Genomic DNA, 72,089 nt, shown 5'->3' on the forward strand with positions numbered 1-72,089 from the left:
ATTAAAAAAAAAAATAGAATCCTAACTTCTAACTTCCTAAATCTCGTAACTCTAAACTAACTTGTAGTAAAATCAACATAACTGGAGCTGTAAGAATCCGATTTAGACCATATTTATACTTTTAGAAAGCTAATTAAATTATCTACAACTTTCTAGAAATAATATTTTTCGAAATTCATAATATAATTGGGTCAAAAATAGGTCAGAAGTAACAGTACCCTAAAGTTACAGGAAAATCTATTTAATTATCTAAATAACAACCTAATCCACAAATTTCTTAACTAACCATAAAATAACAAACTCTAATTCCCTAATAATCATGCTTATGACAAGTGTCATATTCTTATTGGCTCTATCTAAACCTTAGGTTATAATAAATAATACACATAGGACCAACAATATTAATCAAACCTTATGTTATAATTAATATTTTTAAACTATAGGTTAAACTTATAAAATTCATAACTATTGCTATGAGTTTCCATACAACTACTACCACTACTGCTACTGCTACTGCTACTGCTACTGCTACTACTACTACTGTTGCTACTACTACTACTGCTATTACTGCTACTGCTACTGCTACTACTACTGCTACTGCTACTGCTACTGCTACTGCTACTGCTACTACTACTACTGCTGCTGCTGCTGCTACTGCTACTGCTACTGCTACTATGTTATAATTAATATTCTTAAACTATAGGTTAAACTTATAAAATTCATAACTATTGCTATGAGTTTTCAAACAACTACTACTACTACTGCTACTGCTACTACTGCTGCTACTGCTACTGCTGCTACTGCGACTCCTACTACTGCTGCTGCTGCTGCTACTGCTACTACTACTTATGTTATAATTAATATTTTTAAACTATAGGTTAAACTTACAAAATTCATAACTATTGCTATGAGTTTCCATACAACTATTACTACTACTACTGCTACTGCTACTACTACTACTACTACTGCTACTACTGCTACTGCTACTGCTACTGCTACTGCTACTACTACTACTACTACTGCTACTACTGCTACTGCTACTGCTACTACTACTGCTACTGCTACTGCTACTACTGCTACTGCTACTGCTACTACTGCTACTGCTACTGCTACTGCTACTGCTACTGCTACTACTACTACTGCTACTACTACTGCTGCTACTGCTACTGCTACTGCTACTACTATGTTATAATTAATATTCTTAAACTATAGGTTAAACTTATCAAATTCATAACTATTGCTATGAGTTTCCATACAACTACTACTACTACTGCTACTGCTACTTGTAGAGTCCAAGAACTTTACTTAGCTAATTATTTAGTAGTATTATAGTATGTATAGTATTATCTTTGTAACTGTGGATTTTTGGTTCAGACCGGGAATTATTTGGACACTCATAGTAGTACTTATAGATTTTCTAAGTTTAACCTATAGTTTAAGAATATTAAGTTTAACCTAAGGTTTGATTATATGACTGATATTAAGGATAATATTTATTATACTATAAGGTTTAGATGAGGACCAATAGGATTTTTAAGCACATGTTATGAATGGGTGATTAAGAATTAAGTGTTTTGAGGATTAAATTTAATAAGGAGTAAAGTTTGAATGCTATAAGGTCAGTCAGCAGCTTTGAATACGTTGAAGGCTCAGTCAAGGCTGTTTACTCCATTCAAACTTAGCTAAAAATGTGTAATTTCGTGTTTAATTATTCAGCGTATGCCGATATATCACAGCTATAGGGGGCGATATATCGCAGCACGTAGATACGGAAAACACGAAACGATGCACGGTCGCCTTGGGCATACTGGCCCAGGCGATATATCGCCTACAGGGGGCGATATATCGCCTCCTTCAGCATAATTCAAATGTTTTTGAATTCTTTTTCCTTTCAGCCATTCAACTTCTTCATAAGTCCAGCATCTTTTGAACGAGTCTTCAGCCTCTGCTGAACGATTATTCAAATTATTTTCACCTAAAAAGCTATTATTTTTATTCAAGTAAAATTAAGATTCCTTCATTCCCAAACTCTATAAATAGGACCTAGTACCCAACCATTATTCACCTTTTACTGTAAGTTCAAAAGCTGTAAGTGCTAGGAGAGTGTGAGAGTTAAACACTTGGGTGGGGAAATCATAAGCTTAATCATCTTAAACTTATCAAACACTTTGGGAAGTAAGATTTCATAGTATTTCGGTTCGAGGGTTAGATTGATCTACAAGTCCTCAAGGTATTCAACACACTCTAGTTCATTGGTTTTATGTTATGTTTCCCTTCTCTTAGTCTTCTACTCAGTCTCCTAACCTCATTCTTATTTTGGTTAGGGAATCTAAGTTCTTGAGCACATAAGTTTTGGTAAGTGTGACTTTCAATGGTTTAGTCTTTCCATTCCTTTCATTTCATCTCTTTTTCTTCATTAGACTCACCCTGTTATATATGGTTTTAGGAGTGTTCCAAAAAGTCCCAACGCTGTCCTCTTATCCCGGTAACTTTGGTAAGGAAAATAGGATAGAATCTATATGTTTTATGCTTGTGTTATCCTAAGTGATATGTTATGAAATATGTTATAAATATGTTATGAAATGTGTATGTTTGTAGGCTTGGGCATATGACCCATATGACTAACAAGACCCCAAATGGGTTATGGGCATATGACCTACTTAGCTAGTAGGACCCCACTAATCCCATGGGCATATGATTTGTTTAGTTTATGGGACCCCAAGTAATAATGGCCATTATAATAAGTGTTATGATATATCTTTATGTTTATTATGAAATTTATGTTTATGACTATGTGTTAGATTTTCCTTGCTGGGCATTAGGCTCATTTCTTTTTGTTTTATGTGCAGGAAAATAACTTTAGAGGTGGTAAGATTCGTGGACGCGTAGAGAATGTGTATCGATGGTGAATGGAGTCAAGGAGCCGAGCGTTATTCGATTCGAGGATGTAGCTTTGTTTTATGTCTTGTTACATGTATTTTCCGCAATATTTATGTAACGTCTTTTTATTTTAAATTATGTTTTGTTTTTAAGACAATGGGATCCCATATTCTTCTTGGTATTTATTTTGAAAGTAACTCTCATTTTCTATAAGTTTTCTAATAAAATTATGGTATTTTCGCAAATGTAAGTTTTAGTAAGAATTTGTATGTATAGTTTCGTTAATGGTCCAAGAGTCTAGAGTAGTGGGTCATTACACTACTGCTACTACTGCTACTGCTACTGCTGCTGTTGCTGCTGCTACTGCTACTGCTACTACTGCTACTGCTACTGCTACTGCTACTACTACTACTTATGTTATAATTAATATTCTTAAACTATAGATTAAACTTATAAAATTCATAACTATTGCTATGAGTTTCCATACAACTGCTACTATTACTGCTACTGCTACTGCTACTACTGCTACTGCTGCTACTGCTACTGCTACTACTGCTGCTGCTGCTACTGCTACTGCTACTGCTACTGCTACTACTACTTATGTTATAATTAATATTCTTAAACTATAGGTTAAACTTACAAAATTCATAACTATTGCTATGAGTTTCCATACAACAACTACTACTACTGCTACTGCTAATACTACTACTACTACTGCTACTGCTACTGCTGCTACTACTGCTACTACTGCTACTGCTACTGCTACTACTACTACTGCTACTACTACTGCTACTGCTACTGCTAGTGCTACTGCTACTGCTACTGCTACTGCTACTACTACTACTATGTTATAATTAATATTCTTAAACTATATGTTAAACTTATAAAATTCATAACTATTGCTATGAGTTTCCATACAACTACTACTACTACTGCTACTGCTACTGCTACTGCTACTACTGCTACTGCTACTGCTGCTACTGCTACTGCTACTACTGCTTCTACTGCTACTGCTACTGCTACTGCTACTGCTACTGCTACTGCTACTACTACTACTACTTATGTTATAATTAATATTCTTAAACTATAGGTTAAACTTATAAAATTCATAACTATTGCTATGAGTTTCCATAAAACTACTACTACTACTGCTACTGCTACTGCTGCTACTGCTACTTCTACTGCTACTGCTACTACTGCTACTGCTACTGCTACTGCTACTACTATTACTGCTACTATTACTGCTACTGATGCTACTGCTACCGCTACTACTACTACTACTACTGCTACTACTGCTACTACTGCTACTACTCCTGCTACTCCTGCTACTCCTGCTACTACTGGTACTACTACTGCTACTGCTACTGCTATTGCTACTACTACTGCTACTGCTGCTACTGCTACTGCTAATGCTACCGCTACTACTACTACTGTTACTACTACTACTACTACTGCTACTGCTACTACTACTGCTACTGCTACTGCTACTGCAACTGCTACTGCTACTGCTGCTGCTGCTGCTACTGCTACTGCTGCTGCTACTGCTACTGCTACTGCTACTGCTACTGCTACTACTACTACTACTACTGCTACTCCTGCTACTCCTGCTACTATTACTGCTACTCCTGCTACTACTGCTACTGCTACTGCTGCTACTATTGCTACTGCTATTGCTACTACTACTGCTACTACTGCTACTACTACTACTGCTGTTGCGACTACTGTTGCTACTACTACTACTACTGCTACTACTGCTTCTACTGCTACTGCTACTACTGCTACTGCTACTACTGCTACTACTACTGCTACTACTACTGCTACTCCTGCTGCTGCTGCTGCTTCCGCTACGACTACCACTACAGCTACGACTATCGCTACGACTACCACTATTACTATTGCTACCACTACTACTACCACTAATACTACCACTACTGCTACCACTACCACTACCACTACCACTACCACTACCACTACCACTACTACTACTACCACTACCACTACCACTACCACTACCACTACCACTACCACTACTACTACTACTACTACTACTACGACCACCTAGCTAGTTATGTAAATATTTTGGGACTCTACAAGAATGACAGAAATACAGAGTTATTTGGGGTTTGAAGGCTTTGCATGTATTCTTCCTTATGGAATAGAAGAGGATTCTATCTGTTTTGGAAAAAACAATTAAGGATACAAGTGATGAAGGTTAAGGAATCCATTTTTGAAACTATGGTTTTTTATGATCAAAACGCTGTGACATGGGGATTGTTCACAGTTTATGGCAGTCCTTATGGAGTGGAAAAGGTAGAGTTTTTGTCCAATCTTAAGTCTAGAGTGTCCCAGTGGGAGAATCTGTGGGTTATCATTGGTGATCTAAATGCAATTTTAGATCAAGAAGAGAAGGTGGGAGGGAGGAAAGTAGCTCAAGCCAACAAAAGTATATTGAGGAACTTTCTTTAGGTCATGTCCGCTTTTCGTTCACTCAGCTCCTGGCGCTGGCGTTCAATTTCTCTCTGCTGTAGCGCCATTGTCCCCGCAACATTCTCCTGGTTGGCCCTCAGATTAGCCAATTCGTCCCGCAACACCCCCAGCGTTGCCCTCAGTGTTTCCGAATCTAACTCCTCCTCTTCAAACTCCAAATGTGGTTCATTCTCAGCCACATTTGGGGGAGGAGGTTGGGATGAAGCAGCGCTAGCAGTCTATCCAGCTCTCTTGGATGTCTTCGCCATTAGATTTTCTTACAGCTTTTTGATCAATATTTCAATGAAAGCAATAGAATGTTGACCCTCGATTTGGCCAATGACACGGAGTCATATATACGTCAGAAATGAGACGACAATTAAGAGATTAATCTAATGGTAAAGAAGAAAACACCAATGATTTATAGTGGTTCGACCCCAATGAATGGTAATGACTTAAATTTTGCCAATCCAACAAGAATAGTTAAGCCGATTGATGACTTAAATTTATTAGTATGGCTATTTTGTTTATACATACCTTTAGTTTTATGTGAATGTATATATAAATGTTTAGGCTATTACTTAATTACAATTATGTGAATATATATATGAATGATTAGGTTATTCTACTTAACAATTATGTGAATGAATAAATATTTAATTTTATAAGAATTTTAATTCTAAGTGTATAAATTTTGTGATTTTTATTTCTGTTATAAATTAAATGAAAATAAACCAATTCCAATTATAAAAATATATATAACTATGAATTCATATAATTAGACTATTTAAAAAAGTATGACAAAAAAAAAATATAAATAGAATTGAGTCATTTAAAAATAATTAGAAATAATTATTAAAAAAAAGAGGGGGCTTTCTACTTCGGTTATTATGTAAAAACTGAAGTAGAAAGTGAGGATTCTACTTCGGTTTTTACATAATAACCGAAGTAGAAAGTGCCCAGCAAGGAAGCGTACCCCACTTTCTACTTCGGTTTTTACATAATAATCGAAGTAGAATCCTCACTTTCTACTTCGGTTTTTATATAATAACTGAAGTAGAAAGCCTATTTTTCACTTCAGTTTTTAACTACTTTTTACTTTGCTCCGAACTACTGTGGTTGCAAATTTTAGTGAAAACTGAAGTAAATCCAGCTAAAAACCGAAGTAAAAGCCATTTTTTCTTGTTGTGCAAGTTTTCATGATTGTATCGTAACAACATTGAAACATCATCGATTTGGTCAAAAAACAAGTTTTCATGATTGCATCGCAAGAGCATCGAAACATCATCAATTTTGCACCGAGCTCTAAAAAATGTTTTATGTAGTATTGCATGTATTATGACTTGTATACTTAAAGATTCAATTCAATGAGTAATTGGTCTTTTGTCAAAAAAAAAGTTATTGTTAAAAATAAAAAAAAAAACTACTAACTAAACTAACATCACATGTGCATGTGTCACGTTCTTGGATTAATATGTTTAAAAAATACAAATTATGATTGTCTAATTATTCATATCCATACGGTTTCAACACCAACAATTGATACGTAAGGCCCAGTTTGACCAGACTCCCTAAATACTTGTCAACCCAAGAGAAAAACAATCTATTATTGTCAGTATAAAAACCGAACAAAAGTGGAAATAGTTCGAAGAAGGGAAGACTTCTCAACGTCTCAGTTTATTTTTAGTACAATTTGTGAAATATAAAAGTCCACTCTTCTAATCACTAACCTCAAAATATATTTTTCTTCTTTAAAGAAAAAAAAAATATAGTAAGATCAAGAAACCGTGGGGAAAAATTTCAAGCCATATCATAATTATTATTATTATGGGTACTAACTTTGAAGCGGCATTTTTGACGGTTCTCAGTTGCTTAGCAACGACGACAGTCGTTTTGGGTGGCGACACGTCCCCGATACCGGAAAGCCCGTCTGGTGTGAGCAGTTGGTTCAGCAATAACGTGAAGCAGTTAAGTCAGAGAAAGTCAACCCTTGACGCTGCCCTTTTCCAGGCGGAGTGCGGCCCAGTTGAGGTGATCACCGTCCAGAAAGATGGGAAGGGCAACTTTAATAATATAAAGGACGCTATTAACAGCGTCCCAAACGGCAACACCAAGCGAGTCGTTATCTCCATTGGACCGGGTGAGTATAAGGAGAAGATCACCATCGACCGGAGCAAGACGTTCATCACCTTGTACGGTAATCCCAAAACCATGCCTACTTTGGTCTACGGCGGTACGGCGGCACAGTACGGAACCGTCGACAGCGCCACCTTGATTGCCTTGGCCGACTATTTCACCGCCGCTAATATTATTTTTAAGGCACGTACGTCGATCGTATTGATCAGGCTATCTATGTTTTCTCAAATAAGTTAATTTTAATAAATTAAATAAGTCATCTTAGAGAATTCAACACATATGACTAATAAGAAGTTTTTGTTATTTCTATCAAAAGAATTCTGCACCAGAACCGGATGGGAGACGTAGTGGAGCTCAGGCAGTTGCTTTGAGGGTCTCCGGGAATAAGTCATCCTTCTACAACTGCAGATTCATTGGTTTTCAGGACACCCTTTGCGATGACAAAGGCTTTCACTTTTTCAAGGACTGTTATATTGAAGGCACTGTCGATTTCATATTCGGAAGTGGAACCTCTCTTTATCTGGTATATTATATATATAAAAACCGTTAAAATTTGAACTTGATCCTATGCGATTGTGATCCTGTTAAGATTTGGATAAAATAATTAATAGTTTTGCCCCAAACGTAGACAACTATTAAATTATGTCTATTTTAATTGTAAAAAATTTAATACTCATGTTTTTATTAGTTCTTTAAAAATTAAATAAAAAATTCAATAAAAGACTAAAATTATTTAAAATCCATTTTAAGTACATTTAAGTTTAAATATATTTTTAAAAAATCAATAGTTACAAATAAAAAAATATCTTCCCTTCTTCTTCTTAATTCTATTTTAATAAAATTTTCTAATTACTTTCTATTATTTCATTTTTTCTTAATATTTTTTAATTAATTAAGTATTATATATTTCTTTTAAAATTAGTATATTTTAAATTTATAGTATTTAATGTATATTTAATTTTTAAAATGATTTTGGAGGACAAAAATGAAAGAATAGAAAGTAGTTAATAAAAAGGAATAAATAAAAAGAAGGGAATATGTTTTTTTTATTGTAACAATTTACTTTTTCTTTTAAAAAAATATTTTTAAACTTAAATGTATTTAAAAGAAATTTTCAATAATTTTAGCCTTTGATTGAATGTTTTTATAATTTTTATTTAATTTTTTTAAGAATAAATAGAAAAATAGATTTTTAAATTTTTATAATTAAAGGGGATATAATTTGGTAGTTGTCAAAGTTCGGGGGACAAAAATGTTAATTATTTGACGCAAATCGTAATAGGGGGCATGATATGATAATATCCATAGTTCAAGGAGAAATTTTAACACAAAGTATATTTTAAGAGGTACAATCTCATAGTGTCAAAAGTTCAAAGGATAAAAATATTATTTATTCAATTTATAATATTTAGGGACACATGCATACGTATTTAATATATGCATGCAACATTGTGTTACTTCTTACATACAATTATAGTATTGTTTAATTCAAATATTAACGCACAGAACACCAAATTACACGTGATTGGAACGGGAGTGGTCACAGCACAAGCAAGAGAATCAGAGAGAGAGAGCACAGGATACTCATTCGTGCATTGCAAAGTAACCGGTAGTGGTAAGCATGCATTTCTAGGGAGAGCTTGGATGAGCAGACCCAGAGTCGTTTTTGCCTTCAGCAGCCTAAGCGACGTCGTTAACCCTTTGGGATGGAGTGACAATTTTCACCCTGAATGTGACAAGTAATTGTTATTGTATTATATAATTAAAATATTGAGGAGTTCTACCGTAAACCACCTATTTCAACCTTCATTTTAAAAAATATGTCAGAATATTTTTTTTCTAATTTCTTTATGACAGTATTTGTTATAATTACTATATCTTTATGTAAATTTTGAAAAAAATCTGAATAATTTACTGTGTTGAAAATATTTTTTAGTATTTTTATTTACTACGTGTGTTCGAAAAATACAAATATGTTTCCAACACAGTAAACTATTCAAATTTGTTTGAAAATTTGCATAAAAGAAGTTGTAAGTACAACGAACACCATCGTAAAAAATATTAGAAAAAAAATACTCTGATTGAAATAGAAAGTTATTGTTAGCACTCCTCATTTAGTATTAGCTCATTAATTATTAATAATAATTATGTTAGATTTATTAACTATTAGATTAATTATACTTGCTGCAGCACTGTGTTCTTCGGAGAGTACAAGAACACCGGACCAGGTGCGAGCAACAGTAGACGAGCTAAATTCACCAAGTTACTAACGTATGACCAAGTGAAGCCTTATATTAGTCTTGGTTTTATTAAGGGTTCAACCTGGTTGCTTCCTCCCCCCACGGCCTAATATTATAGTGGTATTAATTAACCCGTATTAGATGATCAAATTCTGTACGTGCACACTCCGCACGCACTATATAAATATATATATGCTGTAATCTTTGTCGAAAAAAACATATAAAAAATAGTTTATGAAAGAGTGTTGCTATGTACCAATTTAAATTGCTCAACACGATATGACAAGTGGTGATTAGTTCAATTAAGACATGATATGAAATTGCACTATTATTGTACATATATAATACATGTAACTTTATGAAAATATCAATATGATATACAACAAATAGTGATTGGTGTAATTAAGACCCCACATTAAATTGCACAACCATTACATATAACACTTATATGTAACTTCATGATCGAAGAAATCATTCAATACCCTTAGGCGAAGCTATATATAGCATGTTTTTTTTCTTTTAATTTTAGAATATCATTATCATACGTTCAAGCCAAAGTGTATATAAAACGAAAGTTGCGATTTGCATTAATTACAAATCAACGCAACAGGTCCAAGAATTGATCCATCAAATATATATTACTTAATTAATTTAGAATCCGGGTCTCTTTATTATTTACATTATCAATTTAATATATGGAAGATATATATATATATACCATATATATAGTCTGTAAAAGTCATAATTTTAGGTTGTGTAAACATGCAATTAAAGATAAAAGATTAGGATTTTGGGAAAAGAAAGTAGAACCGTGTGTCAAAATGAAATGTTAATTACTATAATGTTAATGCTATTAAGTTTATTAATAAGAACTCTCCCTCCATAACTTCGGCAGCAGCAAGGGACTTGGTCAAAGTAAATGAGGTTTGTTTGCATGTGATAAGTAGTTTGCTATATTGCATATCGTCATGGAGAAAAGTTGCATGCATGTTTCTGTTACATCAAATTTCGTTTAATTTCATTTCATTTCAATCTTTCAAAGTTTGATTTCATTGTCCAAACACAATAGTTTCGTGACCATTCTACTTTTCCAGCTTAATTAATTAATTTTATCACACATTGCCTATTATTACGAAAGAGACCATTGTTTATGTTTAAATAATGACTTTTTTTTTCATATGAAATTATATGATTTGATCAATGGATCGTGAAAGTAGGGTTTATTTGAAAAGAAGATATTATTATAAATTTTTATATTATGTTTAAATATTCATTTACATTTTTGTTTTAAATTTTAATATATAATATCAAGATACATTCGTGACAATATATATATATTTATATAAATATTATTAGAGCTCAATTTTGCATCATTGTTTGGTAGGAAGGAGTGAGAGTAAGATGGATGGAGAGTTTATAGGAAGGATAGGGAGTAGGATGGATGTAGTTAGTAATTGCTCTCACTTTCCTTTTGTTTGGTAACAAGGAGGAAAGATGGGTGGAAGAAAAGGGTGTATGATCTCATTTATATAAGTTTATATATATGCATGCTTCTTATTGCATAAAATAATATATAATAAAAAATATAAATACATGCATAGAAGTGATTTTCATATAGAGATACGCAAATACAATAATAGAACCATTAGGGTCTTACAAAATGCGTAGCAGAACAATGACTGCACTATTTGGATCACCTAACATTTTGTCCTTGTTAAATGCTAGGTATTGCAAGAATTCCAAATTGCTTTGAAACAAGATCGCAATTTTCCAAGTTTTTCTCTAAAACAACCTAGTGTTTGTGTGGGCAAGTCTCAACGCATGGGAAGCGAATTCCTAGAGAGAAAACTAAGAGAGAGTCGGCGGCTAAGTATAGAACATTAGGAGTGAATTTTTACCTATCAAATTCAGGTTTTTTTAATGCATTCTATCAATAATACTAGTATATATATGTAATTAACTAGGACATAAATTAGGTTTTAATTTCCCTTTTTATTTTAATTATTTAATAATTATAATTAATTAAATATTTGTTAAATTTAACTAATTATAATTTTGACATTTATTTAATTCATTTTATTAGTATACCAATTTATCAATATTATAAAATTGTCTCAATTGGTTATAATACTCTCTTTTTGAGACGTTGCAATCAAAACCTCAAAGTTTCTTCTATTTCTTTTCTCACAAAAATATCAATAAATAATTTAACATTATTTATTTCTATTGAACTAGTCAATATGATATTTTTATAATTAATTATTTAAGACTACTATGTTCATTTTGATAAGAGATGACATGAGGACTCAAGCTCCAATAAGTTACCGTGAGTTTATTTATAATAAATAATCTCACTACCTTATTAATTTCTCGTGACTCAACTATAGACTCAGAATTGCACTATTGAATTCATAGAGCGCTTTACACCAAATGTAAATACGTTATCCATTGTTATAACCATAACTGTCATTCAATCCTCTATAGATGATCTACTAATGAGGCGGGTGCAAATTACCGTTTTACCCCTCATTGATATTTTATCCTTAACTCCCACTAAGTTCCTTGTAAATGATATTTCCGTAAACTTAATTACATAAATGAGTACTCTATCATTTAATACTTGAACAAAGCTATAAGGAAATCATCGTTTCACTTCTTAAACAGAAGCTATAGAATTCATGTTTATGATAAATACTCCACTCAATTATACTACCAAATCTCAAATATGTAAGTGTGAGCTTGTCCGTAGGGTAAGCTGGTAACGAACAAATCAAAAGACTTGAATAATACATTTAACAAAATATTAATCACTCATAATTAAGATTGAATTGACCTATGGTCTACGTTGTGATATAATTAGATTAGTTAATAATGATACTTACTTATCTTATCAATAATAAATATCAGTCCAGTCCAATGTAACAAAATACATCCGATCTTATCTACTAAGTCAATGCCTTGGATACGACATCACACCCCGAATGTGTAAGTAGATCATTTGGTAGATTACCAGAACAGTGAAAATCCAATGCACTGACTTAATATTAGGACTCGTTCTTTTGAACATATAATTAGAATTATAATCCACTATGATCTAGTCACTATAATTGCAATTATTTATATGTTTGAGATTTTATAAATGTTTGTATTATTTCCAATACACTGACTTAATCTTAGGACTTGTTCTTTTAAACATATAATTACAACTATAATCCACTGTGACCTAGTCACTATAATTCTATTTATTTATATGTTTGAGATTTTATAAATATCTGTATTATTTCAATAATCATGTAATAAAACAAACAAGAAATACGGTTATCAAACTAAATGACTTCTACTTCTTTTATTGACAATACAAAATCGCATTACATGTTCGACATGGTTTTATAAGGGCATAAAACCCAACAAAATCTCACTTGCCATTTTAAAACAAATGGGACATGTTTCTCAAAACCATTAATTCTACATGGTTCACAATTATGCTATTTGCTTATATCTTTGTAAAGGAATATTTAAGATTGTCTTACAATGCTATCTTCATCACCTTCACATCACGCCTTCACCACACATCTCCAATAATGTGGTACTTTCTCTCTATATGCTTTGTTCTTTTGTGGCTTTGAGGTTCTTTCGAATTTTCTATTGCCTCATTATTTTCACTAGAAAAAATGAGTGGTTTATCCATTTTTGGAATAACATCGAGATCTGTATAGAACTTCCTTAGCCGCCAAAGACACAACTATGTACTCAGCCTCCAAGGTGGAATCTGAAATGGTAGATAGCCTAACACTTCTCCAAATCATAAGCTCCACCCCCAAGAGTAAATACTTTTTTCAGAAGTAGACTTCTTGCCATCAACATCATTCTAAAATCCAAATCCGTCTAGCCTGACAAGTTCAAAGTTCCACCCGAATAGACTAACATATAGTCTCTAGCCATCTACGATATTGATCGCTATCTATTGTTCTTTTCCAAGGTTTCACTAGCACTTGCTCACCACTCCCACTGCATAGCAAATCTCCAATCACAACATACAACATAGCATGCAGTAGACTTCTAATTGTAAATGCATAAGGAATTCGTTTCATCTTTTCTTTCTCTTGAGGAATCTGTGAAGACTATTGCTTAGAAATTCATGTCAGACGTTAAACATCCTTTCTCGAAATTTGTTATAGTGTAACACCCAAGTACCTCATCCAAGTAGGTAGCTTAAGTTAGAGACAAAATTCAGTTCTTTCTATCCTTGATGATCTGGATACCAAGAACACGACTTGTTACAGCAAAATATGGAATTTTGTTTCCAGACAGTTCTTTATGTCTGATAATTTATTGACATTGTTTCCAATGAGTAAGATATCATCTACATAAATGATTAAGATCGCCACAATTTATTTTTCCTTAAGTTGGTTAAACATAAGACTCAACTACATTTTGTTCAAAACCACATGTCATAATGTTTCCATTAAACCTTAAGTTCCTGGAGCGCAAAACTTATTTAAGTCCATAGATTGACCTACTCAACTTGCCGAATTTCTTGTCCAGCTACTTAAAATCCTTATGATTGATCCATGTTAATGGTCTCATCAAGATAGCCATTAAAAATGTTTCTTTGATGTCCATTTGTCTTATCTCTTTATCAAGAGTTGTGGCTATGGATAAGAGTATACTAAATGAAATAAAACATGGCCACTGAAGAAATTTTTTTCTCTAAGTCAACTACTCTCTCTGCCATAAGTCAAGCCTTAAATTTCTATACCTTTCCTTTCCATCAACGCTTCTCTTATTCTTATAGATCCACTTTCACCCCATGGGCCTAAAGTCCAATGGTGCATCTATAAGATCTCAGACAAATTTAGAATACTTAGACTCAATTTCCTAGTACTTAGCTTTGAGCCAAAGATCCCTTTCAGACCTACCCATTGCCTGTTTAAAGTCCAACGAATCATTATTACTTGTGTCCCCAACCAGCTTGTGGCTTTCACTATCCGTCTCATAGGTATCAGATTTCTAGAAACTCTCCCACTACGATGAGACACAGTAACTTTTTGACTTGGATGATTTGTTTCAAAATCTACCTTGTTTTCATCGACTTGTGTCTGTGAGGATAGAACAATAGTTTATCTTTTTTCATCTAATACTATTTTACTACGAGGCTTGAAATTCATTATGTAATAATTATCCATAAAAGTAGCGTTTGTAGAGCCAAAAACTTTCTTGTCTACTGGACAATAAAACAGACCACCCTAAGTACCTTTAGGATAGCCAACAAACAAGCAAACCTTAGTTCGTTGTTCTAGCTTTCCTACCTTTTTCCTTAGGACATGAGCATGTGATATCGCCCAATAACTCCTAAACGGTCGCAGTAGTGATCAAGCTATGTCGTATCCACAGAGAGGTAAAATACAAAATTAAAAGAAAGATTAGTAAATTAAAAATAATAAACTTTGGAAAAATGTAAATTTTGGAAAAATGTAAATTTGAAAAAGAATATAAACATTAAATGAATAAAATCGAGGGATTAGAATCAGAAAGAAAGTATGGAAGGCATAAGTTTCATTCATGCAAACATATATATAAATATAAATATATATATATTAATAAAATTGATTCATTATACTCAACTATAACTCTACACCATTAATTATAGTTGGAAAATATATATAATAAAGCTCACCTTAAAATATGTTCTTTAATTAAATTATACTAACTTCTAATTTTAAAAACCTATCATATTATATACTTTAGAGCAACAAAATACCAATAGCAGAATGCAGTAAAAAGCATATAATATAACAAACATTCTAAATTAAATTAAAAACCTAAATTACATAAGAAGAGCATGACTAGACTTATGTAAAAGATAATAATAAATTTAGAATAAAAATTAGAAGAAAATAAATTTAATTGTAACAAATATATAGAAATGAAGAACAAAATAAATAATCAATATATTAAAAATATAATATTAAACATGAACTCCACTCTAGCCTTTCCACAAGAAAATTTAGCCTAAAATAGGCATTGTTTTCACTCACAAAAATGTAAAAGAAAAATATGAAAAATAAGTGTTTTTCTCTCCAATACTCTCTAAACTCTCCTTACACAATCTGATGAGATTTTACCCCATTTGGTACTCTATTTATAGTGTAAATAGGACTCAAAAATGTGTAAAACCGTGTATAAAATAATGGGAAAGTGGCTTAAAAAGCTGATGAAAATGGGAAGTGGCTGCTGGTAAAGTGGGAGACACGGACTGGTCGTGGTCGGGTGCTGGGGAGCATGGGCTGACGAGTGGGACGCGTGGAGGGCTATGGTTCGCTGCTGGGCTGGAGGCATCAGTCAAGGTCGGGCCGTGGGAGACAAAGCAGGCGCGTCAGGCGCGAGTGTCAGGTGGCAGTCCGTGCAGGTGCGGTGTCAGGTGGCGGCTGGGCGGCTTCGTCAGCAGCTGGAAGCTTGGCTGATCAGTTTGGAGGCTCGGCTTGGCAAATGGCAAGCTGCCATGTGGCAGCGTGGGGGAGCAGAATTTTGCTTGGGCTTTGGCTGTTTTGGGCTTAATTTTGGGCCATTCCATCTTCAAAAATGTCATTTTCTTCATGATTTCTTCAATTTTAATTCTTTATTTCCTCTTTCTTTTTCTTTGTGTCGAAAATCATTTTATTTCTTGAAAATTAAACATAAATTAAATTAAAATTAATATTTTCAAATATAAAATATATGACAATAAATCCATGAAAAATATTAATTAAAACTTAATTAATTTTACACTTTTAAGACTAATAAAATGATATTTTTGAGCACTAATCACAACCCCCAACCAGCTTATTGCTAGTCTCTAGCAATTCAAGCGAAATGATAAATGTCAACATGATATATTTCCGGTCAAAAAATTATAAAAAGAACTTAAGTATTAACACAAAATGTTAGTAACAAGTCAATAAGAGTTATCAAAATTACTTCGAATAAATCTAGAGTTGTGAGTGTGTGCACCAAACCTGAACCTTCTTACCACAAACCATAGCACATTAAGCCTTTGAAATTATGCCAAGTAAAAGTCTCAACTCTATTAACCTCTCATGTAATTGAAAATATTTAAAGTTTAAGGGTTTCACTCATGGAGTTGGAAAAGAAGTAAGCACTCATCAAATGGGTATATATTTAGGACAAACTCTTAAATAATTATTGAAACGAAGATAGGAAATAAACCATTTGGACAACCACCATAAAGAGTACCACAAAACCAGTTTTTCGGGATTTTAAGTTAAATAGACAATTTTTACATTTATTCTAAGAGCCATAAAATAAAACATTAAATTAATAAACACACTTTTTTTTTTGGACACAAGAGACAACATAATTGAAAATGATAGAAATATTGCTCTTGTGTCTTTCTCCTTTTTTTTTTTATATATATATATTTTCTTTTTTTCTTTTCTCTTTTCTTCTTCTTTTTTTTTTTTTTCATTTTCTTTTTCATGAACAACATAATAAAAGGCTCTCTAATAAGATTTGTCTATAGAAAATATTATCCCTAAAACATCATCCATTCATACCACAATACCTTGTCCAAATAATTATAACCATTTCTAAGAATCAATAAAAATTTAAAAGTTGTTTTCTCAAGTCTCACTTCTCACACAAAAGAATGAATTACTTAAACATGGCAAATTTCTAAGCTAATATGTGCTAACAACCATCTTACCACAATAATTGGCATGTGCATTAGGTAACTCTAGAGAAACTCTTAGTAATATAGATAACAAAAATTGACTCAAAAGTAACATTTTGCAAAAATAAATAAGTAATTGTTTAAAAAATTTGACCGTGAAAATATTAATATGACAAAAATCAACATGAACGTGCATGAATATGCTCACCACCCCCAACCAAAATCTGACAGTGTCCTCAATGTCTCAAAAGATAATAAATGTAAAAGAGGAGGGAAAGAGAACATCTGGATAGCGAGCGTCGAGTGGTAGAGCGAATATTGATTCTCTAAAACATGAAAAACTGAAAACACAAAATGATAACAAATAAAATAAAATGACAAAAGGGAAATAAACAGAAAAAAAGCCTATGTACAAACAATTTGGAACACTACTCAGACTTGGTAAACCGGTTCCACGAGAGTGACTTCTTCAGGCTGGGTCACCCTCTCTATGTAGTGTTTCAGTCGCCGGCCATTTACTTTGAATTCTCTCCCATCAGTTGGGTCTATGACCTCAACAGCACCGTTGGGAAAGACAGATTTCACAACATATGGGCCAGTCCACCTTGATCTCAGCTTGCCAGGGTGGATATGCAAACGAGAGTCATAAAGATGCACTTGTTGGTTTGGCTCAAATTCTTTTCTTAGGATCTGCTTGTCATGAACCGCTTTCATTTTAGCCTTGTAGATCCTAGAGTTGTCATAAGCATCGTTCCTTAACTCTTCAATTTCTGACAACTGAAGCTTACGATTGAGTCCTACCGCCTTGAGATCAAAATTTAGGCTTTTAACTGCCCAATAAGCTTTGTGTTCCAGCTCAACAGGAAGGTGGCAGGCTTTACCATAGACTAGCCTATAAGGAGACATACCAAGTTGAGTTTTGTAAGCAGTGCGGTATGCCCAGAGAGCATCGAGAAGTCGTGAGGACCAATCTTTGCGGTCAGGATTAACCATCTTTTCTAAAATTTGCTTAATTTCTCGATTGGCTAACTCAGCTTGGCCATTTGTCTGTGGGTGATAAGGCAATGAAACCTTATGAATTACACCATATTTTTGCATTAAGGTCTCGAAAGAATAGTTGCAAAAATGGGTGCCTTGATCACTTATGATAGCGCGTAGTGTGCCAAACCTAGATAACACATTTCCCTTTAAGAATTTCACAACAGTTGTGTTATCATTATTTCGACAAGGCATAGCTTCCACCCATTTTGAGACATAGTCTATGGCGAGGATAATGTAAAGGTAGCCAGAAGAAGGTGGAAATGGTCCCATAAAGTCTATCCCCCAACAATCGAATATTTCTATCACAAGAATTGGGTTCAATGGCATCATATGTCGTCGGGACAGGGCACCTAATTTATGACACCTTTCACATGACCGACAAAAATTGTTAGTGTCTTTGAACAAAGTGGGCCAATAAAGACCACACTGTAAGATTTTTGCAGCAGTCTTTTTCATAGAAAAATGACCACCACAAGCTTCATTATGGCAAAAGTTCAGAATACTAAAAATTTCATCATCTGGAATGCAACGTCTCATAATTTGGTCAGGGCAATACTTGAAAAGATATGGGTCGTCCCAATAGAAGTTACGAACCTCGACCAAAAATTTACGTTTATCTTGTGAACTCCATGCAGTTGGAAGTTCGCCAGTCACTAAGTAATTGACGATATGAGCGTACCATGACAACTTAGTGACTGCAAAGAGATGTTCATCAGGGAAGTCATCTCGAATGGCTGGGCCATCAGCGGAATCAGAAAATTCAAGATGAGATAAGTGGTCCGCTACCACGTTTTCAACTCCTTTCTTGTCTTTTATGGTCAGATCAAATTCCTGTAACAGAAGGATCCACCTAATTAAACGCGCCTTAGCATCCTTTTTGGAAAGGAGGTATTTTAAGGCGGAATGGTCAATAAAGACTGTGATAGGTGAACCAACCAGGTAGGAACGAAACTTGTCAAGTGCGAATACTACAGCAAGTAACTCTTTTTCAGTGGTAGAATAGTTCATTTGAGCACTGTTAAGAGTTCTACTTGCGTAGTAGACAACGAAGGGCTTCCCTTCCCTTCTTTGACCTAAGACAGCCCCAATAGCATAATTGCTAGCATCACACATGATTTCGAATGGTAAGTTCCAATCTGGTGGCTGAATGATAGGGGCGGAAGTGAGTTTTGCAACGAGCGCTCGGAAAGATTCCTCACACTCAGGTGTCCAACTGAACACAACATCTTTTGCTAGGAGGTTTGACAAAGGGCGAGCAATTGTCGAAAAGTTTTGTATGAACCTCCTATAGAATCCTGCATGCCCAAGAAAAAATCGAATGTCTTTAACAGTCTTGGGGGTGGGCAGCTTTGATATGAGTTCAATCTTTGATTGATCAACCTCAATTCCTCGTTCCGACACGACATGCCTCAAGACTATGCCTGATGGCACCATGAAATGACACTTTTCCCAGTTGAGTACCAAGCCTTTCTCTTTGCAACGTTTAAGCACGAACTCTAAATTGAGAAGGCTTGATTCAAATGAATCTCCAAGGACTGTCAAATCATCCATGAATACTTCCATACATTTCTCGATCATATCACTAAATATGCTCATCATGCATCACTGGAAAGTGGCTGGAGCATTGCACATGCCAAATGGCATACGCCGGAAGGCAAAAGTACCAAAAGGACAAGTGAATGTGGTCTTATCCTGATCTTCTAAGGCAATCTCGATTTGGTAATACCTTGAATAACCATCGAGAAAACTATAGAAAGGATGACCTGCCACACGTTCCAATATTTGATCGATGAATGGAAGTGGAAAATGGTCTTTGCGGGTGGCTGCATTTAACTTTCTATAATCAATGCACATGCGCCACCCAGTTGTGACCTTGGTAGGAACAAGTTCCCCTTCTTCATTTTGTACCATTGTTACCCCAGATTTCTTGGGAACAATCTGAGATTGGGCTGACCCATTTACTGTCAGCAACAGGATAGATTATGCCAGAATCTAGAAGTTTCAAGACTTCTGTCTTAACTACTTCCTTCATCGTTGGGTTCAATCTTCTTTGAGGGTCACGGCGTGGTATAGCCCCGTCTTCCAATTGAATGTGATGGGAGCAAATTAATGGACTAATACCTTTGATGTCAGCTATCGTCCATCCTAATGCATCTCTTTGTTCTTGCAACACATTGATGAGTTGGCGCTCTTGTGTGGCATTGATCTTGGAGGATATTATGACAGGACAAGTGTTGTCAGCTCCCAGGAAAACATGCTTAAGACCGTCAGAAAGTTGGGCCAACTTTGGTTGAGGAGCTTGTTCAATGGACAATTTTGGTGTTTCTCGATCTTGAGGGAGTTCCTCAAAGAGTGGATTCCAAAACATGGTTCTTTTAGCCTGTGAGTGTTTGACGATTTCAGGGTTGATTGCAGACTCATCGGGCTCAGAACTTTCTGAAATTTGGAAAAGGTGATTAAAATGATTAGACGTGTATTTCGATTCGACCTCTTCCGAAATAAGTGTATCGATCAGATAGGATTGGAAACACTCATCGTTGTCAGGTGGTTGTTTTCCGATGCGGAAAACATTCACTTCTAGAGTCATGTTCCCGAAAGAGATTTTCATGAGACCATTCCTACAGTTAATGAGTGCATTAACTGTTGCGAGGAAAGGTCTACCAAGAATGATGGGAATTTTGGACTCTATACTCACTTCAGATTGAGTGTCCAAGATGAGAAAATCAACAGGGTAATAGAATTTTTCAATTTGAATCAGAACGTCTTTCTACTATTCCCCGAGGTTTCTTAACTGATCGATCGGCCAATTGTAGCACCACAGATGTGGGTTTGAGTTCTCCTAGACCTAATTGCAAGTATATTGAATATGGCATGAGATTTACACTTGCTCCTAAGTCTAGAAGGGCTTGACCAAATTCCTGTTCCCCAATTTGACATGAGATGGTGGGACAACCAGGATCTTTGTACTTAGGCGGTGTCTTGCAGTCAATTACCGCGCTAGCTTGTTCTGCCAAGAATGCAGTTTTCTTGACATGGTGCTTTCTTTTAACGGTGCACAAATCCTTGATAACCTTGGCATAAGCCGGCACTTTTTTGATCACATGCAACAATGGCAAGTTGATCTTCACTTGTGTTAAGAGGTCTAGGATTTCACCTTGATTTTCCAGTGGATTTCAAAGCTTGAGGAAAGGGTGCCTTTACTGGAATGCTTATTGGAACATCATCATCTGGAGCGGGCATTGACGTACTCGTTGTCTTAGTTAACGGTGAAACCGTACTTTGACCACTTCGAGTAGTGATGGCATTAACCTCTTTGAAATTTGTATCTGCAGAGGAGGAGGTTTGTGCCATGTGTTGCCCTTTTTGATGGATTAAAGGTTGAGCGGGAAGTCTCCCATGCTCTTGAATCGCCAAAGTAATGTTTAGCTTTGTCATTTGGATTTTCATGTCCTTCATTTCCTCTACCATTTGTGTGAAACAAGATTTGAGCTCTTGAGTTGAGGCTATCTGAGTTTGCGCAAGCATTTGCAAAGTACTCAATCCTTCCAGCTGAAATTTGGATGGTTGCACCAACCGGGATTGTAAGTGTTTGAGAAAGGGTTATAAGGTTTCTTGTAATCCCCTAAAGCATTGCATTGTTCCTCATTTCCTCCTCTTAACTCACTAAGAGTTGGGCACTCTTGCGGTTGATGTTCCGTTCCTCCACAGATGAAGCATGGATCTCGTGTCTCTACCTTTGCAGCCATGTGGATTCCTCTACCTTCTTGAGATTTGAAGGCCTCGAATTGTTGTCTCAATGATTCAATTTGGCTTTTGACGTTGTCCTCTTCCTTCAATTGGTAGATTCTAGTTGATCGTGGCTTGTCCATAGGACTCGGTCCATTCCATGTGTAGGATTTTTCAGCAAGATCGTCGAGGTACTCGAAAGCTTCATCGGGATCTTTTTGAAGGAATTCACCATTGCACATCATTTGTACGAATTGTCTTTGTCCGGTTGTGAGACCGTCATAGAAATAGCTGATCAGATGCCAACTTTCGTATCCATGATGTGGGCATTGATTTATCAAATCTCTAAACCTCTCCTATACCTGATGGAAAGTTTCATGGTCTTTCTGGATGAAGGTAGAGATTTGCCTCTTAAGGCTGCTAGTCTTATGGGGCGGGAAATATTTGGCAAAGAATGCTTTTGTCATTTCGTCCCATGTTCCGATAGATCTAGGCCTTAAGGAATACAACCAACTTTTTGCTTCGTCTTTGAGTGAGAAAGGAAAGAATTTCAATCTCACAATGTTGGTGACATCCGTACGGTTGTTGAATGTAGCCACCACCTCTTCGAATTCCCGTATATGCACGTACAGACTCTCATTTTCCAACCCATGGAAGGTTGGTAAGAGGTTAATCATGTCGGGTTTGAAATTGAAATTTGGAATATTGTTGGGATACATTATGCACGAAGGTGTGGCTGTACGCGTAGGATGTAAATAATCTTGTAGCGTTCTTGGTTGGACTTCGTCTTGATGAGCCATCGTGGGTGGTTCTGGAAGTCTCGGTGAATCGGGAGTGTTTGAACGAATGGAAGAAAATGACGAACTAGGAGAGTTTTCTAAAGTTTCTACTTGTTGTCTCACAAATCTCCCTAGTGTGTCTCTATTTCATGGCATAATTTTTTTTTTATTTTGTAAGTATTATAAGCGCAAATGTATAATAATGTAATAAGTATACACCAAAATGTTCCCAGGCCAATTGGAAAGGCTGCCAAGGTACCACTTTAGGCTCAAGAGCTTTTCTAGAACTCCCCGAGGTTCTTAGAAAAGATTGGAGGGTAACACTAACACAGACCTTATTTAAGAACCAATTTTTCTAAGACAGAACAAGTTTGGTTTTTACTAATTTCCAAAATTACACAAATATTCTCAATACTTTGTTTGATTTTTTTTTTAATTTTATGATTTAAAATTTTATGCTTTTTTCGGAAAAAAACTAAATCTAGAAAATAAAATTATAAACCTAAAAATAAGATTAAAAAAATGAATAAATAAAAATAAAAATTAATAAGGAAATAAAATAAAAGAGAAATTAAAAATTATACTACTTTTTTTTTTAAAATAGAAAGAAAAAAAAATAATTTACTATGCAAACCTTTAATTGTAGAATTACATCCCCAGCAACGGCGCCAAAAATTGATATCGCCCAATAACTCCTAAGTGGTCACAGTAGTAGTCAGGCTATGTCGTATCCACAGAGAGGTAACATACAAAATTAAAAGAAAGATTAGTAAATTAAAAATAATAAACTTTGGAAAATGTAAATTTGAAAAAGAATATAAACATTAAATGAATAAAATCGAGGGATTAGAATCAGAAAGAAAGTATGGAAGGCATAAGTTTCATTCATGCAAACATATATATATATATTAATAAAATTGATTCATTATACTCAACTATAACTCTACACCATTAATTATAGTTGGAAAATATATATAATAAAGCTCACCTTAAAATATGTTCTTTAATTAAATTATACTAACTTCTAATTTTAAAAACCTATCATATTATATACTTTAGAGCGACAAAATACCAATGGCAGAATGCAGTAAAAAGCATATAATATAACAAATATTCTAAATTAAATTAAAAACCTAAATTACATAAGAAGAGCATGACTAGACTTATGTAAAAGATAATAATAAATTTAGAATAAAAATTAGAAGAAAATAAATTTAATTGTAACAAATATATAGAAATGAAGAACAAAATAAATAATCAATATATTAAACATATAATATTAAACATGAACTTCACTCTAGCCTTTCCACAAGAAAATTTAGCCTAAAATAGGCATTGTTTTCACTCACAAAAATGTAAAAGAAAAATATGAAAAATAAGTGTTTTTCTCTCCAATACTCTCTAAACTCTCCTTACACAATCTAATGAGATTTTACCCCATATGATACTCTATTTATAGTGTAAATAGGACTCAAAAACGTGTAAAACCGTGTATAAAATAGTGGGAAAGTGGCTCAAAAAGCTGATGAAAATGGGAAGTGGTTGCTGGTAAAGTGGGAGACACGGACTGGTCGTGGTCGGGTGCTGGGGAGCATGGGCTGAAGAGTGGGACGCGTGGCGGGCTATGGTTCGCTGCTGAGCTGGAGGCATCAGTCAAGGTCGGGCCGTGGGAGACAAAGCAGGCGCGTCAGGTGCGAGTGTCAGGTGGCAGTCCGTGCAGGTGCGGCGTCAGGTGGCGGCTCGACGGCTTCGTCAGCGGCTGGAAGCTTGGCTGCTCGGTTTGGAGGCTTAGCTTGGTGAATGGCAAGCTGCCATGTGGCAGCGTGGGGGAGCAGAATTTTGCTTGGGCTTTGGCTGTTTTGGGCTTAATTTTGGGCCATTCCATCTTCAAAAATGCCATTTTCTTCATGATTTCTTCAATTTTAATTCTTTATTTCCTCTTTCTTTTTCTTTGTGTCAAAAATCATTTTATTTCTTGAAAATTAAACTCAAATTAAATTAAAATTAATATTTTCAAATATAAAATATATGACAATAAATCCATGAAAATATTAATTAAAACTTAATTAATTTTACACTTTTAAGACTAATAAAATGATATTTTTGAGCACTAATCAGCATGACTCCCCCAAATTCCTTAATGACGTAAACCAGGTTCACGACCATTCCATAATTCTAGTGGTGTCTTGAAGACAGCTTTGAGATGGCACAACATTTAAAAAATGTCACATGCGATCTAGGTATTATGTCTCCAGAAAAGATATGGGTAAGAAGTTGGTAGAGTTGAATATCATATCATAGAACACACATTTTCATAAATGTGGGATTCAAACCGCTCGGCAACACCGTTTTATGAGGAGTCCCTGGGGCAGTTGCTTTAGACAATTCTCCAAGTTCAATTAAATGATCATGGTTCTGATTATCCAAATATCCTCCACCCCAATCAGATTGCAAGATCTTTAACATTTTACCAAATTTGGTTTTGAAGCCATAGCAATGAATTCTTTGAACTTCTTAACAAATTCTCATAATTCTTATGCATTAGGTACTTACATGAGTCCCTAGAGCAATCGTCAATGAAAGTGATGAAATACTCATAAGCACCCCTCACTTAAATAATCATTTGTCCCCAGACATCTGAATATACTAGCCCTAGTGGCTCTTTGGGCATTTCTCCCATCACAAAGAATGGACGTTTTGTCATTTTGCCCTCGAAACAAGATTCACAAACTGGTAGGTCACCCTAGGTGAGTTCCCTCAAAGGCCCAACCTTTGTTAGTCTTTGAATCATATCATAGAAAATAAGACCAAATCGTAGATGCCAAAGGTACGTCATTCTAACGTTATTGACCTTTTATCGTTTAGTTGTCCTAGGTTTAGCTATTTAGACAATTCATTTTTTAGTACATATGGTTTGTTTGGTTGACATAGGTATAGCTCATTTTCCATACATCCACCCCACAATCCAAATCCATTTAAAGAAATAGGATTTTAGTACTTGTGAAAGTAACTAGAAATTATTGTTGATGTAATAAGGAAAATTGAAATTAAAATTCCCACTAAAAATTGGAATAAAATAAACATTGTTTTAAAACAATATATTTATTTTTAAAATTCATTCAAGCTTATCATTTTGCCTTGGGTAATACGAATAACCCTTGTTGGATTCCAAACTTTAGCTTTTCATCTTTCACGACTTTCCTAATGCTAAGAAGTTGTAAAAAAGTACATGCATATTTAGTAAATCATGATTCAAAGATCTAAAACGGAATAACCATCCTCTAAAATCACATGCTTCCAAGAGAAATATTTAATTATCTTGGGTTCTATATGCCTTGAGTATTTGGCAATCTTGTCTCGATTCTCAGTCTCCTTGCAGTCGGAAACTTTCTCCTTTTTTGTACTTGTAATCAGGCCTTGCTCCAAGATGCTTTGCAGCATTTGGTATCTTGCCAAATGACTTCTTGTTCTTTTTGTTTGAATTACTTCCTCATTTTCTCTTCGAAGAAGAAGCTTAAGGAAACTTCTCCTTGAGCATGTTTGGAAGTATTAGCCTTCTTTCCTTTGCTTGATCCACCATCAACAATCCTCCTTGAAGGATTCAATGATCATTGCATAGGAAAAATAGGAATATCTATGATTATCATGAACTCGATGTTGTCCATAATCAATACCATGTTGATGTTGGACTAACATTTCGTGAGGTTCTCATCATAGAGTAAGATTTTAGAGGTTAGATAGAGTATGTGGTGTGAAACCTAGAGTTATTATCAACTAAATAGAAATTAACGAATTGCTTGACAAATATTTATTCATCAAATTTTTAGAAATAGCATAACATACAAAATGTTTTGAGATGAGAAAAATAGTAAAACACTTATCGTCTATTTCTAAGGTACTTTAACTAGTCATGAACCCATGTGTTCCGGTAGACGAGAGTCATAAATATTCACTTAGTTAAATAGAGAAACACCTCAATTAATAAAAAGTCCTAGACTTTTATTAACTATCTATAAATTCGATCAAAATAACAAAAACCCATGTGTCCCGATAGGCGAGAGTCATAAATATTTCTTACTTTATGAGTTTGACCTATAGTTTCAATTATTATAGACTTAATTTATATAGTCATCGTAAGGATGAGTCTAAAGAAGGTCCATCTATAACCATCTATCCTAAGAAATTTCACCATGTTAAGAAGCCCAGTGAGGACCTTCCTTAGGGAGACGAAATCAAAGCATCATGAGGCCTCATTGAACTATGTCCTTGTTAAGTCAACGGTGGAGATCGAATTCAAATGTTTAAAAACCCATTATTAAATCTTTTACTATTTTATTCTTTTGAAAATTAACAACTCAGGCTTGCCAAATTATTAAAATAATCAATAAACCATAGTTTATAATTTTCCTATTAATTCTAAAATTACCATTGAAAATTAATCAAAAAATTAGAATTAATTTGTTTCTAATCAATTATTATGTTCAACTAAATGATTAACCTAATACAATTAAGTCTAACTTAGGTAAATGAGCCTTAACAATTCGAGCTTGCATGAAGGGGATCTGAGTTTAGTATGTCGTACCCACTACTAATGCTCCCTAACTTCTACACAAAGCCCCAAAAGATAGAAATTTGAACCTTCGTCTTATTAATTGTTATTCAATTGATTATGCTCAATCTAGTAATGCAAAACAAATAGGCATTCACAAGTGGAACTACCCACAAGAGATGAATTTAAACTTTACATGTTTAATTTGGTCCAAATAAAACCTATCAAGATTATGACCCGTTTTATTTGATCGTTTTCCCATCATCTAAAATAATAGGTCATCATTATAAGTCGTCATCTAAGCACAAATTTGTAAAAAAGACAATTATAATGATGCATTACATGCTAATTAATTGGATGGATCTAGCATACAATCTATATGACATGTTACTAATTTATGCATGTACACATTTATTACCAAAATAAATAAGTTGCTAAAATATATTAACCAATCAATTTCATGAAATCAATCAATTAATTAATTACAATTAATTTTAATTCAATCAATCTTAATATATTATTCAAATTAAAAATTAATTCAATTGTTCCCATTTAAAAAAAATATCATTATTCTCTTTTTGGAAAATAAATTACCAAAATTGATATTTACTTACACAAAATATACCATTTATTAAGAAATTAAATATACAAATTCAAGAAATTAAATATGGGATGGAATTGAATGCTACGATGCAAGAAAATATGAAACACACTTTGCGAGCAATTTTACTATGGACGATCAATAATTTTCCAGCATATGGTATTTTTTCTGGCCATTGTGTGAGGGATATAAAGCATGCCCAATTTTTTAAGAGAACACACATAGTGTTAGATTGACTCACAGTAAGAAAGTCGATCATGTATATGGGTCATAGATGATTTCTACATCCTAATCATCCATTTCCATATGTATGAAGATGAATTGCTCATTCGACTTTTTTCATGGAGCCTTCTTTGTTTTCATGTATTAATACGAAGCCAAATAATGAAGATCGAGCAAGAGCACTTACCAATCGCTTAGCATTAGCAGATAAAGGAATGATGTTATTGGTAGCTTATAACTATGGGTATGAAATGATGTCTTATTTTTAGTTATAATTTAATCTTTTCAAATATTAATAAATAATGATTGGCATTGTTTTTATAGACGTCACTGGATGTTGCTAGTCATTTATGCATACATCCAGGTTGTATATTTTTTTTATCCAGCTGGTAGTGATCCAATAGAAGATGTTGTGATTGTAGTCAAAAAGTTAGTTTTATTTCAACTTTGTAACACAATGCATTTGGATTTTTAAGTGCGTTATCTAATTTAAAATTTATTTATTTTTTAGTGCATTTGGATTCCACAATGCTTTAAATAATCCGAGAATGAAGGTCGGGGGCATCATTTGGTTTCTAGTCCAAGTATGATGCTTTAAATTGAACCTGAAACTTGTTTCATTTGATTTATTTTGTATAATTAATTGATTAATTATTATGAATTATGTAATATATATATGTGCAGGGTTCCCGACAAACTAATGATACTTTGTGCGGTCTTTACGTCATGCGGCTAATGAGAGATTTAACTTTGGAGAAAGGTCCAAAAGAATATATTTCGAAGCAGTAAGTTCTTAACATATCTTTATATTTTCAATTATCATGACACTACTAATGTATGATTTGATATTGAATTTTATTTTTGTAGTGTCATGAAAAAACCATATATACAATGGATGAGATCAGCACTGTGCGTGAGGAATGGGTGGACTACTTCACTGAGTATATGACATCATGACTACTGTACTTAGACTTTTAGTTAGCTTATTAGTTTATGGGCTAATAACTACTTACTTGCAACATATATTCACAATATATATACACTTTCTATGAGTTTTTAGGTAATATTTTAGATAACATGTTATCACATATATATTTCATTATCTTGGGTTCTATATGCCTTGAGTATTGGGCAATCTTGTCCCAATTCTCAGTCTCCTTGCAGTTGGAAACTCTCTCCTTTTTTGTACTTGTAATCAAGCCTTGCTCCAAGATGCTTTGCAGCATTTGGTGCCTTGTTGTAATGCCCCAAATTTCCTAATAAGGTTTAGGACCTTGATTAGGAGGCCGGGAGGGCCATAATTGCTTTATTATGCTATTTAATGATAATATGCATGTTTAGGTGTATTAAATATGCATGTGAACCCATTTGTGATTAATTGGGTGATTTTCATATTTTGGCCATTTCGGGCATTTTTGGCATATATGTGAAATGGGCGTGGTGCTTTGTTATTATCTGGTTATGCTAGGGCTACCCAGCACAAGACGATCCTAGGAGGTAAGCTAGTGGGAAAGTCACAACGGGATTTAAGCTTGACTCGGAGTAAGTCAAGGGGTATTTAGAGCATTACCGGGTTATTGGGTAATGGGAATTAATATTTGGTGATAAATTGGGAGTTAGTAAGGTCAGGGGGAAATTCTGGAAGTTTTGACTATAATGTCCCCGGGGGTGTTTTCGGGACCCCAAGCATTAGGTTTTATTGGAAGCTACTTAAGCTTGAAGTAACTTTTTAAGAAAATAAAAAGAACGTTCTGTACGTTCTCTCTCCCTAAAAGTTCCCTTTTCGTTTCCCGATCGCATTTTCGAAGGTAACTTGAGTTCTAGGACTCGGAATCAAGCGAGGATTGAGGCATAGCAATCCTAAGGAAGATTAGAAGCTCATTAGCCGGACTCAATCGGAGGTAATTCAAGTTTAAGTTTTTAAAAGTTTTTAAGCTTGAATTGGATTTTGTGAATCGTTGAGTTTTTAGTTTGTTTGAGCCTTGGGTTTTGGTGGTTTTGGACCATTGGGGAGTTTGGGAACTTTGATTTGATGATTTGGAAATGTTTGGATGGGTTTTTGGAAGGTTTGAAAATGGAAAAAACGAAGAAAAGTGGCTGGTGCGAGGTTGGGCCGCGGCCCTGTTCTTGGGCGCCGCGGCCCTAGCTTGAAGAAGATGGAGGAGGCTCTGCCAGGGGGGCGGGCCGCGGCATGGCCATGTAGGGTCGCGGCCCTTAAGGGAAAAATTTCCCAAAAGTGTGTTTTTGTGATGGAACCTTAGCCCTAAGGGCCTGGGATCGATCCTACTACCTAGTTGAGTGGGATTCGATGTCTCGGAGGCTTGGGTTGGGTTTGGAAGTATTTATTTACTCATTTTGATGAGGTTTTATATTATGGTTGTGACTAGGTTATCACTAGAGGCTTGGAATCGGGATCGTTCTTGTGGCTCGTTTGTTGGTAACCTGTGCTTGGACCCAAGGTAAGAAAACTGCACCCCATATGTGACATGCATGGTTGTGATTGATGCATGTTGGATGTTTAAATGTAAACATTGATAGCATAATGAATGCTTGGCAATCTTGCCCATTTGCATATGATTATTACTGAGGCGTGCTGGATGATTAAGTGTAATGCATGTGATGCATGAGAAACATGTGATTAGGGCATGCCGTGAATGATGTATATGAGATTGGTCAGAGCTTGAGTCTCTGAGTTTGTGCATGATCATAATTATGCCAGCAACTGTTTAGTAAGCATGCTGAATGCCCTATTCTTGGATAATTGGCATATGATACACATTGATAGCATTGCTTACCTGTGCATGGTACTGACTAATAAGTCAGATTTGGCAAAGGTGCTAGTATCAACTGTGAAGCTGTGACTTATTAGTCAGGTTCGGCAGTGGTACTGGGCACTGATCACGTTGAGCTGACTCATTAGTCAGGACGGCCTTAGCGTGTATCACGCAAGCCAACAAGATTGGATCTAATCGACTGTCAGCATTGAATGACTCAAAGAGCATTAATGCCAGATCGACCTCGAGGGTCGATGAATGAAATAAGCGCTTGAAGGCTAGTGGCTTACTTAGCAGCCACTCTCCCACTTGAAGCAGTGACATGCATGGCAGTCACTCAGTATGGTTTACCAGAACCTGTTGAAGGCTAGAGGCTTACCCAACAGCCACCCTTCCATTTGAATTAGTGACTTGCTTGTCAGTCACTCAATATGGTTTACCAGAACCTATTGAAGGCTAGAGGCTTACAAAACAGCCACCCTTCCATTTGAATTAGTGACTCGCTTGTCAATCACTCAGCATGGTTTATCGGAACCTCAAGTGTTGCGACACTCATTTGATGAATATTATAAGCACTTGAAGGCTAGTGGCTTACCTAGCAGCCACTCTTCCAATTGGTTAGTGACTTGTTTGGCAGTCACTCATCTGATTAGGATTGACTTGATAGTCCTCCAATCAGAAGGCCAGGATTTCTTATCCTGGATACCCCAGCATCTGTTTGAGTACATTTGCATGCTGAATAGAGCTATGAATGCTAGGCATGCTAGATATGATTTGAAATCATGATATGACTGTTTATGAGCATATGAGTTTTCTTGCTGGGCTTCGGCTCACGGGTGTTTTGTGGTGCAGGTAAAGGCAAAAGAAAGCTGGACCATCCTTGAGTTGGAGAGCTTAGGTGATGACGTGTACATATGCAGCTGCTCGACCAACACCTAGGCGAGGTTTGAAAGTGGAACTAGGGCTGAACCCTATTTTGCCGCTTAGAACGGCCTGTTGTAAACACTTTCTTGTAATAAACTCTGAAATTATATTTTTGGGATCCCAATGTATACAGTAAACGTTCTAGTGAAACGTTATATCTTAACCAAAGTTTTTAACCCCTAAACCGCTAATCATACTTAGCTACACGTTTATGGCCAAATGATTCGATTAACGAGTTTAGCACTGTTTGCAACGTGCACTGTAGCGGTCCCTGGAGTTGGGGCGTTACAATTTTGGTATCAGAGCATGCCATGGTTTATGTGTTCCTGAAGACAAGCTGGGCATGTACACTCATCACTAAAGATAGCTTCACTCAAGGAATGGTAACTATTTTTGTGGTTATGTGCTTAGCTGCTTAAATAGATTATGAATGCTTTACCTGCACAGTGCATTAGGGAGCATGAGATTCTGATAGAGCTTGGCTCTTGACTGTTTGATTATATGCTCCATGGATATATTTATGAATATGGTCATTTGGTTACCTGCTCCATGATTACATAATTGTGATATTTTCATGCTTGATTTGAGGCATGGTGTGAATGTTGGAAGAGCAGGGATTTTGATTGATGTATGAATACCATGGGAATGTTTATAGCACTGCAGTGATTTGTGATGTGGTGTGGAAAGATTGATCCCGTGGGGGAAAGCTCATGATATGCTCATTGTGTCTAATGGGTCAAGTTATTGACTGCAGAACAGGTTTATAGCCAAGGCAGATAATAAGGCCTGGTGGTGGTTATTCAGAGGCTGGGGAATTTCAGCCAGGGGTTGAGTTCTTTATCTGCCCCTCAGAGTTTTCAACAGATAGTCACAGATTTGCAATCAAGATTGCAGAGGCATGAGGAAGAGATCAGGTGTCTGAGGCAACATCAGAATCTGTTGGGGAGCACCTCTTCCTATGTTGTGCCAGGAATGGCACCAGGTTTGGCTCAGCCTAGGGTTGAGAGCAGATAGGAATTTCTCTGTGAAAGATTCCAGGAGTATTACCCTCCAGTTTTTGAGGGAGGCCTAGATCCATTTAGAGCTGAGCAATGAATGGGCATGATCAGTTCTATTCTTGATAGTATGGGGCTAGTAGGTCACGATAGGGTGATCTGTACTACTTTTGTATTGCGGGATGATGCCCAGACGTGGTGGGAAGTGATATCCCAGACACGAGACACAACTGTGATGGATTGGAAAGAATTTAGGCAGTTGTTTAATGAAAAATATTATTGTGATGTGGCCAAGGCTGCCAAGATGAATGAGTTTCTGAATCTCGTTCAGGGAAAGGCATCAGTAACCGAGTATGTTAATAAGTTTAATGGGTTGACCAAGTTTGCTTTAGACATGGTACCCACGGATGTAGCTCGGAAGGAAAGGTTTGTTCAAGGATTGAATCCTGGAATAGCTCAGGGCATCAGAGTTGCCCCAGTGCATGAAGTCTCTACCTACGCTCAGGTGGTAGAGAAGGCTCTTGCTGTTGAAAGCATCAGAGATGAGGAAAAGAGTGCCATGAGGCATGGAGCTCAGATAGTGGTACCTCCACTTATTGGAGCAAGCAAGAAGAAAAGCTGGAAGCCTTACCCAGAATGCGCTCGGTGCAAGAGGCATCATCTGGGAGAGTGCCGAGCAAGGTCATGTTTTGCTTGTGGCATGGTTGGACATCTCAGAAAGGATTGCCCAAGGCTAAGAGAGCTTGAGCAAATGAGGATAGACAGCTCGACTCCAGCTCGAGTGTTTATTCTAGAGCGGTCAGAGTCTGGGACAGAGACTAGTTCCTTAGGAGTGGCAGGTCAGTTCTCTAGTATGAAATTTTGAGTTATGCTGATTGGTTTTGGTACCATGCTGTTCTTTTGTTTGTTGCATATAAAGAGGCATAAAGTTGATATGCTAATCACATGGTCATGTTACGAAAAAAAAATGATACTGTATTGGTGATTTAAGAAATAATTTGGGTTATGGAAATGACTCATCAATGATATTGATAAAGCTGGTTATGACTGGCTTGGGTGTGATATGAGAATAGAAAGCCTTGAGGCAGTTGGCGTTGTGCATAGCTTTGGTATGCTGATGACGACTGTATGGAGAGCTAGAGTTTTATGGCAGAGAGATGCATAGAGCTCTTAGCTAATGTGGTGGATACCACTTAGATTGTGTCAGAGGGATCAGGACAAGCTGGACTAGTATGTGAGTTCCTGAATGTGTTTTCAGGGGATTATCCAGGATTTCTGTAATATGAAGAGATAAAATGGTGGTTTGATTAGTGCCAAGGATAGAGTTGAATTGGGGGCATTGTATTGAATGGCTTAGTAGAGTTATAAGAACTCGAGGCTTAGATACTGAGTGAGAAGGAATTCTCAAGAGTTGATCTTTGGCTTGGTTAATACCAGTTAGGGATCAGGGGAAAAGGATATGGAAAAGGCTGTGTTTAAATCAGATAAAGAGCACTAGGAAGTGCTGGATTGCATTTTGAGAACTTGTTTAATGCTAGGTGTTTATGGATCAGATGAACAGAGCGTTCAAGGGATTATTTGAATTGGAATTTGTGATCGTCTGGGACGATGGTATTGTGGTGTATTCTCTGTGGAGTTTGCTAAGGACAAGGGATACCTTGGAAGGCGAGAGTGCCCTTGGTTGGGCATGGTTTTATATGTGATTTGTGGAAAGAATTCTGAGTTTCTGTTTGCAGATCAGAAACAATTGGAAGGTTGTTATGACACCTCAGTGATACAGAGAAAAGATTGTTTATGTAACACGTTGGTGAAAGAATTTGATCAGAACTAGAGTAGGGTTTCTGGTAGGACAATGGACAGTTCTGTTTTTGAGATTATTATCTCAGAGGAGCTAAAAGGAAAGATGACTAAGTGAATCTCAGATAAGAAAGATTGAATGGAAGTCCTAGTTGGATTGGCTAAGGGTGATACAGTGTCAGGTATGAATCTATTGTGATATAAGGGTCATAAGGATCAGACTTGGGGTCTGATGGACACTGGGATTTAATGGGAGATTCTGGGTGAATCTCATGTCACTTTCTGATTCTCTTCGTTCAGGCATCATGTTAGTGTACCAGAGTATGAAAGTTTTATGATGATGGCCTGAGATGAAGAGGGGTATAATGGAATGTGTGGTAAAGTTCTTAACCTGTTAGCAGGTCAAGACAGGGCATTCAGAATCGGTAAGGTCATGGCAGCCTTTGAGTATTGTATAATAGAAATAAGAAAGCATCGCGATGGGTTTCACGATGGGGCTACCCAGGAGGGTGGGTCAGCATGATTGACTTGGGTCATTTTGGACCAATGTTGTGAGTAAATGTATTTTTGCTTGTAAGAATGAGTAACACAGCGGATCAGTAGTCAAATCTCTTTGTGAAAGAGATAGTGCGCCTTCATGAAATTTAAGTTCTATTTTATTAAATGAAGACTCTATTGTCACTTCCAGGTTATGGAAGAGTGAGGGAAGGCGATGAATATATAGATGGGATTCAGTACAGTTAATTGTTCTCAGGCTGATGATAATCAGAGGGAGAATTGTCCAGAGCTAAAAAGGTATCTTATGAGATAAGGTATGGTAGAACATGTTCATCACCCTTTCATTGGAGTGAGAAGGGTGAGATGTTATGTCTGGATCATGAGATGGTTCAGGGGACCATTGAGATTATTAGAGGTTGGAGCATAGATGCTCACTTCTCAGATTTAATGGAAAAGTGTTACTAAATTGAAAAGCAGGAATATGAAGTTCCAGATAGGAAGTTGTGTTTTCCTAAGGAATCATCATGGTAAGGGGTGATGAGTAAAGGCAGGTTGAGCCTAGATTGGTATGACAGTTTGAGTCCTAGATAGGACTGGTCAAATTATCTTTTGTTGGACCATAGTTTTGGTTTTGATGGTTGTACATTGTGTTATGTATTCTCATGCAGTGGACATGGGTTGAAAGAACTTATGAATTGAGTTGTGAGAATTTGGAAACTAAGGCTAAGTTGTCTTGAAAAGAATAGCCAGTCCAGATATAAGACAAAAAGAATAAGGTTCTGAGGAACAAAGTATACCTTGATTTAAGGTATATTGCAGAAACAGTGAGGTCGAGAGAACGACCTGGGAAACTGGAATCAGTTATGTGGAATTCATATTCCGGGCAGTTCAGATAAATTTCGAGGACGAAATTTCTGTAAGGAGGGGATAGTTGTAATGCCCCAAATTTCCTAATAAGGTTTAGGACCTTGATTAGGAGGCCGGGAGGGCCATAATTGCTTTATTATGCTATTTAATGATAATATGCATGTTTAAGTGTATTAAATATTCATGTGAACCCATTTGTGATTAATTGGGTGATTTTCATATTTTGGCCATTTCGGGCATTTTTGGCATATATGTGAAATGGGCGTGGTGCTTTGTTATTATCTGGTTATGCCAGGGCTACCCAGCACAAGACGATCCTAGGAGGTAAGCTAGTGGGAAAGTCACAACGTGATTTAAGCTTGACTCGGAGTAAGTCAAGGGGTATTTAGAGCATTACCAGGTTATTGGGTAATGGGAATTAATATTTGGTGATAAATTGGGAGTTAGTAAGGTCAGGGGGAAATTCTGGAAGTTTTGACTATAATGTCCCCGGGGGTGTTTTCGGGACCCCAAGCATTAGGTTTTATTGGAAGCTACTTAAGCTTGAAGTAACCTTTTAAGAAAATAAAAAGAACGTTCTGTACGTTCTCTCTCCCTAAAAGTTCCCTTTTCGTTTCCCGATCGCATTTTCGAAGGTAACTTGAGTTCTAGGACTCGGAATCAAGCGAGGATTGAGGCATAGCAATCCTAAGGAAGATTAGAAGCTCATTAGCCGGAGGATTTAGTTGGAAACTACTCAATCAGAGGTAATTCAAGTTTAAGTTTTAAGTTTTTAAAAGTTTTTAAGCTTGAATTGGATTTTGTGAATCGTTGAGTTTTTAGTTTGTTTGAGCCTTGGGTTTTGGTGGTTTTGGACCATTGGGGAGTTTGGGAACTTTGATTTGATGATTTGGAAATGTTTGGATGGGTTTTTGGAAGGTTTGAAAATGGAAAAAACGAAGAAAAGTGGCTGGTGCGAGGTTGGGTTGCGGCCCTGTTCTTGGGCGCCGCGACCCTAGCTTGAAGAAAATGGAGGAGGCTCTGCCAGGGGGGCGGGCCGCGGCATGGCCATGTAGGGCTGCGGCCCTTAAGGGAAAAATTGCCCAAAAGTGTGTTTTTGTGATGGAACCTTAGCCCTAAGGGCCTGAGATCGATCCTACTACCTAGTTGAGTGGGATTCGATGTCTCGGAGGCTTGGGTTGGGTTTGGAAGTATTTATTTACTCATTTTGATGAGGTTTTATATTATGGTTGTGACTAGGTTATCACTAGAGGCTTGGAATTGGGATCGTTCTTGTGGCTCGTTTGTTGGTAACCTGTGCTTGGACCCAAGGTAAGAAAACTGCACCCCATATGGGACATGCATGGTTGTTATTGATGCATGTTGGATGTTTAAATGTAAACATTTATAGCATAATGAATGCTTGGCAATATTGCCCATTTGCATATGATTATTACTGAGGCGTGTTGGATGATTAAGTGTAATGCATGTGATGCATGAGAAACATGTGATTAGGGCATGCCGTGAATGATGTATATGAGATTGGTCAGAGCTTGAGTCTCTGAGTTTGTGCATGATCATAATTATGCCAGCAACTGTTTAGTAAGCATGTTGAATGCCCTATTCTTGGATAATTGGCATATGATACACATTGATAGCATTGCTTACCTGTGCATGGTACTGACTAATTAGTCAGATTTGGCAAAGGTGCTAGTATCAACTGTGAAGCTGTGACTTATTAGTCAGGTTCGACAGTGGTACTGGGCACTGATCACGTTGAGCTGACTCATTAGTCAGGACGGCCTTAGCGTGTATCACGCAAGCCAACAAGATTGGATCTAATCGACTGTCAGCATTGAATGACTCAAAGAGCATTAATGCCAGACCGACCTCGAGGGTCGATGAATGAAATAAGCGCTTGAAGGCTAGTGGCTTACTTAGCAGCCACTCTTCCACTTGAAGCAGTGACATGCATGGAAGTCACTCAGTATGGTTTACCAGAACCTGTTGAAGGCTAGAGGCTTACCCAACATCCACCCTTCCATTTGAATTAGTGACTTGCTTGTCAGTCACTCAGTATGGTTTACCAGAACCTATTGAAGGCTAGAGGCTTACACAACAGCCACCCTTCCATTTGAATTAGTGACTCGCTTGTCGGTCACTCAGCATGGTTTATCGGAACCTCAAGTGTTGCGACACTCATTTGATGAATATTATAAGCGCTTGAAGGCTAGTGAATTACCTAGCAGCCACTCTTCCATTTGGTTAGTGACTTGTTTGGCAGTCACTCATCTGATTAGGATTGACTTGATAGTCCTCCAATCAGAAGGCCAGGATTTCTTATCCTGGATACCCCAGCATCTGTTTGAATATATTTGCATGCTGAATAAAGCTATGAATGCTAGGCATGCTAGATATGATTTGAAATCATGATATGACTGTTTATGAGCATATTAGTTTTCTTGCTGGGCTTCGGCTCACGGGTGTTTTGTGGTGCAGGTAAAGGCAAAAGAAAGCTAGACCATCCTTGAGTTGGAGAGCTTAGGTGATGACGTGTACATATGCAGCTGCTCCACCAACACTTAGGCGAGGTTTGAAAGTGGAACTAGGGTTGAACCCTGTTTTGCCGCTTAGAACGGCCTGTTGTAAACACTTTCTCGTAATAAACTCTGAAATTATATTTTTGGGATCCCAATATATACTGTAAACGTTCTAGTGAAACGTTATATCTTAACCAAAGTTTTTAACCCCTAAACCGCTAATCATACTTAGCTACACGTTTATGGCCAAATGACTCGATTAACGAGTTTAGCACTGTTTGCAACGTGCACTGTAGCGGTCCCTGGAGTTGGGACATTACACTTGCCAAATGAATTCTTGTTCTTTTTGTTTGAATTTCTTCCTCATTTTCTCTTCGAAGAAGAAGCTTAAGGCAACTTCTCCTTGAGCATGTTTGGAAGTATTAGCCTTCTTTCCTTTGCTTGATCCACCATCAACAATCCTCCTTGAAGGATTCAATGATCATTGCATAGGAAAAATAGGAATATCTATGATTATCATGAACTCGATGTTGTCCATAATCAATACCATGTTGATGTTGGACTAACATTTCGTGAGGTTCTCATCATAGAGTAAGATTTTAGAGGTTAGATAGAGTATGTGGTGTGAAACCTAGAGTTATTATCAACTAAATAGAAATTAACGAATTGCTTGACAAATATTTATTCATCAAATTTTTAGAAATAGCATAACATACAAAATGTTTTGAGATAAGAAAAATAGTAAAACACTTATCGTCTATTTCTAAGGTACTTTAACTAGTCATGAACCCATGTGTTCCGGTAGACGAGAGTCATAAATATTCACTTAGTTAAATAGAGAAACACCTCAATTAATAAAAAGTCCTAGACTTTTATTAACTATCTATAAATTCGATCAAAATAACAAAAACCCATGTGTCCCGATAGGCGAGAGTCATAAATATTTCTTACTTTATGAGTTTGACCTATAGTTTCAATTATTATAGACTTAATTTATATAGTCATCGTAGGGATGAGTCTAAAGAAGGTCCATCTATAACCATCAATCCTAAGAAATTTCACCATGTTAAGAAGCCCAGTGAGGACCTTCCTTAGGGAGACGAAATCAAAGCATCATGAGGCCTCATTGAACTATGTCCTTGTTAAGTCAACGGTGGAGATCGAATTCAAATGTTTAAAAACCCATTATTAAATCTTTTACTATTTTATTCTTTTGAAAATTAACAACTCAGGCTTGCCAAATTATTAAAATAATCAATAAACCATAGTTTATAATTTTCCTATTAATTAGAATTAATTTGTTTATAATCAATTATTATGTTCAACTAAACGATTAACCTAATACAATTAAGTCTAACTTAGGTAATGGAGCCTTAACAATTCGAGCTTGCATGAAGAAGACCTGAGTTTAGTATGTTGTACCCACTAATAAGGCTCCCTAACTTCTACACAAAGCCCCAAAACATAGAAATTTGAACATTTATTTTATTAATTGTTATTCAATTGATTATGCTCAATCTAGTAATGCAAAACAAATGGACATTCACAAGTGGAACAACCCACAAGAGATGTATTTAAACTTTACATGTTCAATTTGGTCCAAATAAAACCTATCAAGATTATGACTCATTTTATTTGATCGTTTTCCCATTATCTAAAATAATGGGTCATCACTATAAGTCATCATCTAAGCACAAATTTGTAAAAATGACAATTATAATGATGCATGATATGTTAATTGATTGGATGGAGGTAGCATACAATCTATATGAGATTTTACTAATTTATGCATGTGCACATTTATTTCCCAAATAAATGAGTTGCTAAAAAATATTAACCAATCAATTTCATGAAATTAATCAATTAATTACAATTAATTTTAATTCAATCAATCTTAATATATCATTCAAATTAAAAATTAATTCAATTGTTCTCATTTAAAAAAAATATCATTATTCTCTTTTTAGAAAATAAATTACCAAAATTGATATTTACTTGCACAAAAATATAGCATATATTAAGAAATTAAATATACAAATCTGAGAAATTAAATATGTGATGGAATTGAATGCTATGATGTAAGAAAATATGAAACTTTCACTTTGCGAGCAAGTTTACTATGGACGATCAATAATTTTCAAACTTTGATTTCATGTACAGAGTTTATGAGTTTTATACAACAAAATAAAATACACATAAACAGTCATAAACATACAAAAGTCATGAACAATATTATATTAGCATCACACATACATAAAAACTTAAATATGCAAACAATTATGCTACCATCCAATTAACCTATCTAACATATCAAAAAATCACATACATGTATATAAACATATAAACTGGCAACCTGTCTCTGAAGTCAGTTGTAGGATCTCATTTATAGTTTGTATGATTGCTCCCTATTGCACAAAATAACATACTATAGAAAACATATACATGCAAAGAAGTGATTTTCATACAGAGACACACAAATACAATAATAGAACCATTAGAGTACTTACGAGATGCATAGCGGAACAATGACTACACACTTTGGATTCCCTAACCTTTTGTCTTTGTTGAATGCTAGGTATTGCAAGAAATCAAAACCTCTTTGAAACAAGACCATAGTCTTCCAAGTCTTTCTCTAAAAAAACCTAGTGTTTGGATGAGCAAGTCTCTACACATGGGAAGAGAATTCCTAGAGAGAAAATTAAAGAGAGTGGGCGGCTAGGTATAGAATATTAGGAGTGAATTTTTAGATTGTCAAATTCATCTTTTTTTAATGCATTCTATCTATAGCAATAGTATATATAAGCAATTAGCTAGGACATAAAATAGGTCTTACTTTCCCATGTTACTTTAATTATTTAATAATTATAATTAATTAAATACTTGTCAAAATTAACCAATTATAATTTTGACATTTATTTAATTCATTTTATTAATATCAATATCAGTTTATCAATATTAACAAAATTATGCCAATTGGCTATAATACTCTCATTTTGAGACTTTGCAATAAAATCCTCAAAGTTTCTTCTATTTTTTTCTCACAAAATATCAATAAATAATTTAACATTATTTATTTCCATTGAACTAGTCAATATGATATTTTTATAATTAATAATTAAATTAATTATTCAAGACTACCAGATTCCTTTTGATAAGAAATGACATGAGGACCATTGATCTTCAATAAGTTGTCGTGATTTTAATTATAACAAATAATCTCACTACCTTATTAATTCCTCGTGACTCCACTATAAAATTAAAACTGAACTTTTGAATTCATAGAACGCTTTACAGAAAATGTAAATACGTTATCCATTGTTATAACCATAACCGTCATTCAATCCTCTATAGATGATCTACTAATGAGACGGGTGCAAATTACCGTTTTACCCCTCATTGGTATTTTATCCTTAACTCCCACTAAGTTCCTTGTAAATGATATTTCCGTAAACTTAATTACAGAAATGAGTACTCTATCATTTAACTCTTAAACCAAGCTATAAGGAAATCATCGTTTCACTTCTTAACCAAAAGCTCTAGATTTCATGTCTATGATAAATACTTCCACTCAATTATACTACCAAATCTCCAATATGTAAGTATGAGCTTGTCCATAGGGTAAACTGGTAACGAACAAATCAAAATACTTGTATAATACAATTAGCAGAATATTAATCACTCATAATTAAGATTGAATTTATAACCATATGTAACGCCCTGGATAACTAAGACTGTTACACTGTGTGTTTAAAACAATGCTTAACTTGCTATGCAAACCGTTTGAACTCAAATGTGTAATTAAATAATAAGTCAAGGTCAAGTTTAAAAGATTTGGTCAACAAAATGGTTATTTTTCATTAAAGTATTAAGTTTATACATGGGATCCCCAAAATCAGTTTACAGACTTGTAAAAGACAAATAGAATACAGTTTAGTTGTCCTAAGCGGCAAATCAGGGTTTGACCCTAGTTCCTCCCAAGCTATCCCGACCGTGGTGATCGAGCAGGTTGCATATGTACACACCGCCCTTGAAGCTCTCCAACTCATGGCTGGTCCCACTATTTCTTTCCTTTACCTGCACCACATAGCACCAGTGAGCCAAGGCCCAGCAAGAAAACTTAACCAGCATGCACAATTAGGCAACAATATAAAAACAGTAAATATAAATCATGAAACTCAATTAACAATAGGATATAAATAACCAACCAACAGTATTATTCAACTCAATCAAATATGTAAACCAAACTCATCAATCAATAAAAAATGCTTAAGTGTGAACCACACTTCTGTTTATGGTATAATATCCAGGTCCGGCGCCCTTAGGCCGAGTTCCCTGGCCTCTTAGCCGATTCGACACCCTTAGGCTGGGCTGCGTTCCGCACGCTTGCTATCGGCTCCCGGCACCCTTAGGCTGGCTTGCAAACCTATATATTCACAAATACACAATACATATCAAGTAATCAATGGCAACGTATACAGGCATGTCCATCCAGATATTCTCAGTTACAGATGCGCTTATATTCGTAATATATTCATGCAAGGGGTTTAAGCCCCAATCACAACTCAGGTGCAGTTTTCTTACCTCAAGTCCTGAGCAGCTAGCATACGACAGCCCCAAGCACGATCCCTAATCCTGAGGCCTTGCGGTAAAACCTAGTCATAGAACGATAGTGGATAACCATTAAAACCCTAAACCACTTAAAAGTTTTGGAAACAAATACTAGCCTTTGGGACCTTGAATTATACTAAACCGAGTGGTAGAATTCGTCTCGAGCACATAGATTTAAATCCCCGAGCCTCCATGAGCCAAAAAACCAAACTAGGCCACGGCTGCCTAGGCAAGCCGCTACCTAGCTTTAAGGGTCGCGGTGCGCCTCAAGTCAGAGCCGCCTGCCTCATGCTCCAGGGGGGAGGCAGGCCACGACTTCCCCTAGGGTCACAGTGCGCCCTCAAGTCAACAAGACTCCAGGGCCTTTGTAACACCCTAAACTCCAGGGACCATTACGATGTGCATTTTAAACAGTTCTAAACTCGCTAATCGAGTCATTTGGCCATAATCGTGTAACTAAATATGATTAGCGGTTTAGGGTTAAAATTTTTGGTTAAGATACAACATTTCACTAAAACGTTTACCATATACATTGGGATCCCAAAAATATAATTTAAAGGTTAATTACAACAAAAGATTTACAACCATCCAACCTAAGCGGCAAAATAGGGTTTAACCCTAGTTCTTCTTTCAACCTTCGGCCGTGGCGGTCGAGCAGCCGCATATGTACACATCGTCACCTAAGCTCTCCAACTCAGGGATGGTCCAGCTTTCTTTTGCCTTTACCTGCACCACATAGCACCCGTGAGCCGAAGCCCAGCAAGAAAACTCAATATGCTCATGAAAATAATAACATGTTACTAAATCATAATGGGCATGCCTAACAATAATAGCCCTATTCATGCATGCAAATAAGTTCAAATAATGATGGGGGGTCCTGCCCTCCTGAATGGATGACTATCAAGTCAATCCTAATCAAATGAGTGATTTAACACTTTGAGGTTCTGATAACCATGTTGGGGCGTATAGCCCTAATCAGATGAGTGATTTAACACTTTGAGGTTCTGATAACCATGATGGGGCGTATAGCCTTAATAAGATGAGTGATTGATGAGTGAGTCACTAACGTGGGCTCAACACCCATAGCCATGTGATGATGTAGTCACCTAGGCCTTCTGGCCCTGGCTCTAAGTGACTAGCCATTAGGCTAGACAAGCGCTTTTAGTTTTCATCGAACTTGAGGTCGGTCAGGCATTAATGCTCATGATGAGTCATTCAATGCTTATGTTGATTAGATCTAATCTTTTCGGCTTGTGTTGAACACATCAATGTCGTTCTTGACTCTTAAGCCAATACCATATGGCTCGTGTCGATTTCTTACTCATGGGTCAGTGCCATACACAAGTAAGCAATGCAACCAGGCATATATCATATGTCAAATATCCAAATGTAGGGCATTCAACATGCTTACTTAATAATCACTAGCATAATTATGATCATGCACAAACACAGAGACTCAAGTTCTAATCAATCTCATATTCAATATTCATGTCATGCCCTAATCACATGTTTCTCATGCATCACATATTGGGTGCATTTTTCTTACCTCTGGTTCGAGCGAGAAGTAATAAAAGAACAACCTTTGAGAACAATCAGTACTTTGAGTTCCTTAGCAGTTACCTAGTCATAACCAAATATGGGATTCCATCAATGAAATAATTCATAAGAGGTTCATTGTATAAACCTCACTCCCGGGACCTAGAATCTTACTAACACTGTTAGTAAATTCGATCCCGAGCCTTAAGAATTGAAACCCCGAGCCTAAAACCTTTGAAAAACCCTTCTTAGATCAAATAGGAAGGGCGAGTCGCGACTTGGTTTAGTGAGTAGCAACTTGCCCTCAAACAGAGAGCACCAACATGAGAAGCTAGGGGCGGGCTGCGACTTGACCCCTGCTAGGTCGCGGCGTGCCTCCCCCACTGAGCCCAGGGAGCCTTTGACTTGGATCCAAGTTGCGACTTGGCCTCTTGAATCGCGACTTGACCCCACGAAACAGCATGCCCTTCCATTTCCTCCATTAAAACTAGTCAAAAACCTTCACCAAACCTCCATTAAACCAACCCAAAATCAAAACCAAACATCCATACATCATATCCACTAGTTTAACCACAAAACCTAAGCTTTGAACCATTTAAAATCTCATCAAATTCCCACTTCTATAATCAAAACTAACACAAAAACAGAGCAAAAATCGTAAATTCATGGCTAAATTATTACCTCAAACTTAGGTTTGCATCCCCATCAATGGTTGAACAAAAGTCTAGAACCTCAAACCTTAATTCCCATGCTTGAACCCTTAATCTTAGCTTCAAAAATTCAAAGTGAAGGAGAGAAGAAGATGATCGGGAGCAAGAGAAAAATGGTCTCTATTTTACTGCCTTATTCTCTACAGCCTTCCTAATTTAAACATATGCCTTGGTCAAATGACCAAATGCCCCCAAGGCTATCTTCTTTCGTTAACAGCCCCAAGGGCAAAATAGTCATTTCCTATCTAATCCCGCTAATCATAATTAACATTCTCCAATTCCCGTTATTCCCAATATTCTCAAATAATAATTAAATCATATCCCATTACCCTTTTAATTCCCGATAATGTACTAATCCTCAAAATACCCCGAGACTCACCCCGAGCCCCGAAATTAACCCTGTTATGATCACACCGATAACTTGCATTCAAAGATCGTCTCATGCCGAAAAGCTCGAACAAATCCACATATAATGTGGTCTCATCCATAAATCACCAACATGCATGAAAATATACAAATATGCCATCAACAGGCCAAATTACCAAAATGCCCTTATAATGAAAAATGGACCCATATGCATGCATTTATCATCATATTATAATATAATTCACATACACATGCATATAATCATTTAATAACATAATAAATCAATTATGGCCCTCCTGACGTCCTAATCAAGGTCATAAACCTTATTAGGGATTTTGGGGCATTACAACTATCCAATCCTTACAGAAATTTCGTCCTCGAAATTTATCTGCATAGCCCGGAATATAAATTCCGCACAACTGATTCCAGTTTCCTAGGTCGTTCCCTCAACCTCACTGTTTCTATAACATTACCTTGACTCAAGGTACAATTTTGTTCCTCAGAACCTTATTCCTTATGTCTCATATCTGTACTGGTTATTCCTTACAGGATAACTTAGCCTCAATGTCCAAATTATCATAACTCAACACATGAGTCTCTTCTAACCCATGTCCTCAACATGGAAATATAAAATACACTATATACAGCTGACAATTCCAAAGATAAGGCCAATCCAAAGGCAACCTCATCGATCCTATCCAGGATTCAAACGGTCATATTTATCTAGGGCTCAACTTGCCCTTAACTCCTCACTCCTTTCCATGGTGATACTTTAAGGAAGATACAATCTTCTACTTGGAACTCCATGTTCCTGCTTTTCAATTCAATAAAACTTTTCCATTTACTCTGAGAAGTGAGCATCCAAGCTCTAACCTCTAATAATCTCAATGATCTCCTGAACTACCTCAGGATCCAGATATAACATCTCACCCATCTCATTCCAATGAATGAGTGATATACATGCTCTATTATACAACATCTCATACGGTGCCTTTCCAATAACTAGACAACTCTATCTTTCTGATTTATCATCAGTCTGAGATAATCAACTGTACTACGTTCCATCTATATACTCATGGCCTTTTGCAACCTTCCTCAAGAATTGGAAGTAAAAACAGAGTCTTCATCTGATAAGATAGACCTTGAATTCCATGAAGGCGTACTATCTCTCTCACATAGAGATTTGAATACTGATCAACTGTGTTACTTTTCCTTACTAATAGAAATGAGCTGACTTAATATATTGGTCCATAATGATCCAATCCAAATCACGCTAGCCCACTATCTTGGGCAGCCCCACCGCGAAACCTATCGCGATGTTTCCTTATTTCCATTATAAAATACCCAAAGGCTACCATAGTCTTACTGGTTTCTGATACTCAGTCTTAATTTGCTAACAGGTTAAGAACTTTGCCACGTATTATGTTACGCCCCTCTCCATCCCAAGCCATCAATATAAAACTTTCAAACTCTGGTACACTGTCATGATGCTTGGATGAAGAGAATAAGAGAGTAGTATAAGATTCATCCAGAATCTCCCATTAATCTCAGTGTCCCTCAGATCCCAAGTATGATTCTTATATCACAATAACCTCGTACCTGATACTGCATAATCCTTAGCTAATCCAGCTAAGATTTTCCACTCAATCTTCCTATCTGTGGTTCACTTAATTGTTTTCCTTTTTATCTTCTCTCCAAGAGTAAACTCAAGTATACAGTTGGCACCACTACTAAAAAATACACTTTATGGGACACCTTTTTAGGACACGCACCAAAATGTAAGTCCTAAAAAATATATCTGGAATTTTAGGACTCTCAATGAGAGTCCTTAAAAATCACATTTTAGGACTCGCAATGAGAGTCCTAAAAACATATGTGAGTCCTAAAAAATATGAATAAAAAATATAAGAGTGGTGACTTTTAAGGACTCATTTTGGGTGTCCTAAAAAAAGTATTAAGGACTCCCGAAATGAATCCTAAAAACTTTTAAGGAAAATTTGATAAATACACTTACATTTTCGAAATTGGGGGGTTTTTATTAGAGTTAGGGCAACATACAATTTTCACCACACACAAAGAAAAGGAGAGAAGAGGGTCTCGGCCTGGGGTTTGAAACCATACGGGGCGGCTGGGATTCGATGGCAGCGAAGGTCTCCACGGCAGGCGTGAAGGACTCAGGCATGTCGGCGGACTCTGGCAAGGGATTCTCGGCCACAACTGTCAGCCACGGCTGGGCATTTCCTTGGACGAAAGCACATCGGCAGACATCAAAGGCAGCACGGCGGCGGCGGCAGCAGGTATGTCTTTTCTTCTCTCTTCCCGTGTAATGCTTGGGAGTTGGGATATCAACCAAATTTGGCTATTTAACTGTGAGACCCACGACCAAATATGACTATGCCTCTCTTTTTATTTGAATTTTTGTCCTCTTTATTTGAATGGAAAACAGGCAGCAAGCTGGAGAACAAAACGTGAGAAATGTCACATTTAAAAAATATATATATACAATAACAACTTACAAAAATAATAATTATAATAATCCCTGTCAAATATTGAGGTATAAATTCGTTAATTCGTTATTTTTTTTTTCTTTCTTTTGATTTGATTGTCAAAGCGAATAGTCAAATTGAGCTCCATTGGTAATTGACTCAAAAGTTCATATACTTCAGAATTGTTTCATAATACAAGTCATATCAGATTATACATTCATTTCTGTTAATTGTATTCTCTGCCTGAAAGAAGAGATGACAATTTGAGTCATAACAAAGCTATGCAGTTAAAACTACAATATCACATTAAGCTTAATTCCCCTTCCTAAAGCTTACTAACACTAACAACTTGTGTTCAGCTGCTGCGATTCCAAACTGAGAGAATTTTGCCGGAGAAGAAGATCAAAAATGGCACCATGGCCATTATCCAGGTACACAGATTAACCTATAATATTATACTCTAGAAATCCCTAGATTTATCCCTCTTTTTTTATCTCATTATCATTGTTCTTATTATCTATTGGCGATTGATGTTGTTTTTATTCAGGCCAAGAAATCGACGGAAGATCTGAAAGAAATCACTCACAAAGTCTACTTTGACGTTGAGATAGATGGAAAACTAGCTGGTAATGCAGTGCATCTCAGATTTTCCTTCTACTTTATTGTTATTATTATTATAAATTATTGTTTGATTTCTTAATTAGTTCAGAATTTTTTTGCTGTTGATTCACCAGGGGTCATATTTGTAGATATCAATCTGTTTGATGAGCTTAATACGAAGGGGTTTCTTCTCAACCTTTCGTCTTCGATAAAAGCCAACTAGTTCTTCATCAGTCGGATGAAACCGAAACCTTGGAAGACCACCTTTATCATCTTCTAATAACTCCTTACTCTTTTCTTTCACCACCTTAAGCTTATGATGATTAACCATCAACTCATCCATATTTCAATATATATATATATAAATCTCTCTGCTATATCTGTGGCTTTGGTCCTGCTACTGTAATCTTCATCTATGTATATGTACTTCTAATTTTATAGTAGAGCCAATATATATATAATATCTTCCTTCTTACACTACATCATATAGATAGATAATATATAAGTAAATATATTACTTAATATTTTATTGGCTGTACGTTTTTCTTTGGTCAATGTTTTGACTTTTATTTTCTCCTTTTATTTGGGGCACTAGAGAAAAAGAGCAAGGCCAAAAGGTCATTTTGCTAGACCAAGTAAAGTATAACATACTAGTCTTTTCGAGAATCATTTGCTAGCTAGTAATAATGACTTAATGGAGACCTTTTCATACATTGATGTGTTATAAGTAAATTAAGGTGGTCCAGTAAAGCTTGATCAAACTTTTGTAACTTAGATGATTTTGTAACATATACTAGTCTTGGGAGTAAGTCTTTTGTATTACACAATCTTTATATAATAATGGATGTATATATATAAGAAAAGTCCATGAGTGCACATCATAATATTTGGGCATTTCTTAACTATATCTACTTTCTTTTTTGTATTAATTTGTTCTCTGTTTTTCTAATTTGAAAGGGGAAAGCTTTTGGTGAAAATAGCTTCTCTCTCAGATGCTCTATCTCTCTCATAACATGTATGTACGTATGTGTGTTTTGGGTTGGGCGGTGCGGGTTTTGCAGAATGAGTTCATTAATTCATTTATTTGTGTTATAAGCTTATAAGGTTGAGTTTATGTCTGATCTTCATTCCAACCATTTGTTGAGCAAGTTTTAGAGTTTGATTTAATTTTTTGATCTGTATTGTGATTTGGAAAATATTTTTTTAAAATAAAATAAAATTTATATATGGTTGTTTCTTGATATAATGTTACACTTAATGAGTCCGACTTCTATTGTTGGGATCTTAATGAGACAATTATAGAACTAGGCTTCACATTTATGGCTGCTAATTTTGATGGAATACTTGGACTTGGATTTCAAGAGATATTGGTTGGAAATGTTGTTCAGGTAAAAATATCTATCTCAACCTCTAAACATACTGTAAAAGTTCAATTGAATCTTCAATCCATGTTGTAACATGTTTAATGAGATTTATAACCTCCTAATGATAAATTATTATAACTTGTGGATTTTTCTTAGCAGTTAGGGTAATGAATTGCCCTGTTTCTCTCTTTTGTGAAATGAGATTTATAACCATTTATTTTGACTTATCTTTTGTTTTGCAATAGGAAAGGGATGACTAAAGTGTGATAAGTGCTTTTATGAGTGCTTTTTCTATATACACATATTAGGCTTACTTGCACCCAACATTTAATGTCTAATTGCTTTAGTATTACACTTTAGTGGAGTTTGAATATATTAGATATTCATTCGTAGTGATGTAGGTTTTGGGAATTCTGTGTGCTGCTGTGATACCGGAAGATTGAGAACTTGCATGTCTTAGTGAAGTAGGTTCTGAGAATTTTGTGTGCTGCGGTGATATATGGATGAAAACCTGTGCGTTGTTTGATTTGTTTGACATGTTTGTGTTGATTGTGACAGATGGCTAGGCTAGTAAATTAGGGGATATGCTGTCCGATTTTCTATAGATTTTTTTGTATTTAGTTTTGTGTGGAAATATGAAAAAGATGATTGCCACAATGATAAGTTTGTGATCCAGATATTCAACATTTGACGGTCTAATTAATAATTAAGTTGATTATAGAATTTTAAATACATACTTAGATTTGAGATAAATTTTTAATTACTAGAATAGGCTAAAAAAATAAGGTTTAGTTGAAACCCACTATACATCCAAGATAGGATTCAAATTAGTGATGTTTCTTTCTTAATTAATCAAGTAATTTAGTAGTACTAATGTCTTATCACTTAAGCTCCTTCCCACTTGAACCATAACATCATAATAAATAATAAGCTGGCATTAAAGTTTTAACGAAATTAGATATTAAGAGGTAGATTATGATTAAAAGGGTCTAATAAATAATGCTTAGTTATAATTGTTGTGTGTCTACTTGTTTATAAGTTTGAATTATAATATATTTATAATTAAATAATTTTTTTATAATGTGCAGGTTTATATTGAGATGCATTTCTTTGGCGCAATACTAGACAACATTGACAATTGAAGTTTTTAGAATAAAAAATATATTTCACTAACATTGTATACATTTCTTGTTTAATATTTGGTGATGATAAAATTTGATTGTAGTATAAACTATCATGTAATATGATTTTGTAAGCCGAGTAGACTAAATACTGAAATGATATTTTTGAGTAATTAATAAAATATTATTTTGTTGTATTTTCTTTTGAAATTTTAGAAATCTAACATATATAATACATTTTGGACACTCAAAGGGATATATTTTTTCTAAATGAAAATGAAAATTGTAGCTATATTTTTAAAAAAAAAAAAATTACTTTTAAGGACATGCAAAAGCGAGTCCTAAAAAATTACTTAAAGCACTCAACCATATTTTTTAGAAAACATTCTTTTAGGACTCGCAATGCGAGTCCTAAAAACTTAATTAAAGGCACTCAACCAGATTTTTTAGGACTCGCACCAGAATTTTTAGGACTCGCGTTGCGAGTCTTAAAAATATTCTTTTAGGACTCGCAATGCGAGTCCTAAAAACTTAATTAAAGGCACTCAACCAGATTTTTGCGAGTCCTAAAAACATTCTTTTAGGACTCGTAGGACTCGCTACACGAGTCCTAAAAACAGTTTTTTAGGACTCGCAAAAAACCTTAGTTTTTAAGGCTCTCAAATAGAAGACTCGCGCCCTGCGAGTCCTAAAAATTTTTTTAGGACTCGCAATGCTAGTCCTAAAAATCAATTTTCGTAGTAGTGCACCCTGGCCCACCAGAAACTATACTCTAGTTCTGGTCAGATCCTTTAACCAACATGATTCATAGGAAATCACTTTTTCCTTATCACTGAGGTGTCATAACAACCTACAAACTGATTCTGATCTGCAAGAAGACTCAGAACTTTTTCCCAAAGCACATATAATATACTGCCTGTCCAAGGAAACTCCTGCCCCTAAGGCGTTCCTTAACCTTGGCAAATTTCCAACCAAGAATAAATCACAATATCGTCGATCAAGACGATAACAAATTCAAATTAGATAATCTTTGAATACTTTGTTCATCCAATTCATAAAAACAACTTGGCATTAACCAAATTCTCAGAACATCACCCAACACTCCCAGTGCTCTTATCTAATACAAAAGCAGTCTCCTGCATATCCTTTTCCCTGATCTTCAGCTGGAAGTAGCCAGATTAAAGATCCACCTTGGAGAATACCATCTTACTCAATAACTGAGCCTTAAGTCCTAACAACTTTGATGAAGCCGTTCAATATGGTGTCCTAAACCTGATTCCATTCCTGGCACCAATCCAATATGTCCTGATCTCACTGGCACAACCTAAGTGGTATCCACCACACTAGCGAAGAGTTTTATGCATCATTTTGCAATAGATCTCTAGCTCTAAATACAGATGTCATAAGCATACAAAATCCATGCACAATGCCTACTATCACAAGGGTTTCCCACTCTCAAATCCAAGAGTTACTATCCTTTCCTTACAATCTATCATTGCGTCACACTTGGTTAACCAATCCAAATCCAGGATCATTCCGAAGTCAGTCATAACAAACCTTATCATATCAACTAATGAGTCTTCTCTTCACCATAATCTAATTCATCACAACATAATCATGCAATATGCATAACAAGTCTATGCTTCTCTAGATGCAACAAACAAACAACAACATGGCACCAAACTAGTCAGCACAATACAAAAATCAAAACTAGAAAGATGATCTGCCACCCCAGAGGAACTAGTCTCAGTCTTAGTCTTTGGCTGTATCGGAGCGAACACTCGAACTGGAGTCGAGTTGTCCACCCCCTTTTGCTCATCCTCCCCTCGCCTTGGGCAATCCTTCTTGAAATGCCATACCATGTCACATAAGAAACATGTCTTTGCTCGGCATTCTCCTAGATGATACCTCTTGCATCAAGTGCATTCTGGGTAAGTCCTCCAGTTTTTTCTTACTCGCTTCAATAAATGAAGGTATTGTTTCTTGAGCTCCATGCTCTCCAGTACTGTCCTGCTCAATCTGATTTCTTGTGCTCTTAACAGCAAGAGCCTTCCCTACCACCTGAGCGTAGGTAGAGATTTCATGCACTGGGGCAACTCTAATGCCCTGAGCTATTCTGAGATTCAATCCCTGGATAAACCTTTCCTTCCGAGCTACATCTGTTGGTACCATATCAAAAGAAAACTTAGACAACCCATCAAATATGTTAACATACTTGGTTACTGCTGCATTTCCCTGGACAAGGTTCAGAAACTCATTCATCTTAGCAGTCTTGGTTGCATCATAGTTATACCTTTCATTGAACAGCTGCCTAAATTCTTTCTAGTCCATCATAGTTGTATCTCGTGTCTGGGATACTACTTCCCACCACGTCCAGGCATCATCCCGCAATACATATGTAGCACAGATCACCCTATCATGACCCACCAACCCCATACTATCGAGAATGGAACTGATCGTGCCCATCCATTGCTCAGCTCTTAATGGATCTAGGCCTCCCTCAAAGACTGGAGGGTAATACTCCTGGAATTTTCCACAAAGAAATTCCCATCTACTCTCAACCCTAGGCTGAGCCAAAACTGATGCCACTCCTGGCAAAACAAAGGAAGAGGTGTTCCCCGACAGATTCCGTTGTTGCTTCAAACACCTAATCTCTTCCTCTTGCCTCTGCAATCTTAAATGCACATCTGTAAACATTTGCTGGAAATTCTGATGGGCAGATGAAGAACTCAAGCCCTGGCTGTAATTCCCAGCCTCTATATAACCACCGTCAGGCCTCATTATCTGTCTTGGATACATACCTACTGATTGAATATGCAGTCAATAACTTGACTCATTAAACATGATAAGCATATTAAGAGCTTTCCCCATGGGAAAAATCTTACCACACTACATCACAAACCACATACACAAACCCACTGCAGTGGTAAACACATGCCCATGGCATTTATTCATCAATCATAATCCCTGCTCTTCTAACATACCTACCATGCCTCCAACTCCAGCATGACAATATCACATTTATATATATATATATTAATGGAGTAGGTAATCATATATTCAAGAGCCAGGCTCTATCAGAATCTCATGCTTGCTAATACAATGTGCAGGTAAAGCATTTACATTCCATTTAAGCAGTTAAGCACATAACTACATAAATAGTTACCATTCCCTGAGTGAAGCTATCTTTAGTGACGAGTGTACATGCCTAGCTTGTCTTCAGGAACCCTTAACCTTGGCTCGCTCTGATACCAAGTTGTAACGCCCTAAACTCCAGGGACAGTTACTATGGGCATTTTAAACAGTGCTAAATTCGCTAATCGAGTCATTTGGCCATAATCGTGTAACTAAGTATGATTAGCGGTTTAGGGTTAAAATTTTGGTTAAGATACAACATTTCACTAAAGTGTTTACCATATACATTGGGTTCCCAAAAATATAATTTAAAGGTTAATTACAACAAAAGATTTACAACCAGCCGACCTAAGCGGCAAAATAGGGTTTAACCCTAGTTCCTCTTTCAACCCTCGGCCGTGGCGGTCGAACAGCCGCATATGTACACATCGTCACCTAAGCTCTCCAACTTAGGGATGGTCCAACTTTCTTTTGCCTTTATCTAAACCACATAGCACCCGTGAGCTGAAGCCCAGCAAGAAAACTCAATATGCTCATGAACAACAATAACATGTTACTAAATCATTATGTGCATGCCTAGCGATAATAGCCCTATTCATGCATGCAAATAAGTTCAAATAATGATGGGGGATCCTTCCCTCCTGAATGGATGACTATCAAGTCAATCCTAATAAGATGAGATATTTAACAATTTGAGGTTCTGATAACCATGCTAGGGCGTATAGCCCTAATCAGATGAGTGATTTAACACTTTGAGGTTCTGATAACCATGTTGGGGCGTATAGCCCTAATCAGATGAGTGACTGATGAGTGAGTCACTAACGTGGGATCAACACCCATAGCCATGTGATGATGCAGTCACCTAGGCCTTCTGGCCCTAGCTCTAGGTGACTAGCCATTTGGCTAGACAAGCACTTTTAGTTTTCATCGAACTTGAGGTCGGTCAGGCATTAATGCTCATGATGAGTCATTCAATGCTTATGTTGATTAGATCTAATCTTTTTGGCTTGTGTTGAACACATCAATGTCGTTCTTGACATTGAAGCCAATACCATATTGCTCGTGTTGATTTCTAACTCATGGGTCAGTGCCATACACAAGTAAGCAATGCAACCAGGCATATACCATATGTCAAATATCGAATCTTATTAACACGGTTAGTAAATTCGATCCGGAGCCTGAAGAATTGAAACCCTAAGCCTAAAACCCTTGAAAAACCCTTCTTAGATCAAATAGGAAGGGCGGGTCGCGACTTGGCTTAGTGAGTCGTGCCTTGCCCTCAAACAGAGAGCACCAACATGAGAAGCTAGGGGCGGGCCATGACTTGACCCCTGCTGGATTGTGATGCGCCTCCCCCACTGAGCCCAGGGAGCCTCTGACTTGGATCCAAGTCGCGACTTGGCCTCTTGAGTCGCAACTTGACCCCATGCCAGCATCCCTTGCCATTTCCTCCATTAAAACTAGTCAAAAACCTTCACCAAACCTCCATTAAACCAACCCAAAATCAAAACCAAACATCCATACATCATATCTACTAGTTTAACCACAAAACCTAAGCTTTGAACCATTTAAAACCTCATCAAATTCCCACTTTTATAATCAAAACCTTAAGCTCAAAACTAACACAAAAATAGAGCAAAAACCAGAAATTCATGGCTGAATTCTTACCTCAAACTCAGGTTTGCATGCCCATCAATGGTTGAACAAAAGCCTAGAACCTCAAACCTTAATTCCCAAGCTTGAACCCTCAATCTTAGCTTCAAAATTTCAAAGGGAAGGAGAGAAGAAGATGATCGGGAGGAAGAGGAAAATGGGTCTCTATTTTGCTGCCTTATTCTCTATAGCCTTCCTAATTTAAACATATCCCTTGGTCAAATGACCAAAATGCCCCCATGCCTATCTTCTTTCGTTAACAGCCCCCAAGGGCAAAATAGTCCTTTCCCATCTAATCCCGCCAATCATAATTAACGTCCTCCAATTCCCATTATTCCCAATATTCTCAAATAATAATTAAATCATATCCCATTACCCTTTTAATTCCCAGTAATGTACTAATCCTCAAATTACCCCGAGACTCATTCCGAGCCCCGAAATTAATCCCGTTATGACCACACCGATAATTTGCATTAAAATATCGTCTCGTGCTGAAAAGCTCGAACAAATCCACATATAATGTGGTCTCATCCATAAATCACCAACATGCATGAAAATATACAAATATGCCATCAACGAGCCAAATTACCAAAATTCCCTTATAATGAAAAATGGACCCATATGCATGCATTTATCATCATATTATAATATAATTCACATAAATATGCATATAATAATTTAATAATATAATAAATCAATTATGACCCTCCCGGCCTCCTAATCAAGGTCCTACACCTTATTAGGGATTTTGTGGCATTATAACCTTCTAGGGCACGCGGGCCACAACGCCCATGAACTGGGTCGCGGTGCACCCCCGTGAACCTATAAATCCCTGGGTTTCTCAAACGTTTTCCTAGCTCAAATCTACAAATAACCCTTGAGACTTTCAACCAAAACCCAGAATCGAGTCTAGGACTCTTACCCACATAGATTAGGCATAAAAACACTCAAAATCCTACTGAAATTACCATCCTAACTCAACAATCAATCATCACCCAAAAACCTAGTCAAATTCATCCTAATAACCTGAATTCCCAGCAGGAACTAAACAGAATCCTTACCTTAGTTTAAAGCTTTAATCCTGAGCAATTACTAGGTTGTCCTAGCTTGATTCTTCAACCCCTAAGCTTCAATTCCCAGCCCTTTTTCCCAGCTTAAACGAAGCTTTTCCCTTTCAAAATCCCTTCAGTTTCAAAACACAAGAGAGGGAGAGAGAGAATGCTAGGAGTTTGAGAAATTTTTGGTAACTTTGGTTACTTCCTAGGATCAGCTGAGTATATCTCTTAATTAAAAAGGACAAAATTGCCTCTTATACTAACCCAGCCTCCTAGTTACCCTTTAAGGGCAAAATGATCATTATTCCCGATTCCCGCTAATTCCTCGAGTCATCGTACCAATTCCCATTTAATACCGTCATACCCAACCAATCACCAAATACTTACTTGTTACATGCTAAATTCCAAATATATGTTAAGCTTTCCCAAAATACCCCTAGGCTCACCCCGTGCTGGGTATTAAACCCTGTTGTGACTATTCCACTAACCCTCTCACTAGGATCGCCTCGAGCTGTATACTGCAAATATATCCACATAATAATGTGGTTTCAATCATTTACACACATATAATCACATTTATGCCCTTAATGGGCCAAAATTACAAATATTCCCTTACAATCAAGAAGGGGCCCACATGCATATTTAATACACATAAACATGCTTTTAAATCCATATCATCATATAAATCATGTATGCCACGTTGACACACATTTATTCAATTAATTTAACATGCATATCCATTATTCCCTCCAGGCACTGTAATCCAGACACTTAGCCTTAATAGTAAATTCAGGTCGTTACGCCATAACTTTCATTCAATCCTTTATAGATGATCTACTAATGAGACATGTGCAAATTACTATTTTACCCTTCATTGGTATTTTATCCTTAACTTCCACTAAGTTCCTTGTAAATGATATTTCCGCAAACTTAATTACAAAAATGAGTACTCTATCATTTAATACTTGAACCAAGCTATAAGAAAATCATTGTTTTTCTTCTTAAACAGAAGCTATAGATTTCATGTCTATGATAAATACTCTCACTCAATTATACTACCAAATCTCCAATATGTAAGTATGAGCTTGTCCGTAGGGTAAGTTGGTAGCGAACAAATCAAAAGACTTGTATAATACAATTAACAGAATATTAATCACTCAGAATTAAGATTGAATTGACCTATGGTCAATGTTGTGATATGATTAGATTAGATTAGATTAGATAATAATGATACTTACTTATCTTATCAATAATAAATATCGATATAGTCCAATGTAACAAAATACATCCGATCTTATCTATTTGGTCAATGCTTTGGATAAGACATCACACCCTGAATGTGTAAGTAGAATACATCATAGATTACCATATCAGTGAAAATCCAATGCACTAACTTAATCTTAGGACTCATTCTTTTGAACATATAATTACAATTATAATTCACTGTGACCTAGTAACTATAATTGTAATTATTTATATGTTCGGGATTTTATAAATGTTTGTATTATTCCAATAATCATGTAATAAAACAAGCAAGTAACACGGTTGTCAAACTAAATGATTTCTTCTTCTTTTATTGACACTATAAAATCGTGTTACAAGTGTGACATAGTTTTATAAGGGCATAAAACCCAACAAAGGGGTGGGGAGGGAGAGTAGTGGAAGGATAGGTTGAATCCTTTGTTTGGCAAGATGGACTATAGGGATGGAAACGGGGTGAGTAATTGGCATGGGATGCTCCCCCTGCCCCCATCCCCGTTAACGATTTTAATCCCCTTCCCCGCCCCTATCCCCACATATTCCTCATCAAGGGTGGGGCGGGGTATCCCCGTTGGGGGCGGGGAATCCCATGGGTACCCATTAATTTAAAAATAAAATAAACAAATGTAGATTTCCTAAAATTAATATATATTACACTATATTAATCACTGAAAGTATTAAATATGTTCGGAATAAAATTAAAAATATTTAAAACGTTACTATTATGCTAAAAAAATAAGATAAAGAAACATGTAAAGTAAATAAAAAATATTATAAAATAAATAAAAAAATTAAATAGGGCCTTATCGGGACAAGGAGTGTTATCCCCCATCCCTGGAATACTCGCCCCATTAGGGGAGGGTCCCCGCAGGGCTCCATCAACATGGGAAAAGTTTCCATCCTTAAGAGGGAGAGAGGAAGGGAGATGAAAGATGGAGGGAGACCTCCCTCCAAACCTCGAAAAACCAATCCCTCCATTTTTGGAGGAATCCAATAAAAAGACAAATATATGTATATAAAATGTCACATTTGTCCTCTTAATACATAATAAATATTTATGTTAAAATATAAAAATGGTAAATTCAATCATTAGCATCATTTCCATCCTTCCAATTCCACTCTTAATACAAAACAACATAAAGGAGAGAAACTATCCTCTCTATCCATCATACTCTCCATCCTTCCTAAGATCTCCATTCATTAGTCAGCAAAAGCACTGTCTACACTTGCTGAATCTTGGTGATGAGTGATTGAGTTGAGCACGCAACAAATGCTCCAAGGTTTCCAGTTGAATCTTTGAAGAATGAAGGTGGAAATTTTAGAAGTTAATTATCCAAAAATTTTACATTCATTTTTCTTGTTGTAACACATTTGTTACAGAACGTTAAATGTGTTTATAAAATCCAATCCCAACCTTTTATTTGTAACATAACACAATTTTGCTTTTACAATATAGATCTGGAGAGAGTTTGATGTTAGATAGAGAAGCTCCTCAATATTGTGAGTTAAAGATTGAGTGCTTGGGTGTACTTGGGGTTTGGAAGAGAGAGAGAGAAAAAGATCAAACGTGATCATTTCCCTTCGGAAGTACTTGTTGAGACTCTCAACTGCGAGGGATTATAATCTGTTTTGGCATACGTAGTGGAAATTGTGACGATGTTCAAATTGGGTGTAGAATTAATATTTGATCTGAATCAATATAAATTTCTTGGGTGTTCTTTTCTTTTAGTTTATGTTCTTGCTAATTTTGTGTTTTCTACTGTGTTTGTTGTTCTTTGTTGAGTCTTGCTATTTGGAAGTTTTGACATTTATAACACTTCTAACGGCACATATAGTGATATGTTTGGAATTGAGGCGAAAAAGAATAGGAAAAAGAAGAGTAAATGCTATTTTGGATCCTGTGTGCAAAAGTTACTAATCAGACCATCTGTTTTGTTAAATTATAATTTGGACTATACATTTTGCGAAAAGGAACAAAAGTGTACCCTGAACCATATTTTGATCAAACTTTTTTAAATATCACAAAAATACCCTCAATTTTTATTAATTAATGAATTATAAATAAGTTTTTTCAAACGAAAAATAAATTTATAATAAAAACATAATTAAACAACTATTTTACATAATGATAAATTAATGTAAATATGTTCATTTCCTCAGCAAAAAATTAAACCAACTCAAAATTATCTATCTTTTCATATTCATCGATAGCATTCATCTTCTCATCATCACAACCAAATCACAACACCAAAAATACAAAATAAAAAATATCAGATCTCAGAATTTGATTTTACCCAAATAATCATAAAAATTCAAAATCCAGATCTATTTGAGCGAAGCCAAATGGAGATGTTTTACTTTGTTTGAGAGAACTCGGTTCAGACCACAAAAACAAATCAAAAACACCAAAACTAATAAACTCTACTCAATAATTTCATAAAAGGAAAATCAGAAATAGATAATGAGATTTACTCCAAAACTCTATCCTTCATCATAAAAACCTAGACCTGCCCTTCAATCTTCCTCATGAAGCTCCTCATCCTTGAACTTGATGTACCAGATCTGCCATCCTTGTCAGCACAGATCCACTGCCCCCGAAGCATCCTTACTGGGCCTGTGTTTCTACCAATGTTCTCTTTGTGGTTGTGAAGCTCCAAATCTTAGATCCAGGTCCACGACATTCTCTCTCCCGTCGAAGGCCTCTGTCTGCAAGCTACCAATTGCAGTAGAGCGGTATCACAAGCTTTGATCTGAAGATTTGAGCTTTGAACTGTAGTAGAGTGGCGACGTTCCCCCTCCCATGGGAACCAGATCCGAAGAAGATAAAAAAGGAGAAGAAGAAGACGAGGAGGAGAAGGGAGATAGAAAGGTTTTCAATTTGTTTTCTAGTTTCTTTTTAGGATTTTTTTTATTAATATTAAGTTTCTTAGTTTAATTTTAGTATTTAATTTTTAATCTTATGTTTAATGTTTTTTTCCATTAAATTGCCATTTAACAAAACGGGGGGTCCGATCGGTAATTTTTGCACAATACATGGTCTAAAATAGTATTAACCCAAAAAATAATAGAGAAAACGAATGTAAATATAAACCTTTTTCTATCAAGAAATATTTATATATACTAGCTACAAGCAACATGCACGTTTTGCTTAGTTTTATTTAAAGAATCTATTAATTATTTTTATTAAATTTGTATCATTGTCATATAAATTTCAAATAAATAAATAATATTACGTATAAAAGAATGACTAGAACATATTAAAAGAAAAATTAAGCCAAAATATTATTTCTGATTTAATATATATATATAATATGATAATCTTTTCAAATATAAATGATAATTTTTTTTTAATAAAAATTAAGATTATGTATCATATATTATTGTTATAATAATTATTTTATAATATTTAAATTTATTTTAAAATAAGTATTAAATATCTAATTTTGCATTAAATATTATTATAATAATATTTTATAATATTTGAATTCGTATTAATATTAATATAATTAGTAAAAAATTAGGATTATATATTATAATCATAATAATATTTTATAACATTTGAATTTATATTAATATAATCATTAAATATCTAATCTCCTATTATATATTATTATAATAATGATATTTTATAGAATTTGAATTTGAATTTATATTAATATAATTATTAAATGTGTAGTCTCATATTAAATATTATTATTATAATAATATTTTATAATATTTGAATTTATATTAATATAATTAATAAATATCTATTTTTAATTAGTTTTAAAGGTATATTCCGTTAAATATTTAGAATATTTCATTAAAGTTAACAAAAAACCATTAAAACCAAGAATTTCAATTATCTACACACTTTTTATATAGAAGAGATATAATATGATAACCTTTTTAAACATAAATGATAACTTTTTTTAATAAAAAATTAAGATTATGTATTATATATTATTATAATGATATTTTATAATATTTAAATTTATATTAATATAAGTATTAAATATCTAGGCTTGTATTAAATATTATTATAATAATATTTTATAATATTTAAATTCATATTAATACATTTAGTAAAATATTAGGATTATATATTATTATCATAATAATAATTTATAAAATTTGAATTCATATTAATATAATTAGTAAAAAAATTAAGATTATATATTTGTTGACGTCGCTTTTTGTCAACTTAAATCGTAGAGCAATTAAACAATATGAACTACGGTGCGAATGAATAATATAGTGGAACAATAAGGTTTTTACATGGTTCAGCAGTTAAATCTGCCTAGTCCACGAGTCTATGCTATTAAGACTTGGAGTTTTCTGGAAACCCTTCAGAGATGAATTACCCAGAGTTTTCTCTCAAGATATTAGATGATCCGTCCTTTACAAGTGATCACTACCTCTCTATTTATAGAGAGGTTACAGAGTTCATTCCCACATATTTCGGGAAGATACTTCTGCATATTAATTCAAGTAATTACATTAAATCCTGTAACTCCTATATACAAGGAAATGTCCCCTGAAGACCCGGAAACGGATAACAAACTTGTTAATATCCCTTTAATGTTGGGATGTTACAACAATAAATATATTTAAACATACGGAACGTGTTACATCAGATGACTCATCGAATCTCCGAGGTCAGCAACCAGCATCGTGTCAGTCAAGGCTTACGGTCATGTTACGAACTGGCCATCTTATTCCAAGACTTGCTCGGAGCAGATAAATACCATCGAGGCTGTCATATTCGAGCCTGTACTTTTTAAGTTCGGACTACTCGATTCGAAGGCACTTGATAACGGATGTACCCCGATGCTATGCCCTTTCGAGCCTAGAAATAATCTCGAGGTTACATGTCTTCGAGATTGCCATCTTACTTCGGAGGTTTTACAACTGGATCATAAACATGTATTTCATATATCTCGAGCTCATACTTGACGAGTCCAGCTTTTGAGATCATAATTCTGGTCTCAAAATCTGGGTGTAACAATATTATTGTCATAATAATATTTTATAATATTTAAATTTATAGTAATATAATCATTATATATCTAATTTTGTATTATAAATTATTATAATAATGATATTTTATAACATTTGAATTTGAATTTATATTAATATAATTATTATATATGTAGTCTTATATTAAATATTAATATATTAATGATATTTTATAATAATTAAATTTATATTAATATAATTAACACATATCTAATTTTAGTTTGTTTTAAAAAAAATATTCTGTTAAATATTTAGAATATTTTGTTAAAGTTAACAAAATAAACCGTTAAAAGAAATAAATTATGTTATCTACACATTTTTTTATATAGAAGAGATATATACTAGATACAAGTAACGTGCAATGCACGTTTGCTTAGTTTTATTTATAGAATTTATTAATTATTTTTATTAAATTTGTATCATTGCCATATAAATTTTAAATAAATAAAAAATATTATATATATATATATAAAAGAATGACATAAACATATTAAATGAAAAATTAAAACAAAATATTGTTTATGATTTTTTAAAAATATATTTATATAATATGATAACCTTTTTAAACATAAATGATAATTTTTTTAATAAAAAATTAAGATTATGTATTATATATTATTATAATGATATTTTATAATATTTAAATTTATATTAATATAAGTATTCAATATCTAGTCTTGTATTAAATATTATTATAATAATAATATTTTATAATATTTGAATTCATATTAATACATTTAGTAATGTTACATCCATATTTCGAGCATGAGATTTGTGATCCCAAAATCTAGGCTCATTATGTGTAAGCTCGAAATAGATACGGTCGTCGTACGTCCTTTCAGTTAAACCATTTCTGTAAATGACGACCTCGAAAAGCTCAAGGATATGTAGCCTCAAAAATTATCTGAGCTCGCAAATAGCATGGTGGAACACTTAGATATATCCCTGAACCATCCCTGGCCTACTGGACTGGTCCGAAGCTCAGAATGTGTGAGTTCGAATGTGGTGACATTATCAATATCTACTTGATCCGAGCCTAGGCAAAGTTAGGTGACAAGCTCATGATTGATTGCTAGTCTTAGAGATTTGATGAATCTCGTATCTGACTTAATCAGTTATATGTGAACATATTTATTATTGTACAATCCCATTGTTTAATGGATATTATTTAATCTGTTATCTGATCCCACATTTTATGGGCGTTTCCATGTATGTAGGAAATAATGCATTAAATAGCATTATGTTAATTGATTCCCAGAATATCTTCCCGAAATATGTGGGAATGAACTCTGTAACCTTCTCTATAAATAGAGAAGGAAGCTCCATTTGTAAGGGACCGATATACTGATTCTGGAGAGAAAACTCTGGGCAACTATTCTCTAAAAAGTTTCCAAAAAACTCCCAAGTCCTAATAACATAGGCTCGTGGACTAGGCAGATTTAACTGCTAAACCACGTAAAAAAACCTCTTGTGTTCATCTTTGTTCATTTCCTCTAAGATCTTGTTTAATTGCTCTCCTATTTAAGTTGAAGAAAAACAGCGTCAACAGTTTGGTGCTTTCATTGAGAGCCCTTAAATAGTACGTGCGTGAATATGTTTAGTCAGAAAGCCTCTCGAATGAGCAATGGCTGCAAATGATCCCAATATTCCCGAGGAGGAAATTTTAGATAAAGATGAATACCCCCGGCGCCCTGGAAAGCAGCCTATGGTGAATTCTGATCCCGATGAGAGGAGTGGTTCATCCGACTCTTGGGGACCACCTGCCCCCAGGGATGATGAGGACATGTACTACAATCTCGAAAGATACATCCCAATAGTGGAACTCGAAAATCGTCAACTGCGTAAGCAATTGGCAGAAGCTAAGAAACGCAACAAAGAGCTAGCTAGACTAGCTGCTGAGGCGCAGGTGGCTCAGGCCCCACCTCCGCAAGATGCCCAGGCTCCGCCTTCGTGGGGCATTCACGTCCCACCGCGTAGGCCTCGGGGACGGCCGCGTAAAAACGCAGCCACCAGGAGAGCGGAGCAACCTCCGCCACTAGCAGAGCAGCCTGTCCCACCAAGACCCCATAGGAGTAACCGGGCTGAAGGTCCTGCCAACCCAACTGCAGAGGCACCAGCTGGAGTAGGGAATAATCGAGCCCCCTCGGAGGCTTGGACCTGAAATCCTGGTACCATGCAGAATATTGCAGAACCTGATCGAGAAAATTCAGGGCCTTCTAGGCCCCGTAATGGATGGCAGTCGCCTTCTCCAATAAGGCATCCGTCGTCGCTAATAAGGCATCCCTCGCCAATTCGGAGAGATGCACAACCAGCCCATCACGATAAGGAAAGGCGAGTTGGGCGAAGGCATGAGAATGGGGAAACTGCTAGGGAGCATAGGGGTCCTAATCCCACGATAAGCCAAATGTCTCGGTCTCAAACTATTGAGACAATGGGACCAGCAAGAAACTCATCTCGTAATAATCGTGCAACGAGCCATGTCAGCCAGGGCTCGGGTGACACTAGGTCTATGAGTATATATGACCAAGAACCTAGGAACACTGTAAATCGAGGAAATCACCCAGATTTATGGGAGCATCTAAACCATAATCGGGGGCGTGATAATCCATTGAATCTTGATCTAAGAGATCATCTCAACGGGCGTAAGCACCATGTGCCGAGGCGTGGAACTGGAGTTGTAATCAACGATAACCTATTCCAGTTGATTCAAGCCAGACCCCCCATAGATCCAGTCCAAGAAAGGATTGAGCAGTTGGAAAGAGCATTCAGGCTTTTACAGAACGAATGAAGCTGGGAACAGGACGGAGAGTTTGACAAGGAGCTCGAGCCCTTTGCCCCGCATATCTCTAGCACCTCGTTTCCTCAAGGATTCAGAATTCCTCATGTCCCACCATTCGATGGAAATTCGGATCCATACAGTCATTTAAGTACGTTCAACACAATCATGCGAGCCAGTAATGTGGGCTACGATCTCAGGTGCATGCTGTTCCCAGCCTCTCTCATGGGACCAGCGAAGAACTGGTTTGATAAATATAAAAGACATTCGATTTCTTCTTGGGATCAACTATCAAGAGATTTCAAGAAACAATTCAAGGCCATGGTCGGCATTAGGCCCGCGACATCTGCCTTGACCAATGTCCAACAGCAGCCAAACAAGACACTGAAAAGTTATCTCACAAGGTTTAAGTTGGAAGTCGCTCGAGCTCGGGACGTCAATGACAGTGGCCATTTAATGGCTGTCCAAGCTAGAGTAATGCCTGGGAGTCTTCTCTGGGAAGATATGGAAAGAAAGCCTGTAAGGTCCTTAACCGAGTTTAATCGACGAGCTCAGATGTTTGTTAATGTAGAAGAGGCGAGGTCAGCGTTGAATATGACCTCTCAGCCCATAACTACAACAACAAACACAAATTCTCCTCGACCTCGGTGGATCCTATGACATCAAAACCCCCTGGGGGAAACCCTTATAAAAGAAAGAAGAATGAAGGGAATAATCCCGAGGCAGAGGGGGGAAAGAAGAAGAAAGGGGAAATATACTTCTCCGTATACAAGGTGTATACCGAGCTCAATGAGTCTCGGGAGAACATCTACCTGGCTAATGAAAAACAGGTCCCTTTCAGACGACCTGGCCCCATGAGAAACCAAAAGGTGAATAGAGACACCAATAAGTACTGAAGATTCCACAGAGATATCATACATACAAGCGATGAATGTAGGCAACTAAAAGATGAGATTGAAGGCCTGATCTCGAGAGGATATTTCAGGCAGTATATAAGAAATCAGAACCCCAATCAGGCCTCTACCAGCTAGAGGGAAACAGCTGCACCACCGGCCCAGAACAACAACTCCCGAGCACGGGAAGATGAACGACCCCCTCCGATTGATGGAGAAGATGTGATAACCATCTCGGGGGGACCCCATATTACAAGATCAAGCAGGAATGCCCAGAAAAGATATGTGAATGAGCTGAAAACTGGTGACGGGCCTCCCTACGTGTAACACCCTGGATAGGCAAGACCGTTACACTGTGTGTTTATAAAGTGCCAGACTTGCTAATCAAGTCACTTAATTGAAAGCGTGTCATCGAAACTGTAAAGGAACTAGGGTTTAAAATGTTTTGGTCTCAAAAGCCACATTTTCATTAAGAAACATTATTTGTCTACACGGGATCCCAAAAAATACGAGTGTAAAGGTCGCTTACAAAAGTTATAAGGTTCAAATACAACAACCCGCCATACTAAGGTAAAACAAACAGTTAGGTAATCCCTGTCCTGATGTAGTGCACCAAAAAATTTTTTTAGATTATTTAAAATTTTTGTGCTTTATTTGATTTAAATGTTAAGTGTGATGAATTGTTTTATTTAAGTGTTGTTATTTTATTTAATTGTTTATTTGTTATATTTGATTGTTTGTTATTTTATTTAATTGTTAGAAATGTTTTGGTTAATTAATTTAATAAGTGAATAATTGTGTAACATGTTATTTTACTATTAGTGTTACATTTTATTTAAGTGTGACAAATGAGGTAATTATGTGAGCTATGGTGGAATGCACTAAGGTGCATGATAGATAGTAATGCACCCTAGTGATTTAGTGTGTGCTAGTGCATGGTAGCATGGTGCACATGTGTAGATTTTCTACACATTTTATGTTTCCTTATTTTAGATTTATTTGGGTAATTTATTTATAAAAAAAAGGGGAAAAGAAGAGGGAAATAGGAAGTGGGCGTGTGACCTAGTGGGAAAGGAATACTTTCCTTAAGATGGTAAAAATAAAAAATTGAAGACCATGATCATTTGGGGATAGGCATGATCACATTTTATTCCTTTGTATCTTTTTGAAATAAAGAGAAATTAAGAAAAATAAAAGAGAAATGGAAACTTACCTTATTGTCTTTGGGGAGACTTTATGGGGGGATTTGTGATAAAGGGGCTATGAAAGGAGAGAAGAGCCATTGCTCTTGTGTATGTGTGTGACTGCCGTGACCTAGAGAGAGAGAAAGAGAGAGTGGCGTGTAGAGAGGAAGAAAGAAAGAAGGAAAGGAAGAAGGAAGGAGAAAGTGAAGAGGAACCCCCTAGAGTATGTCTTCTTGTTTTTCTCTTTGCATAATCTTTTTTTGATAATATTATTTTGATTTGTGTTATTTTCTTGTGTGTGTTTGGGTTCTTCCTCCTCCTCATGGTGGCTTTCCCATAAAAACCCTAGGCTTGAACAAGGGTGTGGAGTTTGGGGTATTGATCTTTTGTGTTCTTGATTTTTACAATCAAGAGAGGTAATGGTCTTTTCCTTAGCCTTATATTGTTTTTGGTGGGTTGTATATGAGGTTTTGCTAATGATGCTAATGGTTGATTTTGGTAGGATTGATGTATAGGATTTGGATTTTGTGAGAGTATGATTTGTGTTTAAGGGTTGTGATGTTGATTTTGCTATGCATAAAAAAAAAATTGTAATAATCTATGAATACTTGTATGGTGATTTCGGCCTAGGTACACCCAAGGGTGTTCTTGATATGTTGTGTGATTTACAATATAATTGATCCATGTTTTAGGACCTATGATATGTGGGTAAGAGAATAAGTGGTAATCTTGATATTTTGATCATGAAATTTTGTTAGATGCATGTTATATTTTGAATGATTAAATTATGAGATGCATGAAAATAATGATAGAAATATGCTAGGTTAATATAAGGCATATGTGAATATGGTGCTTATAAATTTACTATATGCTATTTTATTGATAATGTTTTGTTGGTTTTCATGGAATTGCAACAAATGGTTTTTAAAAGGATTCATGTGATTATGTTAGTGATATTAGAATCATGCATATTATAAGAGCATAATGAGATTTTAGGCATGAATGATTTTATGTAATTTTTAAGACAAAAGTTGAGTTTTACAAAGAATTAAGCTTGCTGTTTTTTTTTCAAAATAATTGGGTAAAAGTTGATAAAAAGATGAGTTGCATGCATAAATAATGTTCTTGATGAATATGTTAATTTTTATGAAATTAAAAGAGGATTTTAAGTCTCATGTTATGATATTTTACTCAATTAATTTCCTATAGAATTTTTATTGAATTTTGAGAAAATATGGGTTTATAAAATTGAATATGGTGATTTTTAATGATAATAATAGTTGCTGGAATTTTATAATAAAATATGAAGTAAGTTTCACTAAAAATGAATTTGAGTAATTTTTGGAATAAATTATTTTTCCTAAGTTATGGTAATATTGAAAAATGATATTTTAATGGTATGAATGCATATTTTGATAAATAATGATTTTTCTTTATTTTGATTGAGAAAAATATTTAGACTCTATTTATTTGTGATTTTTGAATAAAATAAATAGTGGCTGAAAGTTTGTTTTAAAAAGATTAACAATTGTTATTAAATTGTCACATATGGGTTTTTACTACTTAAAAACTAAGTCTTAAATAAATTAAATCAAAATGTATTTTTCCACACTTAAAATATATATTTTCACATCATTTTTGTAACACAATAATAAAATATATTTTTCTAAAGAAACATGTTAAAATAGGTATTTTAATTAAATCCAAGCTTGTTGGTTAATTCTTGGTAAGTTAATATTTATTTAATGAAAATGTCACGTATTTTATTTTGAGCTAAAATAAAATAAATTTTTGAGAAATTTAATCAACTTAGAAATTTTAAAGAAACATAAAGCATGTAATATGGCTATTGATTTTCAAACAATAAAAGCAAGAAATGTAGAATTATCATTTTTTTGAAAACATCTTTATTACGCAACATTCCCACGTATGCATGTTACATGCAAATAAACTTTTACGTCCAGAATCATGATTATTATTCAACTATGTAATTTTTATAAAGCAATCATGTTAGAAAAATGAGTAGAACGGACATTATTCTTTTGGCGATAATTGCATGTTTTAGTGTAACTGTTATCATGAGTGTATGGCCCATGCACACATGAGTTGTATGGAAGGGCAAAATAGTAATTTTATGAACCTAAGAAACATTATTTTGATTATGATATAGGCTCGTTGAAAAGATTGTGAAATTCTTAGCTTGGACTTGAGGTAAGGAAGTTAGATAGATTTTTTATGATTTTATGCTATGAATGGTAAGGCTGTTATATGAATGAACTGTTATGAAACTATGAATGCCTTAATATGATGATCTGTTGAATGTGATATGTGTATGGATGTTAGATACATCAAACAGAATGCGATGTTAGGTACATCAAACAGATTTCGATGTCAGATACATCGAACGAGTTACTAAGGACATTGAGACGTGACTCCTAGGGCGGACGCGCCGAGGTTATTCAAGGACCAGTGATCTCCTGTTTACCTCATAGGGTGACATGGACAACTAGCGTTCCATGCTCATCATGTATGCTGTATGATTGTGATATGATGATATGTCACATTTGTGTTATGATATGATGATATGTCACATTTATGTTATGATATGTTGATATGTCACATTTATGTTATGATATGATGATATGTCACATTTATGTTATGATATGTTGATATGTCACATTTATGTTATGATATGTTGATATGTCACATTGATGTTATGATATGATGAAATGTTACGATTATGTTATGATATACCATGATGTTTTTAGATGAACGTTAGTGTTTGGTTGTTTGTTGTTTTTCTTACTTGCTTATTTGCTTGTACTTCCTTACTGGGCTTTTAGCTCATCCCCTTACTTTCCTTCCAGGTAGCAAATAGGATTTCTTTATGGCACGCGTAGTGACGTGAGGAGTTCTTCATCATGGGGTGTATGGCGTGGGGCCATCCTATGGACAATAAAACGATCAACGTGGAACGCCATTTAAATTATGTTTTGTTTTAAGAGACTTTTCCTAAAATTATCAGTGGGACTCTGTTATTTAAATTATTTGGTTTTCTTGAACCTTGCATAAAAACCTATGTTTCATTTTAAACTTATGGCGCCAACTTGCATGATTTTAAATAAGTCCCCCTGAGACTTTAATAATGGACGGTATTCTTTTATAAGCTATGTTATGCGAATGTTTTGTAAGTATTAGTCTAGGGCGTTCTTTACACCTGATTCGCTCCTCGACCATGGTGATCGAACAGCTGGCTATGTACATTCTACCTCGGAGCTCTCCACCTCAGGCTTGGTCCAATCTGCCCTTGCCTTTACCTGCACCACGTAGCACTCGTGAGCCAAGGCCCAGCAAGAAAACACAATAGCTGAGCATAAACAATCAACAGACAAATCCACAACTCACATTGCATCACAGGTTCTCAATCTTATAATCATTCCGTATAACCAAGTATTCAACATACTAAGCATATCAATTCATATCACATGTCACTGCACAAATGATAACTAGGGCTAGCGCTCACAGGCTGCTCCCTCCGTTACCCCACTGACTCCGGCCCGCTTAAGCTGAGCTCAGTGAATATTAAGCTGTCCTCGGCTACCAGTGGCCAAGCTGCGCCCTATGCGCAAATATTATGTACGGCACTCTTAGGCCGCTTTTA

At 35.6% G+C, this 72,089-nt stretch overlaps 2 protein-coding genes and 1 non-coding gene across 3 annotated transcripts; all 3 read left to right on the plus strand.

Moving 5' to 3' along the window:
* Positions 1-6,942: 6,942 nt before the first annotated feature.
* On the plus strand, positions 6,943-10,002 carry LOC133793951 (putative pectinesterase 63). The gene is made up of 4 exons (XM_062231174.1): positions 6,943-7,665; positions 7,799-8,005; positions 8,989-9,221; positions 9,673-10,002. The coding sequence occupies exons 1-4, from the start codon at positions 7,174-7,176 to the stop codon at positions 9,830-9,832; spliced, it is 1,092 nt and encodes a 363-aa protein (XP_062087158.1). The 5' UTR covers positions 6,943-7,173; the 3' UTR covers positions 9,833-10,002.
* Positions 10,003-22,470: 12,468 nt separating this feature from the next.
* LOC133798817 (small nucleolar RNA R71) lies at positions 22,471-22,577 on the plus strand. Its single transcript, XR_009876035.1, has one exon. It is a non-coding gene; the product is annotated as a small nucleolar RNA R71 (small nucleolar RNA).
* Positions 22,578-48,003: 25,426 nt separating this feature from the next.
* On the plus strand, positions 48,004-50,227 carry LOC133793952 (uncharacterized). Its single transcript, XM_062231175.1, has 4 exons — positions 48,004-48,200; positions 48,749-48,820; positions 48,937-49,015; positions 49,947-50,227. The coding sequence occupies exons 1-4, from the start codon at positions 48,042-48,044 to the stop codon at positions 49,961-49,963; spliced, it is 327 nt and encodes a 108-aa protein (XP_062087159.1). The 5' UTR covers positions 48,004-48,041; the 3' UTR covers positions 49,964-50,227.
* Positions 50,228-72,089: the final 21,862 nt, after the last annotated feature.

Source organism: Humulus lupulus, chromosome 8 (genome assembly GCF_963169125.1).
Source record: "Humulus lupulus chromosome 8, drHumLupu1.1, whole genome shotgun sequence".
In the NCBI taxonomy this organism is placed as follows: Eukaryota; Viridiplantae; Streptophyta; class Magnoliopsida; order Rosales; family Cannabaceae; genus Humulus; species Humulus lupulus.

Bases quoted from the DNA above. Each gene is read 5' to 3' on its own strand.
- LOC133793951 (XM_062231174.1), top strand. From the start codon at position 7,174: ATGGGTACTAACTTTGAAGCGGCATTTTTGACGGTTCTCAGTTGCTTA. The intron at 8,006-8,988 runs GTATATTATATA...ATTAACGCACAG, and splicing joins GTGGAACCTCTCTTTATCTG to AACACCAAATTACACGTGAT. The intron at 9,222-9,672 runs GTAATTGTTATT...TACTTGCTGCAG, and splicing joins TTTCACCCTGAATGTGACAA to CACTGTGTTCTTCGGAGAGT.
- LOC133793952 (XM_062231175.1), top strand. From the start codon at position 48,042: ATGGCAGCGAAGGTCTCCACGGCAGGCGTGAAGGACTCAGGCATGTCG. The intron at 48,201-48,748 runs GTATGTCTTTTC...ACTTGTGTTCAG, and splicing joins CACGGCGGCGGCGGCAGCAG to CTGCTGCGATTCCAAACTGA. The intron at 48,821-48,936 runs GTACACAGATTA...GTTTTTATTCAG, and splicing joins GCACCATGGCCATTATCCAG to GCCAAGAAATCGACGGAAGA.